The 71,519-nt window shown below is 48.1% G+C and overlaps 1 long non-coding RNA gene across 1 annotated transcript; it reads left to right on the top strand.

Moving 5' to 3' along the window:
* Positions 1-26,216: 26,216 nt before the first annotated feature.
* Positions 26,217-34,620, top strand: LOC131838410 (uncharacterized). Its single transcript, XR_009356592.1, has 3 exons — positions 26,217-26,277; positions 29,937-30,095; positions 34,495-34,620. It is a non-coding gene; the product is annotated as an uncharacterized LOC131838410 (long non-coding RNA).
* Positions 34,621-71,519: the final 36,899 nt, after the last annotated feature.

Raw genomic sequence — 71,519 nt, 5'->3', positions numbered from 1 at the left:
CAGCACTTTCTCTGCCTTTACTTTCCATCTGTGGTTTTATTTCCTTTCTCTGAGGTGGAAGAGAATCTTCACTTAACTTCTGTTTGTCTCCTCCCCTCCCCAGACCCTTTCCCAAAGTAATGAATCAATTTTAGAAATAGGAATGTAAGTAAATGAATGAGTGCATAAACAAAGGAACAAACAAGTAAGTACATCACTTACAGTAGAATGAGGGCCTCCAGCAGTTTGGTGGGAACAATTAGAAATTGTAAATATTTAGCCCTCACAGCTTGCCTACCACAATGGCGACAGCCACAACCGACACAGAGTTTCAAAACAAAAGGTCAATATTTATTCTGGCTCTCTGCTCCCTCTTCCATCAGGGCTCCTTGCACAGCTGGCTTTGAATGGAACCAAGGTTTCTTCTGTTGGCCTTCTGACTTCCATCTCCACATGTGTTAGAGGTAAACAGTCCACTAGCTTCCATTCCATCTGATTGGCACTGGAAGAAAAAGAGTGTGGTCTGAAGACAGGGAGCATACCTAGGCTACTCTTGGATCCTCAACAGGTTCTTCGCACGGATTGGATGCATCAGATAATGTATGTGAGTACCCTTTGCGAACCTGAGCACACTACAGCTTTGTAAGGCGGTATTGTTGCTCTCATTTGTCCCGCGCCTTGGTTCTCTCTAGACCCTGATGCTCTGCTTGCCACGAGCCCAGTGTGCTTCCAAATGAACCTCCTGGGCCTTGAATGCAGCAAGTTGTCCCGGTTTGATTCCTCAGCCCCTGTATCCCTAGAATCTAGCTTGAGCCTCTTGGTCCTTATGACTTTCAGTTCAGCCCTATATTGATCCATTCATTTAAAAAATAATAATGATTCAACTCTGTGCTAGGCAGCTCTGTGTTCGGTATAGGAACACAGAGGTAAGTAGGATACAATCCCTGACTTTGAAGGGTATGTATTACTTTCAGAATATTTTTGGGATGTTCTTGTTTAGCTTTTCCTCTCCTCTCCAGTCTAGGCTTGTCCTTTTCTCCATGGCTTGGTCCATCTGTGCCGCCTAGTGATCTGAATCTCCAGTTTGGTTTAGGAATCCCTACCTACCAGGTCATGCCCAGCATGGCAGTGGTGTGGGGGAGAAGAGGTGGTTCTGGTATCCAGCCCCTTGCTAACTCTTAGCCTTAGATATTCTGGAGTCTGGAAGTTGCTGGTTATCCCCCCTCCTGCCTGGACATTAAATTTCTAGAGTTGTTTGCTGCTTTTCTCCCCTACCTGTTTGTACATTCTGTCCACCTGTTGGGACATTTTACTCTCTTGTCTTGGGCACTTACACCAACTTCCTGCCTGGTCCTCTGTGGGCTTCCATATCTACCCCTGAGCATTGTTTGCCCTTTTGATGGGACCTCCTAGCAGCAGCACGGGGTCCTTGACTCTATCTTGTCACGCTCCCAGTGAGGTTCGGAAATCAGCTTCCTGATCCCAGTTCCACCAGGACTGAAGAGAGCCCAGCTGGGAATGGCTGGGCAGCATGTTGAATAGAAAAGGAGGGCCCTGCCCCAACTAGGAGAAGTAGCACTGCTTAGCACCTTTAGGATTTTTTTTTTCATCTTTAAGATTTTTATATTTTCCAAGAACTGTGACCAAAGATACATTCCTGCTCAAGTCCAAACCAGTTCTCTGTGTCCTACCAAGCCATCAAAGCCTAGTTCTTAAGGTCCAAATTGTCTCGTCTTTGGCTTTAGAGTCTCTTTTAAAATTTCCCTCCTTTTTTTTTTTTTTTTAAAGTTTGGGGTAACTGAGAACAGCCCCACTGGTCTAGGGGGTTGGCAGAGGTTAGGGCATGAGCTGACCACAGTTGTATGGGACCCAGCTTTCCCTCTGGTGTGCAGAAGCTCAGTTCTAGGTAGATGTTGATCCCCTGAGTTTTCAGAGCTGGTCACTTCTACAAGATACAGAGAATATCATCACCTTTCTTATTCGTTCCATGATGTGAAGAAGGTTGGCAGGCTCGCTTACAGGACCAGACAACTACTCCCTTCTTCACTGCTCTGGCTGAACCAACACTTCAGAATTCTGAAGTATAGTTGATGGGGGAAGAGGAAGGTGAACTAGCCCAGCTGGAGAGAGTTCCAGGAGCCACACTGGAAAGAGACTGTCCTTAACATAACACACCCCTTCCTCTGTACTCTTACCATCATTTTTATCTCCACCATGCACTTTGGCATGTAAGTGCTGGGGCATTGCGTCATGAAAATTCACATGTACTGCCTTAGCTTGTTTCTCTCTCCTGGAAACAAGGCCCCTTGCCGTAGGTCCTTTCATAAGCATTCTGTCGGGCTTAGTAAATCCTTGTGAAATGAAGACAGTAATCAAGTTATATTGACATTCTCAATGGCCCACATGGTTCACCAAACCTGTGTGTTGCCTATCTGGCTCCTGCAAATAAGCCAATGTCTGTGAGTGGGAAGATTTCCCTAACATGTGTCAACTGGTAGAGGCTAAACTTACTACCAGTAGGACGTGCACACAATGGGACTTTCCAATAGGACAGTAAATTAGGCAGATCAGTAGTTCTCATCTTTGGATTCCTGTTGGAATTATCTGGGAGCTTTCAAAAGTTCCATTTTGATTTAGTTGCTTAGGGTGGGGCCTGAACACCGGTGTGTTTTTTCTGGATGAGTCAAACAGCCAGGATTTCAAACTTTGTTTCATATTTTTTAAAAAAATTTTTTTTCAGGGCGCCTGGGTGGTTCAGTCAGTGAAGCATCTGCCTCAGGCTCAGGTCATGATCTCAGGGTCCTGGGATCGAGCCCCACATGGAGCTCCCTGCTCAGTGAGGTGGAGGGGGCGGTGAGGGGAATCCCGCTTCTCCCTCTTCCCTCCACTCCTCCCCCCATTTCTGTGCTTACACATGCTCGATCTCTCAAATAAATAAATAAAATGTTTTTAAAATTTTTAAAAAGTTTGCATGTGCTTTTTTTACTCTAGAGCTCAATCCCGTCTGGTTGAGCTTATCAACACCAATGTCTAAACAGTGTATTCTACCCTTTTAACATAATTTGATCTATATATCAAGTATTTAGACAGATATATTATGTGCCTGGCAAAAACAAAGAAAAACAAGGTGTTCGAGAACCAAATTGACTGCAGTTGCATACTAGTGGAAGTCTGTGTAGAAGAAGCGATTGAGAGTGAACCGGAAGAATTGGCCATCTAGAGAGGTAAAGGACCCTGGCCTTGAGATCTTAGAGCTGCCAACAGTCTGGCTAGGTTAAAAGGAAGCTTTCCAGGCTAAAGCAAGTGCTCATACACCAATGCTCCGTCTCTGCTGGGGACGTGTTCTCTTTCCACTTGAGACCTTGGTGTCTCCGGTAGTCCCTAAGTGTGGTTCCAAGGGAAAGACTGAGAATCTATGTGGTCTGGTTCCGTTGAGATACGCAGATTGCCTGTGGGTAGAGGAATGCATGTGGGTTTTGTTGTTGTTGTTGTTGTTGTTGTTTTTCTGGTCAGAAAAATTGGGAGTATTGGAGAGGAAAAGTAGATACGGAGGAGAGGGCAACCACAAATAGTTCTGATCGTTGTCCAAAAGGCCAAAGAGAGTGCTAGAAATGAAAAGCCAACAATAGGTCCTCTTGTCTCCAAAAACATGCTTTCCATGCTGCACACTATCAGTTTATTGCCCTGACTCCTTCCTGGGGTACTTGGATGGTTTTTACAAGCTCATCAGAACCCAACCCCTGTCTTACCCTTGATTTTTTTTTTTACTTAAATCCTTTTATTTTAAGAGGTTTTTTTTTTTTAAATTAGTAAAATTGATATATAACATATATAACATGTAAGTTTCAAGTGCACATTATAATTTGACACCTGTATACACAACAAAGGGGTCACCACTGAAAGCTAGTTACCATCCATCACCATATAAATGGCCCTTCTTACTTTTTTTTTCCACTCACTCCGGACCCCCTTCCGCTCCGGAACGACCCTTGACTTCAGCTCTAACTGGGGTTACTAATATCCTGAGCTTGTCCATCCCTCACTCACTTCATGATCTTATGATGAACACGATAAAGAAGGAGTTTCAGAAGTTATCACCTTGTGTGCCCTACCCTCATGCAGAACCCAAAAATGAATACTGGAAAGACTAGCCCTTCTTCCTTGAGATCCTCCAGGTGGAGACTCTCTAGTGCCCACCAAGAGCTGATATCTCACCCTGTTCCTACTCTGATATTGCCAATGAAACTCAGCCTCCAATTCACGGACTCTTAATATGCCTGCGTTTTCACCCTCGCCTTCCCTTCTCTCCGGCCCCCTTCCTGCTGCAAATTTAAGAATGCTCTCCCTGAGTTATGTCCCTCAGAATTATTTCCCAGGCCCTTCATCTGTTGGCCCACAAAGGAGGATCGATAAGAGAGTTCAAGAAAGCCGAAAGCCAGGAGCATTCCCCATGCTGGACTGAGGAAAGGTTGAAGCAGACCAGGCACAAACCCTTTAGCTCCTTGTCAGCAGCCTTTGATCTGCGTGGCAGCTAACACGAAAGTAGAATTTGGCCCTCCAACTGTACAGGACAAGACTTGACAAGGAAATCAGTTTCTCTGACAATTTCAAAAGCTCCGACACTTTCGTCACTTGGCACTTGGCCACAGGGAATGGCGCTGTGGACACATACGCACCCCACCAGAGAAGCCATTTTCCCAGGAAGGACTGGCAGCTCAAGTGCAGGCAAGTCTGTGAGGAATGAAGGACAAGCTCTTCCCTGCCCTTCACTGAGGACAGATGTTAGAGGAATCAGGAGGGTTTTGATTGGACGGCTAAAGGAACTTCCTATCTGTCTGGGTGGAAAGGCACTGGGAGAGGTGGCCGGGAAGTCTGAAGAAACTCTTGAAGCCTAAAGAACAAGTAGCTGCTGGTGGTCTCCTGAGGTTTCATCAAGAGATGCTGTAGCTGCCTTTGGAGGGTCATTCCACATTTGTGAGGCTACCTGGGATGCGGATGTGCATTTTTTTGGCTTAGCCGCTTGTCCTTAGGTATGCAAATCAAACTCCATTATGTGTGGTCTTTCCTTAAAATGTGTTCCTACCCTGTGGCTTCCCCAGGGCTCTCATCAGGTAAGTTAACCTCTCTAGGCTGCTTTGTACAAGATTAATAACAGAGAGCGAAGGGGCTGGGTTTGTGGTTAGTTTAGGACCAGTGCTTAGCAGTGAGACTGGAAGGCATCCTGATTAAAAAGCCATCCCAAGTCCAGCTCCCCATCAGGGATGCTGAGGCAAGTTCCTATAGAGCGAGAGGGGGACTCACGACCTCAGACCCCCATGGACAACCCCAGTCTCTGCCATTCTTCTCTGATGCTGGGTTGGAGGAGTGGTGAGTCCAAGAAGGTTCTGGAAACCAGCGTTGAGAAGTAAGACTAATACCCCCCAAAGCGAATGTGCCTGAAATGGAGTATGTTGGGAAGATTCGATGAGAGCAGAGGATGGTTCAGGCTGGGAGTGGAGTGAGAGGCCCTTGGAAGGTGCAGGCAGCACACACATACCTACTCAGACACAATTGGGACTCACAGAGTGTGGAGGTGCAGACCTTGCACCCCTGTGCCCATGCAGGGGAGATAGCCTAAGTAAGAGAGAGGGGAAGTGATCCCAAAAGCCATCTGGCAGTCCACCTTTACAAGGGTGTCACTCAGAGGGGACAGAGTCACCCTGGGTTCCCAAAAGGGGGCACCACTGATCTCCAGATGTCCGGAAAGCAGATTCTGAAATGAAGATCAGTGCAAAGGAAACTTCGTGGAAAGTGCTCCTTGAGTATCAAGCCCTATGGCGTAAGGGCAGGAAGCAGGGAGGAGCAGAGGTCTATATGCAGTCATGGGGGCTCAGTCCAACCGTCCCTTACTGCTGACATGACCCTTTCAAGTTGTCCCAAACTGAGTCACGAGTCCAAGTGTTTCCACGTGTGCGCGCTCAGTCACCAGACCCAGGCTGCCTCTGGGAAGGGAGCATGTCCACGGAGGAGGCATCTCTCTTTGGCAAGGACAATTCTAGCTGAGTCTTGGAAACCAGCCTCGTTCCCGGTGGTGAAGGGAACAAATCCGGCTGTCCTGGCAGGAGATCTGGGCATGCAACACGAGGACACTGAGGAGACACTGTGGCGCTCATGTAGGTCCTGCTGTCAGGGCGGGCCTTGGGGAAACCGGTAGTGTTTCTAGAATTTTCACACAGTGCCCCTCACATCGCTTCCCAGCATCCTTCCCACTCTGTCTTCTCAGCATCCTGGAGCCCCGATATCCCAGTGTGAATCCATACTAAAGGGTCAGAACTCACCCTGGTGCCATTCCCTAAATGTCAAGCAGTATTTCAAAGGCAATGCTCAGGGACACCGTGTTTAATTCAAAAGAAAGTACCATGAGTGGCACAATTTCCTTACCAGTGTCACAAGGGCCCAGGCCGATTAAAACCAGATCACTAAAGAGAAATCAAAACTAGAACCCTTCTCCTCCAAAGTGAGTTGTTTGGGGGGGGATTTTATTTGCCCTGAAGACATGTTCCCTGAACTTGGAGCAGGATCCAAACGTGGTAAAAGTTTCCCCTTGTGGGTAAGTTCCCAAGAAGGATAATGACAGACTTGAGATGCTTGGCAGACTGGAAGGTTGGGCCGCCGGAGGGCGTGCGCTGGTACCTCTGAACATAGCACAGAACTCACCCTTCTCAACAGCAGCAACAGCACCGCTCCCCATCACCACCCCCGTGTGCACCAGAGCCGAGGGAGGCCGTCCTTAATTAAAACGACTATCTTGCCTTCCCATCAGTGCAATTAGAATTTAACGAACAAGACCACTTCTTTCAAGGCTTTGAATTATAGCTGATCTCAATATTCATGTACTTAAAAAACAAAAAAACAAAAAACAACCAGCCACCATCCACTCTGAAAGTATGAGAGGAAGCAGAGCATTAGGAATGAAAAAGAAGCCATCACTCCATACTGGGCAGAGTAACCAGGGGAGATCATGGTGGCTTGAGAAGGACCCGAGGCAAGGTGACCACTTCCTGTCCAGAGTCTAAAAGAATGAGGAAAACGTTGATCTTCCTGGCACTGGGACAGGGGAGGTATATTAATCAATTATTCAATTAACAAGCATTCAGGTAACACCCCCTTGACTGGGCTCTCTATTAGGTTCACAGAAGACTGGACAGGAGGGGAAACACGGAGACAAAGAAGACACAGGTTCTCTTTTCAAGGAACTCCCGGTCTCCTTCCAGCCGCACTCAGGCATGCACATCAAAAGGACAACTAATTAGGCAAGAAAGTCAAGGACAGTATAAAGAAAGTCCCAGCAGGTGGTGAGAACACTTACGGTGATGAGCCCTGAGTAATGTATGTTAATTGTACTGCAATAATTAAAAAAAAGAATTAAACATGGGAGAAAAAAAAAAAAGAAATTCACTGGAGTTCTAAAAGCCATGCTGTTTTGGAGAATGTGGAACCTAAAGGAGGGGAGAGGAAGTGGAGAGTCTTCTACAAGAGGAACACAGCAGAGTGTGGCAGGCAACGAGTCTGGGTTGCCCTTGTGTCAGTGAGTAATAATAAGTAGCAAATGAATGAGCCAGGCACTGTTTTGGAAATTTAAGTCATTAAATGCTCACCCCAACCTTACAAAGCCCATCTTATTATTATCCCCATATTACAGATGGGGAAACGGAAGCACATAGGGCTTAATGAACTTGCCCAAGGTCACACAGATAGGATGTGGCAGGACTGAGATTCAAGCGCAGGTGTTTTTACTCTAAACCAGTGTCGTACAACAGAAGTATAGAGTGAGTTACAAATATTAGCCACGTATGTCATTTTAAATATTCTAGAAGCCACATTAAAAATAGAAAGCGGAGACACCTGGCTGGGTGGCTCGGTCAGTTAAGCGTCTTGAGTTTGGCTCGCGTTATGATCCCAGAGTCCTGAGCATCGGGCTCCTTGCTCAGTAGGGAGTCTGCTTCTCCCTCTCCCTCTGCCCTTCTTCCCCCTGCTCATGCCCTCTCTCTCTCTCAAATAAATAAAATCTTCTAAAAATTTTTTTAAGAATTAAAAAATATAGAGAGCAGTAAGAGGTGGAATGGATTTTACTAATGTTTTCTTAAACTCATATTTCCAAAATATGGTCATTTCAATATGTAGTCAATTTTCGTTGTTATGTTGTTGCTTAAGATTTTATTTATTTATGAGAGAGAGAGAGCACAAGCAGAGGGACAGCAGACAGAGGGAGAAGCAGGCTCCCCAATGAGCAAGGATCCTGATTCAGGACCCGATCCCAGGACGTTGGGATCATGATCTGAGCCAAAGGCAGATGCTTAACCTACCGAACCACCCAGGCGCCCCCAGAAAGATGATTAATATGGTATTTGGCACGGGTTTTTTTCATACTCATCTTTGAAATCTGGTGTGTGTTCTGCACTTACAGCTTCACTTTGCACTTCAATTTGGCCATGTCAAGTGCCCAGTAGCTACACGAGACCAGCAGATACTATGTTAGACAATGCAGTGCCCAGCCACAGGCTGTGCTTTTAACCACTCTCAATGCTTCTTCCACGATAGGTGGCTAACAGCCGATGGCATCGGAAAGGTACATCAGCGACAGGTTGGAGAAGGTTTCTAAGGGCAAAGGAAGGAGGCAATGGCTTCTAGAAATGCCTTTGAACTGACGTGACAGACACAGGGCCTTCTACAGGAGGAAATCCTGAACCCCTCTTGGGTGATCCGCTCATTGGTTCAAAGCACTCACTGTGGTGTGGGTTTCTGAGCGCTCACGTGGTGTGACACAGGACAGTCCCAATACCGGAGCCTGGCAGACTGGGGCATGGGTCCCACCCACACGGATACCTGCTGTGTGATCTTGGGCAAGTGCCTTAATCTCTTTAAGCCTCAGATTCTGCATCTACGGCTATAAAATGGGAATCATCATGTTGACGGCACAGTGCTATTGTGAGGATTAAAGCAGATCATAGATTTAAAGCTCTTAGGACAACGCTTGACAAGTCATAAATACTGAAGAAATGTGAGCAATTCCTCTTCTCCGGAGCCGCAAGTTACACAATTTCCAAGTCGCTGCCGTGAGCCGGTCTGGATCGTCACCCGGGTCTCTGCACACCGCCTTTCTGTTTGGCCTCTTTCCACAGTACCAGGTAGAGGCCAAGTCAGGCCGGGCTGTAAACTCGTCGAATCCATGCATCGACCTCGGAGAGGTGTGGTGAGAAGACCCCGAGGGCTCACTCCAGAGCCTGCCAGCTTGAGAAAATCTTCCAAGAGATGACATGGAAAGGAAGGATGAGTAATGGGGCCTGAAGAGGAGTGCTCATTCAGTCAAGAAGAGCCAGTGAAGATCCTTGAACATCAGGCCTGGACGGAGAGTTAGGGATCACTCAGGGTAGATCAACCGTCCTCCTTTTACAAACGCAGGAACTGAAATCCCAGTGGACTGAAGAACCTGCCGGGGCTCGGCAGCTAGTTGGGGGCAGAGACAGAAATCTCAATGCCTAACGCTGGTCCATCCTTAATTAGACTCTGTGACTGTCTTGTTCTCCCATCAGCCCTGGCTTTGGGTCAGAAATACCCGGAAAGCTTTCAGAATCTACAGATGCCGGGTTCCTCCATAGGACATTCACGTGGATGTGCCGCTTTATTTCCACAGACCTTTTCCTGACCGCCACCTCCTACTGTCAGCCTTTCCCTCCCCACCTTCGAAATCTGGTTCTCCACCTATCTCTTCTGTGTGTGTGTGTGTTTTTTTTTTCTAGTTAGCTATGTTAACAACAGTACCAATATCAATAATCGTAATGGCTAATGTTGTGGGGGCTCAGGACCGACCAGCCACAGCGCTGAGCACCTTGCGTGGTTCATCTCATTTCATCCTCACAAGAACGATGCTGGTTTTCTTAAGCCCCACCGAGTAGTTGGGGAAACCCAGACTCATTCAAAGGTAAAGGAATTCACTCCAAACCAAACTGTTGTTTAAGTAATGGAGCTGGGGTTTAAGTTCATCACAAGGTCTGACTTTGGAGCCCATGCTCTGAAGCCCAGTTCTATATAATCACCACGGGACTTTGAACAATAGCGATCCAGTTCTTCCCCTATTTTATAGATCGGGAAATGGAGGTCTTGAAAGATTAGGTAACCTAAATAGGTCACGGTCATAGCTGATGGCAGGAATAGCACTGGAGTCTGGGAACTAAGCACAAGACTTTTCATCACCATGTGTTATCTACCTAATATGCATCATACTCTTTCTACAGATTATCTAATTTAGTCAACTGAATGAGGAAGATATTTTAGCTATATGTTTGGGTAAGGAAACCAAGGCACTGACAGATTAATCAAGTTGTCCTGACTCACACATCCAGGAAGGGAGAGGGCCAGTTTTTGAACTCATATGTATTTCAACGCTGGATTTCCCTTTTTCTGGTCCATTATATAATATTTCTAGGACTTACTAGGCGGTCAACACTTTACATGCTTTTTAACAATCATCCCAGTAATCCTCTGTAGCAAATAACAAACCCCAAGTTTAAAATGAAGCAACTCTGAGAAGGCAGGAACATGCTCAGGTTTGCTTGGCTAGTAAGTAGCGAGCGGAGCTGAGATTCGAACACAGGTTTGTTTGACTCAAGGTCTTAATCTCTTCATTCCTGATATACTGTGCTGGATGTCTTGGACCCCAAGAGAGAGGCGGCTTGGGGCCATTGTGAGATCCCAAGAACACAACTTCATTTGCTTTAGTTTGTGAAAACAAGCAGAAGGAAATGGGCCTGCCCTGCACTCCAAGTCCCTCCCTAACTGCTGGTCGCCTCCCCGGGGTGTGGGCTTCAATGCTGACACTTCCCAAGAAAGTACACATCCGCTTGCATCTCTTACGAGCTTGAAAATAGACAATAGGAGGTCACACCTTCCAAGAACAGCCTCCTTGGGGCTGAGAGCCAGCTGGAGATATTTCAGTCCCAATTAGGTAATTTTGAGGGGTAAGTTATAAGCCTATAAAAGTGAGCAGTCACAGCAGTGATTTGCATGGAATCTTTATAAAGGATTCCAAGAATCACCATTATGAACGTTGGTCACACGTTCTCCACTGCCTTTACTCTGTTGAGTTCTAAGTACTTGGTCAACATGAACTCATGGAGTCCCCCAACACCCCAGTGATGGCAAAGGGAAGGAGGAGCTGACTTAGCAGGAGGAGGTACGCTTAAGGTCAAAGGGGAGACTTAGCAAAAGAATCTAGACCCGGTCCCCAAGCAAAGGTGGTTAGATCAATCCTAACTCCACTGGAAAAGTCCCTCAAAAGGCAAGAAGTCACATCTCTTCTGCGGCTGAAGACTAGACAATTTATTTTTCTCTATTAGGAAAAAAATACATTTAAAAAAAAACACTAATAAAAAAAAAATCAGGGAAAGGAAATAAGGAATTTCCACCTCTACCTTTCCTTTTCTTTCTTTCTTTCTTTTTTTTTTTTTTAGGTAGATTCCACACCCAGCATGGAGCCTAATGCAGGGCTTGACTCATGACCCTGAGCTCAAGAGCTGCACTGAGATCCAGAGTTAGAAGCTCAACGGACTCAGCCACCAGTCACCCCTTTATGGTTTTATTTTATTTTTTTATGTTTTTTTAATGGTTTTATTTTTAAAATTCCAGACTTTTCTGTCCCATTTATTGTTCCGAAAAAAAAAAAAAGTTGTTTTTTTTTCTATAAAAGGGGGTCTTCTGTTTCTCAGTGTAGGCCGTTTGAGACACCTCTCTTTCTCCCCCCCACCCCCCATCGGCTTCCATTCCTGTGTCTTTGGGAGCTTGTTGTCCATCCCCTCCACATATCTCATTTCATCCCTTCTCTGTCTATTAAAGTGGAGTGGTTTCTTCAAGCTCTAAGCAAACTCATTCCCTCTCCTTTCAGCTGCTTTCCCGAATTGCCGTTGCACCCAATTCTGTTTTACTGACCACAGTTGGTGCAGCTGGGATGGAGAACGAGCGACCAAAAAAGAAATGCTAATCAGACCTTTTTATAGAGTAGAGTAAACACAGGCACACTCGCCCAGGGCTCCCGGCCGAAGGAGAAAAGTATCTTTTCTCAGTATGCCACCCCACCAGGATGGTAACATTTCCAAAATTCCCCCGGTACATGCTTCATCCATTGACCTGGGGAGGCGGGGAGGAGAGAAGAGCCGTGGCCTGGCTGGCCTTCTCCACATTCCCCTCTTGACGTGAGGGGTTCAGACAGAACTCAGACACTCGGAGGAGAAGAGCGCGCCGATGTGGGGACGCATGTACCAGGTCAGTGTCTATATGGCAATTGTCAGTGGAGACAAAAATGGGTGTGGGGAGGAGGCCACAGAGGCAGGAATGGGGCAGTGAGCTTTCTTGTATTTCAGTTACTGCCAGGAGTGACACAGATTGCTCAACCAGACCTTTGCCTTGAGACGAGAGGCATGAACCATATCCGGCATGGGATTTTTGGCTGGGGGTAGTCTTTTGTTTTGCTTTGATATTTCACCTGGGGAAAAGGAAGAACACGCGGCAAGGCCACTGCTGACACTCCAAACCCGTGTGGCTTAATACCAAAGGTGCTCTGCTGGATTTCTTCGAGAATGTTCCCCAACCCTTCGCTAGGAAACAGAGCCAAGGAAGGGGGAAAACGGAAAGCACAAATGAGCAAAGTTGTTAGAAAAGAACCCCAGCTTTACACACATGATCTCTGGAGTCCACGTAAGGTGCTGGCCACACCGTACAGTCTCTCTGGGCCTTGGTGTCCCCATCTGTAAAGCCAGCCTCACACGGATTCATCTCCAAGGATGTTCGGCTCTACTATTCACATTATTAAACAGTACAAATAGAACCATTCCCCTTTGTCTATTTTGTTATGGAGTCATAGAAAATAGTCCTGAAGTGGGACATCATTTATTTCAGTTGCTGTGTCCACCGAGACAAAAGGACCATCTTTGACAGAAAAGTCCTGTTCATTTAAAATCCGAGTCGACATCAAAGGAGTTCTCATCGCCATCCGAAGCTTCCTCCTCTGGAGCCCTGAGCAAGGTCCCTTTAAGGTTGGGTGTGTGTGTGCAAGAAACAGGCGAGTTCACGTGTGAGCCCTGCTCTGCCTCCACAGCTGACACGGCAAGTGAGGAGGGTGGGGGCGAGGCGGGGGGAGGTGGGGAGGAGAGGAGGAGATGGGAACTTTCTAACGATCTTCTTTAGTTAATACGCACAAGTTGTTAGCTTGATCTGAGAAGGCCTCTTTCCCCGTGTGCCAATTCCACCCCCTCCTTTTTGTAATGGGTTTAGTTCCCACAGCTAATGCACTGCGTAATGAGGCCGGAGGGAAGCAGAGTGCCCTGGAGTAATGATACGGAGCCTCCCAGGCCCTGACAAAGGACAGAGAGAACCCGGCTGGATGGTCTCAATGACAGGGTCCAGCCTCCTTTCAGCCCTGGCGAGCGAAAGCCTCCTGCCCAGGGCTTATGCGAAGCAGAGTGTCCCAGTCTGGGCCCTGGGGTAAAAAAAACAAACAAAAAAAAAAACAAAAAAAAAACCCAAAACACAACACACAAAAACAAACAAAAAACCCAAGAGGTCCTAGTACAGGACAAATCCCCGCCAGGCCAAGTCTGCTGGTTTCTCTAAAGCTGATCGTCCCTTCCTTCCCCTCCCTCCTGGTCTTCCGGTCACTGGCTGGTCCACTCAGAGGCCTCTTCCTCTCGGGGTGGGGTACACTTTCCCCATAGAACCCCCTCCCCATAGGGTAAGAAAGACCCCTGCTCCATCCTATCAGCATGGACGAGGCTGCAGGTGAGAACATAAGAGCCCTGCTTCGGGCAAGTAAAAAACCCAGTAGGAAAAGCAGCCGCGTGGAGAAGACAACGTTAATTCTCTCGGTCATTTTTGATGGCTCCCTTCTCTGCTCCATAGACTTCTCTCTAACGGAAGGTCACCTCCTTGGTTTTGCACGTTAACACTGTCCTGTGTGCTTCTGTCATCCCCATCTGACCTGTGCTCCCTAACTGCTCCTTAGTTATCCCTTCGTTCTTTAGGGTGACCACGTACAATATGCAATGTAGACCAGGAGCTCATTGCGTGTGTACAGAGTTGAAATTACTTGAATGACAGGGAACTGAGTTCCAAATATTTATGTCCTAGGGGAAAACAAACAAACAAACAAACAAACTGGGGATTATTATCGATTAGGTCCTGAAGGCATCAACCCAGGGGGCTCCAGGCCTTCCCAAAGGGGAAGGAGGATGATGAGGAAAGGTAAGACATCAGAAACAAAGGCAAAAACATTCAGCCTTCGGACAAATCCAACATTCACCTGTCCTCTAGAGAAAAATTTCACAACATCACAGTTGGAGACGTTCAGCAGGAGATGATTGAGATGATCAGGAGGAGGTTGCAGGGAGATCAGTTGTATGGTTGGAAACTCGATGTGGGTTTTAGTGTTTATGAAGAAGGGTAGAACATTGACTTTGTCTTCCCACCATCTGTTACAGTGCCCTCAAAAATGCAGGAATGCTGCCCGGCACTCTTAAATGAGAAACACAGGCTCGTAGAGGTCAGCTTACCAGGTGGCACACTAGTAAATGCCAGACACAGTGTCCCCAGACCAGTGCTCTTCTCTGCCATGATCGATAAGAACTTGTCAGAGTTAGGCAGAGGCTGCACACAGAGACAAGTTTGGACCGTCACAAAGGACCAGAACTGGTGAAAAGGGCTTGCTCATTGCCTCTACAAATCTATAACCTGGGGGAACCCCTGAAGCTTGAATGAGATGGAATGTGGAGCAACCAAAAAGACGGGCTTTTTATAAGGTAAGTAGTAATCTTGTGGCGCTTACTGGATAGCAAGTAGTAGGACTTGTTACCAGCCATGTGTCAAGCTCTGTGGTAGATGCTTTGTTTCCCATGGGAATTCTATGAGTTAGACATGGTGCCTGCCCTCATGGGTCTACTTTCAAGATGGTGGGATTGGGACATATGAATATCTTTAAAGACAACTGGGCAAATTCGTATCCCATGTACCCTAGAAGGTTTGTGAGGAAAAGTAGGGAGTTGGGGAAAGTTTCCGAGTCCTCTGGGGCTGGTGTTGGGATCACACTCCTTCCACCAAATGTGCCTTAGACACTGGACAGGGACAGAGGCCTGGACTCGTACGGAGCCACGTGGCTCTGTGTTCTGGTTCAAGACACCATTTCTCACACTCTCACTGCCAAGTCATGAATCGTCGTAAGGGACCCTTCTCATCTCCTGGAAGGTCCTAAGATGTGTGGTCCCACTTGCCTACTTTTTCTCTGTTAACCTTACTTGAAGGGCGCTGTCTCAGGCCTGTTTTTAAGTTCTCCAGAGAAGACCCTCTTTCAAATCTTTCCCTTTTCTGCATTCAGGCAGACATAGAACAGCTATGTCCAGCCAGGGATCAATAGCACATTCCGGACCCATGGCCTCATTGTGGTTCTACCTCAGGGCTTTTCCCTCTGCCTGGAATCCATCCTCAAGGTAATCACATGACCATTTCCCCTCCCTGTTCCGATCTCAACTCAAGGGTCACCTCCTCAGAGAGACATTCCCTTATGTAAAAATAGCTATCCCTCCACTCATTCTCTATTCCCTTGCAGTGGCTTATTTTATTTTTTTCATGGTTCTTATCACTATCTGACAGTATGTCCATTTCCTGGTTTGTGCATTGCCTCTAGTTAGAATGTAAGCTCCATTTAAGGAAAGAACCATGTTTTTGTTGACCCCTGTGACTCCAGTTCCTAGGAAGATGACTGGCACACAGTAGGTCTTCAGTGACTGTCCAAGGAATGAATGACCACAGAGCACTCCCAAAAGCACTATCTTCCTACCCTGCCCATGTCGTCTCTTCTGCCTGAGCGGTTCCTACCACCATTGCCATTACCAACCCCCATTCTATTTATTAGCATAACAGTTAATATTTTTACAATTATTTGCTAGACTCATATAATTTTAATAATTAATTAAGTGTCTGTAACACAATAGGAGTGTACCGGGCATATAGCAATGACTCGATTCATGTTTTTTTATTCACTCTCGTGACAGCCTAGACTGGATTAACCGAGTACGTCGTTATCATATGGAAGAACCGACCATTTGTTGTACTCGTTAGGCACAGTGCCAAGTTTGGGGCTTCGGGCTTTCACATACATTTTCTTACTTACTTCTCTCAGGAGCCCCAAGAGGTAGGTCATCGTATCCTCCACCACACCTGGGTTAGTGGTATTCCAACTTAAGTCTGTTTGACCCCTAACCATACTGCTGTACTCAATATTCCTGTCCTGGAAAAAGTCTCACCTTCTCAGTTCCTCCTGGGATAAGCCCTGGTTTGCTCACTGTAAAATGAAAGAACTGCCCTGAAAGTCCTTTCACGTACTTTGTGGATGCCTGTTCTATGATTCTATCTCCTCCATCTATCCTCCATCCTCTTCTATTTCCTCCATCTGATCCAGTAGGATCAGCCCCTGGTCACGTAATGAGATTCACCCCCTGCCTCTCTCTCTGCAAGAAAATTTCTTTAAAAGACATCTGGATAATGTGTCTCCTCACTTTGTATCCCTTTCTCCTTCTTAGATCACTTCCCTTCTCTGAGCAGAACGTGTGATGCCCTGGGTCCCCCAGTGCCCCCTTCATGAAAAGGCTTTCCCCCAAGGCCCTGCTCACCTGACACGCACCCCCTCATTAAAAACGAGTGACGTCCTCCTTCGGTTGGCCTCGTCATGTTCTTCCTGGTTTCGCCCAGAGCTGCTGCCAAGACTTCCCACCTTGCCTGCCTGGCAAACACAACTCTTTTATGCTTGGGCTCAGTTATCAGAAATAAAACGAGCCCCTAAGTCAATCAAGCCTAGGCAGTTGGGCTGACTTCTTCATCAGTTATCAGAGTTAGGGAATTAGGACCTGAGCCAGCCTTCTAGAACCAAAGTTTATTTACCAAAAACACCAGCACTCACTTGCCGAGGGATGCTCCCACGTGGTTTCGAAAAAAGTTTCTGGCATTATAAGCTGTGAGCACAGAACACTGTTGGTTGGCAGAACAGAGAGGGTTTATGGTCCACTTAAAATATTTGTGTAAGGAAAGGAGTGATTCACCACCTGTTTCCTTACTGATATCAATGACAGCTGAGGAATCTTACCCTCCACACAAGCTTCGGCTCTGTGCCCAAACCTTCTAACCTAGTCTTTCCGTTTACATGGACATTTTTAGAGAAAAGCAGAAACCTCGCCTCATCATGAGAGAGGAGAGTTCTCCCAACTTCCAGCTGGGTGACAAGCGTTTTTCTGGACAGGTCTTGGCAGCTCAGTCCCAGCATCTGGTGGAAAAGGAGACGCATGTGCAGCCATGAATGCTTTTCTCCTCCTGAACTAGGGCTGTTGTTGACATGAAGGGAGGTCAAGAATGGAGTGCATAGTAGGCACGCCAGGAAAGTTGGCACAGGAAGGAAAGCCATCTCTCCTGTCTCTTTTCAGTGCCTCTTCCTCCTCAAGTCCCATTAGTTCTCTCCTGGAAAGTGTCTGGATATGATGAATCTATCAAGAGATACGTGAATATTCCTTATTCCCCCACCCCTCTAGCCCCGCCTCCAGGGGCCAGAGTTTGGCTGGGCACTCTGGGAACACCACAAGCCAGGCTCCCCCCGACCCCTGAGGAGTGTATGGGCTTTTGGAGGGGAGCACTATTGTGAAAGTAGACAATTTTATAGTTGGAGGTGCTCTTCAAGGTGATCTGGTCCAACTCTCTTCCTTGAATAAACATGAAAACTGAGGCCCGGAGAAACAAAGTGAGACATTCCAGGTCACACAGCTAAGGCAAGAACGACACTAGCTCTTCTAACTTACGATGTAGTGTGCTTTTCATTATGCCGTCAGAATCACTATAAGAAAATAATTGTTTAGCACCTGTCTTTGGTGTTCAATTTGTACCTCTAAACAAAGTACATTAAATAGACACGGTGCAGGCTCTTGGCCCACAGCTTGGTGTTAGAACAGAGACCCGACCACATCAATGCAGATAACTCTATTAAAGAGGACGCCACGATACGTGCATACACACTGAACCAAGGGAAACATTAAACCACATACTAGCTTATTGCAAGGGCTCTTGGTGGCACCACAAAGAGGGGATTCGGTAAGTTAGGTCAGGAACAGAGAGCGGGGAGAGTATCTGTGGTTTGGCGGGAAGAGAGAAAGGCCAAGAAGGCAGCCCACTGAGAGAAACTGGACTCAGTTGACAGATTCGGCATCCACTCCTGCATCATACTTTCACTCCAAATCCCTGGACCTGATGTCCTTTAAAAATCCATAAAATGCTGGGAGAACAAGAAACCCAAGGAGTTTCTAGAGTGACGGGCCTGGGAAGAACATCCCCTAGAAGCCAGTTCATCCATCTTTGAGGTAAGGCTTCCCTCATAAATACCTACAGGCTTCCAAAAAGATAGATCTACACTTTCTCAAACTTTAGAGAAGGGACTTCTGCCACGTGTTGGCTGACACTTTCCAATGCCCCCTCATCCTCATAGTTAGGAGCCTACAGTCGTTGTACTTCGTGCCATGGTCACTCCCTTTTGCAGGGGAGGTGGTGGAAGTAGAAAGCTGTGCATTTTGTCACTACTACAATCCTCTCCCTACCGAAAGCTGGACTGTGTTATGTGCCCTCAGTAACCACCTCCGCTCTCTGTCGCCATTCCTTCTGCAAATTATACAGACCTGCAACTCCAATCTTTATGATCCTCTCAGACCCCTCCTCTTGCTTCACTTCCCAACAAGCCCAGATACACTGTTTCTAAATTCACTCCTAGCTACCCTTTTTGCAGCCGATTCTGGGATCCCTTGGAGGGCTCTGCTGATTGTCTCTGGAGTGAGGGCAATGAATTGGCCTATCTCACTAATTGCCTTGTGATTTAAACCACTAATTATTGAGCATCATAACGTGATAGAGTCACCAGCTCATTTTATAGGAGGGTTTTATATTTTTTCCTCTTGACAGCCTAACTTGCTTTCTGAGCGTTACGTTGCCCCATCACCTTGTACTGAAAGGCAGAGTTTTAACCAAAATTTCTGCCTCACCCTGTTGTAACTTTCTTTCCCTTTGTGTGGTTCATGGAAGTCCACCAAAGCCCCCACTTCCACCACTGGATCAATGGTAGATTCTTAATTATCCACCTGCAGAAACGCTATTCTGTGAGTCTTCATTTGCTTTTGGCTGACGGAAGACAGACAATCCCATGCAAACTACAGTGAGGAAAGCAGACTTCTGCACAGTGGAGAGCTGGACCCAGAAACTCAGAATGGCCAGGTAATGCATGGTCAGCTCCTCATGCCCAAGGGAGGGAAAACTCATCAGCTCTTCTAAGAAAGCTTGGTTCTGGGGGATGATTAGTATCCTCCGGGGGCTTAGCAGGACACTGCAAATGCCTGTTGATGAACAGGCATCATTAGTTAATCCATCCGCAGGCTCTAAACACCCACCAGGGATTTGAATTCCACACTACTGAAGCAGCAACAGAGGCAGCAGCTGTCCCTTAGCACCTGCCACAGGGGAACTGGCCAGATTTCAGAAAGGGTCCTCTGAGGCCAAAGATCGAAAGAAGGAGAGATTCCAGGGGTATGGGGCGGGGGGTGGTGACAGCTGGAGTTAAGGGGAAAGTGCAGAGAGGAACTTGAGGGGGAAAAGAAGAGGGGAGGCTGTGCAAAAACTCAAGAAACCCTCCATGAAAAGAGGCAGAAAGAGGATAAATGATAAAGGAACAACCTCAACACGAATCCAGAGATCATGAAGGGAAGTTCTGGCAGGAAATCTCAAGACCGCCTTTCCCAAAAACACCTTCCTGCTCTTTTGGCCACCAGAGGGCTCCTGTATTCCAAAGATATTATGGAAAAGTGACAAAGGTCTCCAGTATTTTCCGCTCTCAGCATACACCTGTGAAATTAACCATTTCTGTTTCTGTATACAAAAAGCTGTCTTCGAGAGTTGGAGGTTCGATTCCAATTTCAACACTGTGTCCCTGCCTCAACAGGGACAGAAACCATCAACCTCTCTGCTCTGCTTTTTTATCTGCAGAAATGGAAAGGCTGCCCCATATCTTGTTACAACGGACAGCCAGAATTAGGTTAGGGAGAAGCAGAGGGAGAAAAGCATTCTAGTAAGACGAGATTGCAGAAATACACATCATCTCCTCCCAACATTCATATTTAATTAAAGATGAGAAGCCTTGTTTTGGATGTCTTATGCCATCCAAGTTTTCCAACCTGGCAGCTGTGGACATATACTCTTCCCCTGTATCATATGCTTCCTATGCATCTGGCTAGCCCTGATCTTATCTCTGGCCACAGAGTGGCTGGGGCTTAAGCCTTGGATAATTACTTCTATGCCAAGATGCTAGTCACATCAAAGTGAGTTGATATAGATCCACTCCTGTATTTGAAGAATGATGGGTTTGTGTTTCTGACACAAGAGTGGATATCCAGTGGAAGGTAGGGATGGAGGGCAAAGCTGTGAACAAAGAATGAGAACCTAATGAAAAAGGGGATATAAGGTGGGTACAGTGGAGGACTTGCTTGGGTCATAGTTCAGGCTTCTTTAGATCAGGAACTATGTAATCTGGGCCACTTTCCTTCCCTCTATCTGATACGGAAAACAGTCTTCTCTCACAGCCAGGGAACTCTGTCTGGACACAGGACTTTTGGAAACTTCATCCGTATAAGCCACAGTGTAAAAAAATCCCACTTATACCTTCTTTCTAAAAGGGTAGGTGGGTTTTCATGGCTTTTCTAAGACAGAATGGAATGAGAAGGGAGAAGGCCTTCTTAGCTCTCGTGGGAGAGTATTGAAGGGGAATCAGGGGAAGTAGGGGATCTCGGGGGTCAAAGCGTGGGATGACAATCTAGAGAAACCTGATTTTGAAACTCAACTTGATCATTAACTAGCTGTGAAAATTTTAACAATATCCAAGTTTCGGTTTCTTTATCTGTAAAAAAGAGATAATAATATCTCGTGCAATTTTTTCCTGACTGTACGAAGTACCCAGTATAGGGCTTGGCCCACGATGCAGTTAGACCATGGTAGGGTGGCTGTTACAGATTTAATAGCAGTCAAGAGCAAGGGACAAAGGACCTGGAAAAGTCCCAGCTCAGACAGGAAGGAGATGCGGACTCATAGAGTCAGAAGAAAGGTGTGGATATGTTTGCCTTGAAGGTGTAACCAAGAGGCTGTTAGTTGTTTGAAGTTAGGTAAATGAACTGGTATCTGTACCATATGCAGAGGGTTTGGTTTCAGTAAGGTATCTATGCCATCAAATGGGCACAGTGTGGGTCACCTTAAAAAGAAACAGACTGGGGGCGCCTGGGTGGCTCAGTGGGATAAGCCGCTGCCTTCGGCTCATGTCATGGTCTCAGGGTCCTGGGATCAAGCCCCGCATCGGGCTCTCTGCTCGGCAGGGAGCCTGCTTCCCCCTCTCTCTCTGCCTGCTTGTCATCTCTCTCTGTCAAATAAATAAATAAAATCTTTTAAAAAAAAAAGAAAAAAGAAAGAAAGAAACAGACTGGCTCATGTTGTAGAGGAGCAACTCTCTCCCCATGGCAGGACTCTGGAAAGTAAATGGACCCCCCATTGCATATAAGGCTGTCTGAGGAAGGGCAAGCAGAGACTCTTAGAACCAGTTTTGAGGTTAATGGATAGGTCAGAGGGTGGGTGGGAGCCAGAGGCCCTCCAGTTTTTCTGAGGCCAGAAGAGGAGGAGATGAGCTTTGAGTGAATCACTTGGGAACAAGTTATCCCCAAAGGCCTTCCCTAGGTTGAGATCTTTTAAAACATTGGTGTTACTGATCATGAGACATTAGGAAATAGTTTTCTTGAGTGCTTGAAGTATAAGGCCATTACTCATGATGTCTGGTATCTTCAGCGAATTCATACCTGGGAGCCAGTCTCAAGGTATCAGGTTCTCATCTGTCAGCCCAAATGCTGGCTATCGTAAGTACATAATGTTTCACTGGAAGAATGGAAAAATACCATGGCTTTTAAGTCACAGGATCATGATTTTGTACCAGGGATATGTGGGTCTATGGTAGAGACTCAAAGGTACCAGATTCCAACTGCTGGCTCTGTTATGTGTAATGTTAATTAAAGTGGTAATGAAGCAGGGTACCAAATACTTCATGGGTCCCCTCCATTACTCTGCAGGGCAAATATAATTACCTTTCCTTTGTGGAGGAGGCCTTGGAAGCCATCAGTTAACTCTTTTCAGAAGCTAAGCAATTTCCTTCTCAAGAACTTGAAGTGGGAGGGAAGGCAAATCATCTGTCTTGTTTGCAAGAACTTCTGTCTCTCTCTCCCCAGCCCACCCTCCCTGACGCAGCCTGAAGGGTCTGCTCATCCCACAGATTTCAGACTTTTTAAACCCCGAGCCACTGTAATAAGGACATTTTATATCATGACCCAGAACACACACACAAACACATCCAAATACAACCATTTCATGAAACAATACTTACTGCATGCGTGCATTTTGATATTTTTCTATCCCACACTATACTCACCCATTCCATTTCTGAAATGTTGCCCATGACCTGAATTTCACTATATGACCCGAAGAAGTTCAGTGTTTTTCGCCACTGATCTCTTCTATCTATTCAAAAGCCTGCAATTGGTCTCCATTTCCTACCAAATAAAGTTCAGATTCCTTAAGATGACAAAGGCCATTTATGATGGTCTTTCTCTTCCAGATCAATCAGTTCTGCCCAGTTCATCCAAGCACCTGGAATTCTCAACACACCTAGAACCTGACCTTCCTAGGAGACCCATGCCCAAGACAGTCCTCTCTCCCAGCTCTGTGCCTGGCTCTTGCTCTACTCTCAGCCTACATGTGCTTCTCACTGCAGAAAAAAGTTCTCTTCATCTTTAAGAAGTATGCAAGATGTCACCTCCTCTGAAGACCACCCTGATCTGCCCAAGCAGAACCAAACTCCCCACTACATCCCTCTATAGTCTTAAGAAATCTCTTTTTGCAGACCATACAATGATCATTTCACCCTCCTTCTCATAGTTTAGATGTCCTTCTTTATTTCCAAATTGGTAGAAATAATTGAAAAAAGAAAAAAACCAACCTTTGATACAACCCGACACCCCAAAACCAAATAATCCCATTAAAAAACAGACAGAAGACTGGAAAAGACATTTCTCCAGAGAAGACATCCAGATGCCCAAGAGACACATGAAAAGATGCTCAACATCACTTATCAGCAGGGAAATGCAAATCAAAACCACAATGAGCTATCACCTCACACCTGTCAGAATGGCTAAAACAAAAACACAAGAAACTACAAGTGTTGGTAAGGATGTAGAGAAAAAGGAACCCTCTTGCACTGCTGGTAGAAAAGCAAGATGGTGCAGTCACTGTGGAAGGCAGTATGGAGGTTCCTCAAAAAGTTAAAAATAGAACTACCTTACAATCCTGTTATTGCACTGCCGGGGATTTACCCAAAGAATACAAAAACTCTAATTCAAAGGGATACCTGCACCTATATGCTTACTGCAGCTTTATTTATAGTAGTCAAACTATGGAGGCAGTCCAAGTTCCGCCCACAGGTGAATGGGCAAAGAACATGTGGTATATCACATGCAATGGAATATTACTCAGCCATCAAAAAGAATGAAATCTTGCCATTGGCAATGACATGGATGGAGCTAGAGAGTAAAATGTTAAGCAAAATAAGTCCATCAGAGAAAGACAAATCCCACATGATCTCACTTATATGTGAAATATAAGAGACAAAAACGAGCAGAAGAATAAAAAAAGAGAAAGACAAAGCAAGAAACAGACTCTTAACTATAGAGAATAAACTGCTAGTTTAGCAGAGGGGAGGTGGGTGGAGGGACACAGGGCATGGGGATTGAAGAGTACACTTATCATGATGAAAAAAAATAATAAAATAACAGAAAAGGAAAAAAAAAACCCTTTTATTTTTTCCTTTCCTTTATGATTGGCCCTTGTCTCCTTCTTCCTCTATCTTCAACTTTTCACTCCCTCTCTTCCCCCACCCTATCTCCATAAAGATCAGAACCCCCCAAGAGAATGGAACGATTAGAATAGAAAAAGGGGGCATGGTCAAATGAGTGGTGGCAAACCAGTCTGGTTCCAGTTTCTCTTCCTCCACACTGGCAGTTCTGCTTCCAGGGAACCCAAGCTTGGCAAAGGCAAAACACAGTCCATCTGAATCATAGGAGGTTGGAAAAGGCAAAGTGAGATGGAGAAACCAAGGCAGAATGAGATCAGTAGCTGGCTCAGGCTGCAAAAGCAGGAGAGAAGCTGATATTAGGAACAGAATAAAAAATACTGATTCACAAACCACAGCAAAACTCTGTTGCCAAACAAATGCCCTGTTGCAGCCACAGAAGGTGGGCGGTGGATGTCCTGATTTACAACCTGTTGCAGAGCTTAAAGAACTCTCAGGTCATCTTTATCTATACAAAAATAACAACAGAAAGACACCCCCCCCTCCCCAGTGCTCTGTAGTTTTCAAAGCAATTATTTACACATTATTCCATTTAATTATGATGTGTCAGAGCTGAAGAGGTCTTTAGGAGGTCAGTTTAATCCCTCAGGCTACAGCAAATGAAGACTAAACCAGCAAGTGACTTGCCCAAGGTCACACCCCTGAGTTATCAGCAGAGTGCAATGCTCTTTTTAACACACCATACTTTTCACACCCAGAAGAATCCAGTTCTCCAATGTTCTCCAGGATTCAGAGGTCTCTACTGGTTTCGTTTTGCTTGGGTTTCGAAGCCCCTTAAATGAAGGGGTGTGGTGCCTACAATAGCTTTACAAGATTCCCAGGCAGAGGCTCGACAGCCTCTCTCTCAACCCTTCTCACAATTTGCTGCCACATGAGCTAACATGGTCTTCACAGTGCTGTATCCTTATTACCAGGAGTGCCTAAGCTATTAACTCACTAGTAACAGGTGCCAAATTGCCTCTCCTTTTGCACAAGATGTTCATTTACAATCAAATTGCACATAAATCCCTCCAGTCCCTGCTCATTTCCCTCTGCCCTCATCCTTTTTTGTCTTTTTTTTTTTCTCCTCAGTACTCCCAATCCTGTCTGCTGAGAGTCTCTGAGATGATGTGTGGGGAGAGAAGGCTGGGAGCACTAGAAGGACACAGGGCCACTGGGCTTCCTCTACCCCCAGCACACAGGCTCCAGGAAGGGACTATAGGAATAGCCTGGTGGAAGCACTCTGAGAACAAGGACGCCTCTTAAGGACTCTTCTAGAATAACTCCCTCATCTTACAGATAAGGAAACCGAGGCTGGGCGTACAGACACGACTTGCCCAAGCAATTAGGGAAACCGAGCTAGGAGAACACCCCGCCCTCCCAGACCACTTCACTTCCTCCACCTCTGCTTTTGGCATTGCCAATGAGGGCCTTGGAGCTTAGGGGGTAGGGGGATGATCTAAGATCGCACAGCTATTAAGTGCGGGGTCCAAGAGCAGAAGCACAGTGAGATATGGGCGAGAAGCAACCAAGGGAAGGAAAGCAGACCATCGGGCGTTTCCCAGGTTAAGGCGGGTATGCCGCACAACTCCAGGGGGCACTGTTCCTACTGCATTCCATGCATCCTCTGGCCCCCGCGTGCCCTGCTGAGCAGGGGGATAGAGGATGCAGTGGAGAGAGGGCAGGTGTCCTGGCCCTCCTGAAAACCGGCTCCTGGGGGCCTGCCACCTCGGGGGCTTCCGACCCACCGTGGAGGTGCCTGGGGCTCCCAAGCCCTGCCCGCGGCCCCTTCTCTGGGGAGCCGGGGACAGGGTTCGAATGCCTTTCCCCATTCAGTGGGATTATCCCTTTTGAATTGTTTAAAAAAAAAAAAAAAAGCTGCAGCTAGCGAACCCTGCCTGACAACACCGGAGGAATTTTTCCCAGGGATCGGCCGAAAGCTGACTCACATTTAAAGACTTGCCCAAAGTGGTCATGCCCCTCTGAGCAAATACCACAGGCATGTAAAACCTCGCTCCCCTCGGCCTCCCTGCGGAGAGGACTCCCCGCGCGGCCGCCCTGCCCGGCCCCCGATTGGACGAGCGCCGCGCCGCTTAGGCGGGCGCAGCCAATGGGAGCGCCGCCTAGCCGGGCGCAGCCAATGGGAGCGCGGCCTCGCCGGGTTGCTATCCTGGCGGTACCGGGGTCCGCAAAGGGAGGCGCGGGCGGGTAGCTGTCACTGCTTGTTTCCTGTCCCGGAGGCGGGGGTGCAGCGGGTGGGAGGCTCTGGCTGTTTGTTTAGGCAGGTAAGGCCTGGGAGGGAAGTAAAAAAGAAAGGGCTGAGCCGCCTACACCGGAGGCTGCCTCAGGGCCTTTGAGCTCCAAGTTTCCATTCCAGAATGTGAGCCGCCCTGGAGCTGGCTGCGCAAAGCGCGAGGGGTCGGCCGGCTCGCAGGCAGCTCCCGCCGGCCCCGCCGCGTGCAGGCTGCCTCGGGTCTCCAGCACCCCAGCCAGGGCCCGGCTGCCCCCGCCTGCGGGCATCAGGGACCCCAGAACCGGACTAGCGCAAGAGGGGTTGCAAGGAGGGATCTCACCCTGATCGCGGGGAGGTGGACGTGCGGTCAGGACTAGATCTCACTCAGCTGCAGCTCTTGTCTTTTATCTTCAACAGGGGAGGTTGGGGCTGGATCCTTTGTGAAGTCCTTGGCCCCGAGGTTCTGGTTCTGTTCTCAACACCAAGGGAGGAACTTTGGCTCTTCGTTCTTCTGTCCCGAGCGGTTTTCCACCTAGCAGCCGCAGAGCTTTTCTTGATATGTGAACGGACTCCTGAGCTTCCCCTCCCCAGCAACCTTTTCAGGATCAGCAATCAGGTCTTATTCCCCTCAGTCTCTCCTTGACTGCTAGCAACGCCCACTGCGTGCCCCAGTTCTTTCCGACCCCAGGCCTTTGCACGTGCCATTCCTCTGACCTGCCACCCCAGCCTCGCTCTTGGCCAGCTCCCAGCTCATCCTCAGGGCTCAGAATAAATGGTGCTTTCTTAGGCCCTCCCTGCACCCTGATCTGCCGCCTCCCATGGCACCCTGTGGTTTGCCATCACAGCACATATCCCAAACCGTAATTTTGTAAGTTTATGTGTATTTGTTTGCTTAATGTCTCCTCTGCTAGAAAGGACAGAAGCCACTTCTGTTTTGTACCTAGTGTAGTCCCTGGCACTCAATAAATACTAGGTTGAATTTGTTAAAAAAATGTATCTTCGGGAGTAAAGAATCATTGTACTCATTTAACAGATGAGGGTTGTAGAAACTCAGGCAAGTGAGGTAACTTACCTACATTCAAATGGGTGAAAATGTTCAACCTGTCTCTGGCTTTCTGCTTGTGTTAGGCAATTGTACTATAAAATTACAGGCCTTCTGAGAGGTGACACGTAAATGCTAGAACAGATGGCTCTGGCACTTTGGGTGCCGTGGCTTTGCTTCTGCTGCCCAGGACTCTTCCAGCCCAGTGCAAGTACTGTTCGCTTACTCATTCAACAAATATTTATGGAGCACCTATTAGGAGCCCAGCAGCACGATGGTAAACAGGAGAGTCCCCTTCAGAGCTTACTGGTGAGGGTGTATCTAGACACCACGGCTACAGTCCTGTCTACCCACAGGCAGAATCAGGTCTGGGAGCCAACCATCAGTATTTTAAAGGAGAGAGGTGCTGAAGCAGGGAAGCATTATCGATGGCGAGAGATTTTTCTTTTCTGGGTACTATTCCCTTAGCTGTGATCTAAAAGCTGGCTCTGCCATCAGCTCCACCCAGCGCCCCTCCTCACAGACACACATGCACACTTGCACACTCGCCTGCCTCCACCACCACCACCGACCAGTGGCTGAGTCAAAATGACATAAAGGGGAAGGGCCAAATCCCAGCTCCCCCTTGAGAGCCAAGCTGCGTGATCTCTGGAGAGTCGCTGCCCTTCCAACCCCAGGCTCCTCATCTGGCCCGAATACTTCCCAGCAAGGAAACATCCATGAAATGAACTGCTCTGTTACTTTAGTCCATCACTTCTTCAGCATACATATACTGATCATCTGCTGGGCTCTGGGCACACTGTCCAGCCCTGGGACTACAGTAAGGAGCAAAACTAGCTGTGGCCTCTGTCCACAGAGAGCTTACGGTCCAATGGGGGAAAAGCACATACAATCATCAATCAGTTCAATTAAACAGCGGCTGAACAGTCACCAGACAATGTAATTAAAAGCTGAACTGAGTCCTAACGCATGGTCACATCAGTGTGCAAAAATCCTGCTGCAGGAAGGCTCTTGCACATTCCAGAAAGCAGAGAAAGCCAGCTTGGCTGCAGGGGAGAGAGGAGAGAGGGGAGAGAGGGGAAGAGGGCCAAGGTGCTGTGTGCAGGGCGGCGGGGGGGGGGGGGGTAGGGGGGAGTGTCAGTGTGATCTGAGAGCTAGGGGAAGCCACTGGAAGACTTTAAGATGAGGATTTTATGTTCCAGTTTTTATTTTAAAAATATTCCTTGGTGAGGCAAGGGGAGAGGAAGAGACAGAGCAGAAGTGAGAGATCTGCCAGGAGGTAAGGGGCGATGGGGACATGGTTATGGTGACAGCAGTGGAGAAGAGAAGGGCTGTTGGACCGAAGAGAATTCATCAGTCCTCATCTATCTTAAAAGCCGGGTTTCTTAATTTTTTCAAATTTTCTCCCAGAAAAATGTGCAGCATGTCAGATTGTAAAACCCAGTCCTTTTCGTACTCGCTAACATGGCAGCAGACTCGGTCAACATTCTCTTGTAACTTCTGGTTCGTGCAGGCGTATGGACACGTGCCCTGGATCCTGGGGCTGTGAGTCCTGTCAGGTCTGCCCAGTGTCTTTCACTCGCCCTTCCCACGAGTCAGCCATTGAACGTCGTCCCTCCTGTGGGCCATCGTTCCCTTAACCCAGCTGGCAGGGCAGGGCTGGTCCTGGTCCTGGGGCGCCCTTGTGTAACCAGTGGAGCTTCAGAGCCTGCAGTGTGGACTCCTTGAGGGTGAAGCTGGTGGGGAAGGGCGTGGTGAGCAGGCCATTTTCCCATTTTCCCAGTAGGCCCCTTTGGATACAGACCCATTTCACATGAGTCCCGCCAGTCACAGCTTGGGGCCACCAGCCAACCTTGCCCCCCTCTGGTTGGTTATTCCTGTGAGCCCTAAAAATGCCCTGACCTGTTTCACTTTCAGTTCTAGTGTGCGCACGCACACGCACACACACACACACACACACACACACACACACGTGCTTCAGGCTGTGGTGTTTCCACTGAAGAGGGAATGCATCATTTGCTCCTTGTGGTTAACCCCATAGTGTATAAGCCTTGTCTACACGAGAAAATGTGTTCTTGAGTATTTTGCAAGCTGCCCTCCTTGACGCGATCCAGCATTTTCGCTGTACCCTTCCACTGATCCCTGAAGAGATGTGCCTCCACCTGAAAAGGCAGATCTTTAGGGAGCTCTGAGCCACAGGGCTCCTTTGGCTGGTTCTCCACGGTAGAAACCCCAGGGGCTCCTCAATATGCCCCCCAGAAGCTTCCCACTGGAGAAAGTCCCAGCTTTCCCCACCGCCTTGTCTTCCATGGCCTCTGGCCCCAGCCATCCTCTGTCCCAGGGCGATCTAGGTGAGAAGATGTAGATAGCTCTGGCTGCCCAGTCATCCCTCTAGGAGCCTCTCTGCCTGGAGTGCGTGTGGCAGGGTGGTGCGTCCCCTTATCTATAAAGACAATGCTTGTTCAGAGCCCCGAGACTGGGACAGCAGCCACTTACCAACACTCAAGTGTGGCCAAGCCTGTTGGCCTGGCTCAGGTTTGATGCCCAGGAGAAAGCAGGGTATCTCAGGGGTCTATCTCTGGGCTGTCTACCAGTTCCTAAAGCAATTAGCAGAAGGGCCTGGCCCTCCCCAGCTTCCATTCATTCTTTCTCTTTTATTCATTCACCAGACTAAGAGGAGTTACCCGAGGGCAGGGATCATGTCATATTCATCCATGAATTCCCACCCCTGAGCCCAAGCCTGGCACCAGCGATACTCCAGTGAATGAGCCCATTCAGTGATCACGCAAAGTGTGGGGCGAGCTCCACCCCCTGAGGATCCACACCAGGTAGGGGCCACACAGGTGGGGTGCAGTTCCTTGTCTTCCAGGAACTCGCAGTCTGGGTGGGGAGACAGTCGTCCCACAATGATTTATTCCGCTTAACCGTGGGCTGGGGCTGGAGTAGGCCCTCCTGGGAAATGAGTGAACAGGCCCCCATACCAAAAATAAGTGTCCCACCCCTCCGAGCATTGATGTTGGGTTTTTCTACCGCCATCGTTCAAGGCCCCAGGTCGGGCAGGATCTTAGCTCTTCCCAGCTTTGACGGCCCCGCTGCCTCCCTGGCATCCCAGGGCGCATGTCAGGATTCTGTTTCCTGGCTGCTAGTGGACAGGCAGGTGGGGCTGCTTTAGTTCCGGGCTCCGGAGGGTCAGATCCAAGTTGCAATCCAGTTCCCGCTGCTCCCTGTCCAGAGTGGCACACACACTCGTAAACCCACCGGAGCCTCAGTTTCTCAGTCTACACGGATGACGGCAAGCACCCACGAGCATCTATCCCGTGCTGGCCTCCCTACTCTAACTTTTCCGGTCTTCCGGCACCAGGGACCTCCACTTGACAGAGAGGAGAGTGACACGCAGAGGCAGGAGGGGGAATGCAACCCAGGGAAGCAGTCCTTGCAGGCCCGGCTTTGTCCGGCCAGGCCGCTCTCAGCCCCTCTTTCCAGGCGCCCGCGTGGAGCGCGGCGCATGCCAGTTGCACCGGAGCTGAGCACGTCTCCTGGCTTCACCGCCTTTCCAGAAACACGGGTCCTTCTGTCTGTTTCTCCAGGCCGTGACCTCAAGTCCAAGCCCCGGGTTCCAGGCGTGTCCTGACTCTCCACCCCGCTGGGCTGCCCCTCAGAGAAATTTCCCTGAACTCACCCTCCTCTTTCCTGGGCACGCAGCTCAGGTCAACGGCAGGTCCTCTGACCCATCCCCGGCAGCACTCCCCGGTTCCAGGCCTGCCCCCGCAGTCACTCAGCCTCAATGGCCTCCCGCTGTTTTCTCATCTCCAGGCTCTCTCACGCAGCTTCCTTTACCCCTTTCATCCCTGCCCCCTACTCCGCTCCCACATCCTGCCCTGGGGCCCTCTCCCTGGCCCCAAGAAGTCTGTCTGGGTATTGTTCTCCACTCCCAGCATTAGCATTCTCAAGGCCCGCATTTGCATTTTGATGGCTCCTGTCCCAGCTAGACAGGGGTACACTTTGATGCATATATATTTTGGAGAGGAGAGCTTTCTCCTGCACAGCGTCTAATTTTCCACTTTGATTCAAGTGCATTCTTTGGTTCGGGCCTGATTTACTCTGGGCCAAGACACACTTGAGCCAGCACCTTTAGGCTATGCTCAGGCCTATAAGATAACGGAGGGATTTTGCCTTGTGGGAGCTCCAAGGAACAGAAGTCTCACTTCCCACGCCTCCCGCTTCTGCTCGGAACATCAAAGCTTCCTGCCAGCTCGCATCTGCAACCAGTGTTCTTCCCTCCCAGGCTCAAGAGCCTTGCCCCCCACCCCCACACCTCTCCGCCCCCCACCCCCCAGCATTCCCGGACACAACAGCTAAGGCCAGAGATTGGGGTTCGCTGTTGCCCACCCCTGGCTGAGATAGAGCCAAGCCTTGGGCCTTGATCTGAGGGAAAGCCACCATAAGTAGGCGAGGAGGATGGGGTACTGAAGCCACCCAGGTAGCCTAGGATATCACCCTGGATGTCCCTGTTTATAACCTGAAGACCTGGAGGGTCTTAATGCAGGGACAAAGTGACCACATGGGGCCCAGGATGGTGGGGCTTTTACATGCCTGTGGGCCGCTGGGGTTCAGCCAGAATTAGAACAGCCAAGTGCCAAGCAACAGAGAGAAAGGAATGTCTTGCCAGGTCTCCAGGGGTTTCGGGGCCACATTTTACTGAGGTTTAGGGAATTGTGGTTTGCACGGCATGGCTTCCTAGGGTTTCATCCCAACTTCAGAGTGATTTATGATTCCTGTTCCATTGAGCGGCTCTCCACATTCATTTCCACCTACAGCTGAGTTCTTTCAAATAACATCTTACACGGGTGGTGTGGGGGTGGATAATGAGGCACTTCAGGGTGGGGAAGTGGAGGCAGACATCAGGGAGGGCTGGAGTTGGAGTCTTGGAGGCTTTGGGCTCCTGGGTGGCAGGGCTGACAGGGCAGCAGCAAAAGAGATGGAGAAAGTCTGGATTCCCCCCAGTTCAGTGAGCCTTCAGCTAACGTCGCTTCAGAGGGTTCTATATTCCTGTGCTTTGTGCTGATGACCGAGGTCGTTGCAAAATCAAATAGAAGTGGGTCAGTTAAATCTCGAGGAATTTCTGTTCTCGTGGGAGAGACATAAAGGCCTCATGATAACCACGACTGCCTGCCCATCGCTTGCTCGTGGAGGGCGTTTTAACCCCAGGAGCATTTCTAACTTTCGTAGCAGTTAGCAGTATTCTGTTGCCCATTTTCGGATGGGAAAAAGAAAGGTTCCTGTAAAAGGGTCCAAGGTCACACCCCTAGGAAGTTGCAGAATCAGCAGCGTTCGAACGTCCGCAGCCCAAACTCCTTCCCTGGTATCAAAAGGCAAGGCAAAGCAAAACCCCCAAACCCGAGGACATGAAACAGCCAAGGGTTCTGAGAATTCAGGGAGAGAGGAGCCACATCCAGCTGTGGGCACAGGGACTAGCTCCAGATAAGACAAGACACCTGCTCCTTCTCGAGCTCCATCCTCAAGAGAGGTCAGAGTCCCTAGGGAGAGATGTCTGGGAGGGCGCAGGGAGTAGAAGCCCTGAGATGCACTGGGGAGGGCGGGGGGCGGGGAGATAGGGAGTCATCCTGGGATGCAGGATCTGAGAAGAAAAGAGCAGAGAATGGAGTGGCACCGGAACGCAGAGTGCTCTGCAACATCTGGAGATACTCTATAGGTGTTCGGAGACCCAGGAAGATTTTTGAGTAAGCTAGTGATGCAACAAAAGACATATTGAGGAAGAGAGAGAACTCAAGAAGACTTAGCTATAGGAAGATAATAAAATGTCAGAGATCGGGACAGGGAGCATCTGGGTGGCTCGGTCGGTTAAGCATCTGACTTGTGCTCACTCAGGTCATGATCTCAAGGTCCTGGGATTGAGCTCTGAGCTCCAGTTTGGACCCCCTGCTCAACGGAGAGTCTGCTTCTCCTTCTCCCTATGTCCCTCCCCCTGATCCTGCCAGCTCACTCATTCACTGTCTCTCAAATGAATAAATAAAATCTTTAAAAAAAAAAAATATCACAGGGGATTCAGGCCACTGAAATCCAAGCAAGGGGCAAAGAGATCCTAGGCACAGTCGCCTGAGAATGGCAAGGTAGTTTTAAGCATGGGAAATGATTTGGAGATGGGAATAGAGACCCCTAGCATGAAGGGGGTGGGGGAGGGAGCCAGAGAGACAGGTTTGGAAACCCTAGGAACAGATCTAAGCAGCAGTGCTAACTGAAGACAAGAGAGAGGTAGGGATCAAATCCAGACTCAAAGGTCAGAATGGGGAAGGGGAGAAGCAAAGGGGACAGAAAATAGTGCTGGGACACCAGGTGAGGACGAAGGGAAATTCGCAGGTGGCTGTCTGTGTCAAGTGTGCATTCTCCTCTCTGTCCACGTCATGCCTGGCAGATCAGCGGGGTGGCTTCTGGCCCAGCCACCTGGCCTGGTGCTCTGTAGGCAGCAGTGTTTTCTTTTATAAAGGTGGGTCACAGTGCAACCCTCCACAATTCCCGTAAAAAGCAGAGCGCCTGGCATGTGCTCAGGAAATGGCAGCACTCATTGTTATAGCTATCGTTGACTTATGTTATTCTTTCCCAAGTTTAGGAATTCTAGAGATCAGGGACCAGGTCTTTGTATTTACCTTAATCATCTGCTCAACCCCAGGCATACTAGAGTCCCTGTTTCCTGACTCCTGGGAAAGTAGGATGGGTGAACTCTCCCATCGATTTGTTTCTTGCTGCACCAACCATTTATCCCTTGTTGGTGTTTCACTACCATTAACTATTAGGCAAGAAGACACTGGAGAGTCAAGAAGAAGGACTTTTGGAGGTTCTGAACTCTGGACCTTTCCAACCATGCTTCGGTTTCTCTGTATAGAATTTCTCGAATTTCCTTTTATGGGGCAGTGGACTAAGACCAGCCCAGGGATGTGGTTGGTTCCAAGGCTGGGTTCAGAGTGGGGTAGTGGGGAATTATGGCTGCCAACTGCACGCTTTCAGACAATGTTTCTGGACTTGCATGATCTCACTTGATGAGGGGTGGGTGGGAGAAGCTTGGAGCAACAAAGATAGGCATGGTCACATGAGCACACCTATGATCCTCCAGAGGGGGTGTGGGGGACGCAGATGCCAGGTGGGACCAAGGCCTCAGGAGGGCTTGGCCATGTTTGAACCTGAATCCAAGGTGTTTTTTTTTTCCCTTAGACTCTAGGTAAAGCAGTGCCTTCCATGTGTCTGGTCAAAGGACTTTCAGAAGGATTCCTTCCCTCTCATCAACACATCGTGGCCTGTCCTTGCCAAAGCAGCTCAAGGAGTCTTCGCCCTGGGACCCAATTATTAAAATCCCCTGTCCACTCCTGGCCGGCTTTGTTGCTTGTATTGGTTTGGGTGAGGGGCAGAGGGAGGGGGAGCGGTGAAAGGCGAGGAAGTGTTTGAAAGCGAGGCCTCCCCTTCGTCTTGGCTGTCCCAGGCTTTGATAATGCCAGCGGCTGAGACAGCTACTGAACTCTTGGGCCCGCCTCTCCCAGAGCTGGCGGCTTGGCTTTCATCTCTGTTTGTGGCCAAGGACAGGGACGTGGGGGCCAGCACCCAGCCTGGCTAATGAGTAATTGGGAGCCTCGTCTGTGTGTGCTTCTGCGACATGCACTGGAGTGACCTTGAGATTGCCAGGGCACCCCTGATCCATCCTGAAGCCGAGGCCAAGGCCGGGGGTGAGGGGTGGGGGGTGGGGGACTAGTTTCCCTCTGTCACCGCCGCCGCCATTCCCAGTGGAGTCCAGGCTTGTACTCCCACCCCCTATCTTCACCTGAATGGCCAGGTTTGAGCGATTTAAGAAAGCTGTTACAAAGGTGTTTGTCCTCTATGGTGCATCTCTGGCCTCCGTTTTGACCTCCAGCTGCACTCCTTCTTAGTGACTCCCTCCCCTGCAGACGCTGAGGGCTTGTCTGAGCCCCTCCAGGTCAATGAAAAAGTCATGGCGAGGTCAGGAGCATACCTGTGCGACGGGCTCCATCAGTGCCATCTTCTTCCTCGGGTCAGACAGCTTCCTTCCTTTCTCTGTAAGGGCTTTCAATGACTGTCCAGTACGATCCGTGCCCTTTAAGGGTGTTCCACGGACTTTCCACCCTGTGTCTTTGCTTCTTCCTCCTCATCCTCGGCGTAAAGTTCACATACCTGTTTTGTGGGAGAATCTCTTCGGGCGTGTCTGTCCCTTGCTTGCACCTATGGGGCCCTGGGCCACTTACCTAACTTCTCAGAGCCTCTGTTATTTTCCCTCCTCTGTACAAAGGGGCCTGCAGCACCCCCTCAACAGGCTGCAGGGGAACTGTAACAAGATGGCAGATGTCAAATGCTAGACAACAAAAAGATATTAATTCTCTGTTTCGGAGCCACATGTCCGTCCTCCTTCCCATTAGGAAGTCCGCTCTCCCCACCAGAGTGAACTCAGTAGCATGAAATACTTGAAAAATGTTTTCCAAATGAATGAATGAATACATGAATAAATGCATTGCTAATGGCAGCAAATATATGTGGACATCTGTTCTCTGAGAATAAATCAGTTCAATGATTATGGAATGTCACAGTGTTGGAAGGAGTTGTACCAAGCACATGCAAACCATGCCGTAGAACAATTGAGCCGGGCCTAGAATGGAGCGAGGCTTTTGTCTTTTATTTTGGGTTCGTTTTTAGGGAGCTTAGTATTTAAGAGTTCTGGCCACTAAGAAAACTTAACTTTGTTGTAGCATCTGGATGATGCTAGGTGTTCAATAAATTTCCACAGAATGAAGAAACACGGATGAACGATCAAGAAAAATTAGCCATCGGCAAGGGGAATAAGGCTCATTTTTGCTCTTGGGGGCTTGGGTACTTTTCAGGGGTCTGGATACCAGCTTGCTGTGTGGTCTTCGCTCTGCCTCTTACCTCCTCAGCCTCCATGCTCCCGATCTACACCACGAGGCAACATAATCCCCAATCTCTCTGTCTTCTTACAGCAGGGCTAGAAGGCAAAGACAGGAACTCCAGCCTTCCAGCAACCTCCCTGGCAATCTCACTTATCTTTCTGGGGCCTTTAGAGCCAGCAGCGTTGAAGGAGGGGCAAAGGAGGCTAGCAGGGGGAAAAATTAACTGGACAAGTCACCCCAGGGCAGTGAGGCCCAAGAAAGCGCCTTTATCTCCATTCCTGTTATGCTTCATTGACCTCATTATTGTCTTGTCTCCAGGACAGGGTCCATTCTCCTTTCCTGCACAGCTAGTCTGTCTCTGAGGGGCTGGGCCTAGCAACACAGAGAAGAGGCAGGCAAAATATCAGTGGATTAACTTACAAAGCTATCCCCTCATTTGAGCTTTAAAGCAGCTGTTCCTTCAGGAAATTCTGACAGGCCCCTCCGAATTGTCCTCTCTGGGGATTGTGGCTGGCAGGGCTTGGGGCTGGCTCAGCCCAAGGGTGTTTTTGCTCAGCTGGGAAGATGTAACGTTGCGATAGATCCTGTAAAAAGTTCCAGGAGGGCTCAGTGACTGCCTCGAGAGCTTGGAACAGCTGCATGGTGATGGCAGAAGCTCAAATTCCACTTCCTCCAGGAAGCCTTCGGGGATTACTTCAGCCACATGTTCCCTTCTCAAGTCCTTTAAAGCCTTCTCGTTCCTTTTGGAACGCGTAAGACTCTTTTATATTCCCATCACTGCATAGTTGTTTTACTATCTGGAAGCTGCTAATGGGAAGGATCTTAATCTCATTTACTCCGGTCAGTTGAGTGCTTAGCCTTGCCAGTCCTACGGGAGGCACTTACAAAATACTTGTTGACTCAATGAAGAAAGAAATGGCCATGTCGCCCGTGGGGGCCTTCTCACCTCTCCAAGTTATTTCTTTGTACCTTCTATGGTTAGAAAGAATACCAGGAGGGCTCCCAGGTGACTCAGTTGGTTAAGCGTCTGCCTTCCGCTCGGGTCATGACTCCAGGTCCCTGCTCCGCAGAGAGCCTGCTTCTCCCTCTCTGTCTCCCCCCTGCTTGTGCTCTCTCTTGCTCTCTCATAGCCTCTCTTTCTCTCTCAAATAAATAAAATCTTTAAGAAAGAAAGAAAGATTTACTGATTTACTTTAGAGAGGCAGTCTGGTTAGGTAGAGAGGCAGTCTGGTTAGGTAGAGAGGATGACTGGCTCTAGATTCACCCCAGTCACCAGCAGATAGCCGTGGAAATGTCAGCAAGTTATTTAACCTCTCTGCGCAACTGAGGAAAACACTAAAAACGACTTCACAGAATAGCGAGGACTGAAGAACTTATAACGTGTGTAGGGCGTTTAGAGTAGTAGTACGTGGTAGTACTTGCTGGGCTTTGATGAGTGTCGAAATCCTCAAGTTCAGAACCGCAGTCGTGGGATCCGATGTAATGGGGTAGGGGGGTACTGAGGTTCCCAACAACCCACGCTTATAAACCTGTTAATCGAGTAACTTTTTCTGACTCTGCAATGAATACAAAATGTACCGGAAATCCACTCCCTGCCACCAACACCCACCTCTCACCTTTATTTCTAGCGACCCCTGACCCTGGCAGAGTCAAAATGCATACGCTCAGCCTGGGGGAAAGACCACTTGTACTGAGCCCAGGTATGCCTGACCCTGGGTCAGCCTAGACAAACACCTGCTTTCCGGTGAGCAAAGGTGATAACATTCCTGAGGCTTGAGTGGGCTCTACTGTGTGTTGGCAAGCAATTCATTCCGCTCCCTGCCTAAAACCATCCGTCAGTCATCCCAGCAAGACTCCCATGCCCCCCACCTTGGTTAAAAGAGCCTCAGGGGCTCGGTGCACACCTTCTCAAGCCCTTTCCTAAACCACCTACTGGGCTATGTTGAATGCTAGGTCTGGTTAGAGTACCTCGCTGCTCGAAAAAGGATGAAGGAAAAAGAACCCAAAAGCCTGGGGCAGGGTGAGCCAGTGGTCGGGGCCGAATCAAAACTCTCCTTAGATGGTACGGAGTTAGGTGGCAGATGCACAGAACTATTTCAGAAGGCAATCCCACGAAGCTGTTAATGAAGCCCTGGGTGGGAAATAGGACACTGAACACCAGACAGCAAGAAAGCCAAGTTCAAGTGTTTGTTTTGTTTTGTTTTTCACCCAAGTCACATGCTAGGTTCTGTATCTCCATTACAACCCTGTGAGGTGTGTTTGGGGAAACTGAGGCTCAGATGGGGTGGGCAGGCTGTGATGTGCTTAGTACCACCCCACACCTTGTAAGCGGAAGAGTTTTGAACCCAAGCCCTCTGACTTCTGGCTCAGTGCCTAGCACACTATTTACATGCCTTCTTTCTGGAAGGGACCCCAGAGCTCATCCTGCCCAGCCTCTGGCCAAGTCAGTGTTGCAGCACTCTAGCCTCATGGGGTGCCTTCCAAAAAAGGGTTCTGTACAAGCCATCCCCTGGTGGAGGTTCACGATGCATGTTAAAGTCTCTGAGACATCTGGTGGTAAAGACCCATTTATTCCAGGGCTTGCAAAACATTCTTCACCACAGAGTGACTTTGTTTCTTAGAACAATCATTCACCTCCTGAGAAACTTGCCTTTGGAACCTGTCCTGGGAAATATTAATCTAGTCTGATGCTTTCACTTTTTGGTAGGGAAATTGAGGAAGTGGCTTGCTGGAAGGTGGAGCTGGGATTAACACCCAGGAGGACGGACTCTCAGCCAGTGTTTTCTTCTATGACTGAATGACGATGTCCATTAACTTGGTATAGACCCAGCAGGGACCCAGAGTGAGGAGAAGACAGAGATTTTTACCTGCGGAGAAGGCTGGACACAGGCCATGAAAAGGTATTAAGAACATTTACAGCCAACAATTCAGCAAAAGCACACTTTCAAAGGCAACAGTATATACAGGTGCTGAGAAGGGACGAGATCAAAGAGAGACGGCGTCGGGGGATAAATTCGAGAAAGGGTCTCTGAAAGATGTCAGTGTGGAGACAGATTTTGGCAGGCCAGGTCACCTTTAAAGGAAACATAATTAAAAATAAATATTATAATAAATAAATGGAACACGAGAATCTTACTTCATTCATTTGGGAAGATGATTTTGTCCACCTCCCGAGGCCATCAAAAGGAATAGGGGACAGATGTGGCTCCCACATGCTTGGGAAAGATGAGCTGACCTTCCAAAGTGCCTTCACCTGTTGCCTCCAGATGTACCAGTTGGAGAGCGAATGTGGGCCTCCATGAACCACCATGGTTCACCATGACCACCCTTTGCCCCAATGGGAGGCATGGGGGATTTAGGGTAAGAGTCACACACTTGGAATGAGAAGCATTCGTGTTTGAGTCCTGGCTTTGTGATGTGGGGGTTCTTCCATTTATCTTTCCAGGTCTTCGTTTTCCCAGTAAAAAAAAGAGAGGATTGGACCCAAGCATGGGTCCAGGCAGCGTAAGGATCTCCTGGGTTAATTAAAAGCCCAGATCCCTGGGCCCTCCCCCCAAAACCACTAAAGCAGAGTTTCCAGGGCCTTAGGATTTCAGCAAGGACACTAAGTATTCTGCTGTGGAATTGGGCTTGGGAACAGCTAGACTAGATTATTTCTGAGCCTCTTTCTGTAATCCAGTGAGTGGTTTAAGTTTACTGAATGTCAGCACTCTTGTCGTAAAATGAGCATACTAATATTCGCCTCCGAGTATTATATTGTATCAACACTGAGAACTTTGAAACTCCAACACTGCCTAGAAGTGCTTAATATCGATATTCTGATGAGGAAACAATTTTGTTGTGTAAGAACCCACTTTATAGGGAAACTACAGGGAGCTTGAGCCCACATCTCGGATTTTTCTAGATAGCATTGTGTAAAATCTTAAAATTGGGGCTCCTGGGTGGCTCAGTCTTTGAGTGTCTGCCTTCAGCTCAGGTCATGTTCCGAGGTCCTGGGATCGAGCCCAGCCCTGAGCTCCCTGCTTGGCGGGAAGCCTGCGTCCCCCGCGCCCACTTCTCTTGCTTTTTTCTTCCCTCTCCCACGGTGTGTCTCTCTCTCTGTCAAGTAAATAAGTAAAATCTTTAAATCAATCAATTGATCAATCAAATTAAAATTGAACTGGTCTCAAGCAGGTGAAGTCTTACCTGATAATGTTTTTAACCTGGAACTTTTGCAGCTCCCTGAATCTTCCCTTACTTTACCAGGCTACCTAGAGAGGAAGCTGCTAAAACGGTTCACACAAGTCAGCATTTCCCAACAAAATCTGTCCTTTGGAATACTAACGGGTGTTGGTGGAGGGGAAGGGCAGGTTTCTAGATCAACTATAATCGTGCTGAACACGTTTTATTAAGAATTTCAAGGGGGGTGGTACCTGGGTGGCTCAGTGGGTTAAAGCCTCTGCCTTTGGCTCAGGTCATGATCTCAGGGTCCTGGGATCGAGTCCCGCATCGGGCTCTCTGCTCAGCCGGGAGCCTGCTTCCTCCTCTCTCTCTCTCTGCCTGCCTCTCTGCCTGCTTGTGATCTCTCTCTGTCAAATAAATAAATAAAATCTTAAAAAAAAAAAAAAAAAAAAAAAAAAAAAAGATGGGACGCCTGGGTGGCTCAGTTGGTTAAGCAGCTGCCTTCGGCTCAGGTCATGATCCCAGCGTCCTGGGATCGAGTCCCGCATCGGGCTCCTTGCTCCGCAGGGAGCCTGCTTCTCCCTCTGACTCTGCCTTGCACTCTGTCTGCCTGTGCTCGCTCTCGCTCTCTCTCTGACAAATAAATTAATAAAATCTTTAAAAAAAAAAAAAAAAAAAAAGAATTCCAAGAGGGGTGTTTAAACGGCTCAGTGGATCACGTGTCTGCCTTCAGCTCAGGATGTGATTCTGGGGTCCTGGGATGGAGCCCTGTGTTGGGCTCCTGGTTCAGCAGGGAGTCTTCTCTCCCGCTCCCTCTGGCCCTCCCTGCTGCTCATACTCTCTCTCTCTCAAATGAATAAATTTTTAAAATCTTAATTAAAAATTTTTAAAATTTTATTTTTATTTATATATATTAATATATTTGATTAACTTATATATAAATAATTAACATATAAATAGATTTAAATATTTATTTATTTTACTTATTTATAAATAAACAGAGAGAGAGGAGAGAGCACAAGCGGGTGGACCTGCAGGCAGAGGGAGAGGGAGAAGCAGGCTCCCTGCTGAGCAGGGTATGATGTGGCCTCAATCCCAAGACCCTGGAACCATGACCTGAGCCGAAGGCAAATACTTAACCAACTGAGCCATCCAGATGCCCCAAATATTTTATTTTTTTTATTTGAGAGAGAGAGGGAGGGAAGGATCAGGGAGAGGGGAAAAGGGAGAAGCAGACTGCCCGCCGAGCAGGGATCCTGACATGGGGCTCTATCCCAGGACCCCGGGATCACCACCTGAGCCGAAGGCAGGTGCCCAACTGACTGAGCCACCTAGGCATTCCTAAAAAAAATCTAAAAAATAAATAAATAAATAAATAAAATCCAAAAACCTAAAAAAAGAAAAAAAGGAAAAAAAATGAGGCACCTGGTTGGCTCAGTTGGTAGAGCATGTGACTACTGATCTCAAGGTCATGAGTTTGAGTCCCACGGTGGGTGTAGAGGTTACTTAAAAAAGAAAAAAGAATCTAGAGAGCCTGTCCTTCTTGAATTGCAAGAAGGCCAGAAGTGTGATTCACACTGCTAAGTGTATCTGCTCCGTGTACTGGGGGCCATCTCTCAGGCCCAGGAAAATTTGCATTACGTTTCCAGCCATTCATTGGCTTTTTCTTCCCAGGTGTCCTTCCTTTTCTAAACAGGATAGCCGGGGATGCAAAAAAAGCAGTGGTTCCTAAGACTGGCTGCCTGTCGCCTGGGGATATTCCAACAAACCTGCATCTTCGGGTTCCACCCCAGGCATAGTGACTCAGGGTGCACCAACCCCAGGATCATCTTTGGACCTGTAATTGGGAATCCTCCAAGGTATGAATCACTTCAGGCATCTAAGTGGGAGGAATTCTTCTGGCTGGAGGGGATAGTGAGGGAGGAAGGATGGTCCTCTGGCATTCCTTAAATTGCATGGGGCTGTCAGGGCATAAGCTATTTCTTGTGAAACTGGGCCCTCCCCAAAGCATAGAAGAAGGCTTCTCGAGTGTTCTGAAAAGCCTCTGACATCTGGAGACTTGGACTGTTCCACACTGTTCCAATGTTTTCCTGTGTGACCATGGACCAGTCTCCTAACCTCTCTGAGCTTCCCTTCTCTCCTTGCAAATTGGTTGTCCCCCTCTATGCCTTGGGCCCTTTATGGAAGTGTGGTAAACCCGGAAGAGGCAACAGATAGGGCTGTGTTTCTGGCTTCTCAAAGACTAGTGAGCTAGGGAGGCTATTCTGGTTTTTGTTCCTGATTTTACTTTCTCTGAAAAACTCACATCTGAGGTGGTGACTGAGAGACCCGATCATTCTCTTTCCTTCAAAGGATCTTTGAAGGAAAATTGTGAATCTTTGAAGTGAATTGTGAATCAACACTATCTTTTTAAAAGAATATTAACTGAGGGATCAGTGGGACAACCGGGTCTGCAGTGGGCAAGATGAGGCAGGGAGCGGAGACAAGTGTCCCGATCAATCAGAGCAGGCGTCACTCGATTTGAGGTGGGGATTATCTGGAAAACCGCCTCAGCTGTCCAGTTCATTTGCAGGGCTTTGCTCAATGAGCCATTGTTATGAACATTTTTTAAAAAACCTTCTCGCCTGCCACTAAGGTTGGGGGTTGTGATGGTCCGCAGACTTGGAAGTGTGGAAAGAATTCCTTTTTAAAAAAAAAAAATGCATGAAGTCCACTAGCTCAAACTAATTATGATAGGACAATGCTTCTCTCAAAGAAACTAAATAGGTTATGGAGCTGCTCCGGCCAGCTACGCCATGTGTGCCAGCGACCAACCTAGCTCCTTCTCTACGTGTTACCTCCTCTGATTCCCAGAATCACTTTGAGAGATCAGTTTGCTTACCCTGCAGCAGGCAGGCAAAGGAACAGAGTCCTGGAGATGCTACCACAAAAAAACAAAACAAAACAAAAAAAAAAAAAACAGTCTGCCCCCAAACAACAGCTAGTGAGTAGAAGAGCCAGGATTTGAAGACCATGATCTTTGCATTGAGCAATAAGACTTTAATTCCTAGCTCTTTCCCTCCAAGACTTGAATTTTTAAGACTTAGAAATCTCAGGGAGGGTTAAGACGTGTTTCCCATTCACTTTTCATCTGGAGACAACACAAAACATGGGAAGTTCTTCATGAAGATCTAACTGTACGAGAAGAACAGAACCCAGGCATCCGAATGGCCACAAGTGATGGGCTTTCTATTGTATCTTGTTTTCCTAAAACCAAAAGAGAGACTGAGTCAGACCGTGTTCCAGAGCGAGCTGTTTCTCTGTGGAACTCTGGCTAGGACCTGACTGGTACAGGAGTCAGGATGTCTTCAGGCAGATCTAGTTCTCTATGTCTGGGTCTGTCTGTCTGGAAAGCAGAGTCATGCAGCCATTTCCCAGCCTGGGTTACTTCTCCAAAGCAGGCTTGGGGACATCCTGGAGACACCGGCTCCCTGGATACTGTTTTGCAGGAGTTCAGGCATCTGTGGCTCTTTCCCACATGCTTAAAAAGGCCTCCTGCCCAGCCAGAGTGAATACCCACTTATTCTCCTTGTGAGACAGCCTTCCCTTGGTCCCCCCAGGTTTGGGGTGTGAAGAGGGTCATGTAAGGGAGCACTCAGTTGAAGTAGAGTGGTAAAGGGCTGCCGTGAACCTGTTCTTGGAAGATTCTCTGAGGAGAGAAAGGAGAGGAAGACACCAGGGGACAAAACCCCTGGTTTACAAAGGACCAGTGTGGGCATAGCAGAGATGGTGCTCTCGAACCTTTCTCTAGCTCTTGTTGCAGGCCACACCTGTGGGCCAGGGGGGCACCACCCAGACTGGCAGTAGTGTTTCCTTTGGGGAGAAGAGTGAGAAGTGGGACTTGAGCAAGGCATCAGAGAAGATTTTCATCTTATAGGTGAAGATTTCATTTTGAAAAGAGGAGGAGGAAGAGAAAGGGAACATTTGTTCGATAAAAAAGAAGCTTAGCTTCACTGTCCTAAAGGTTAACTCTCTGACACTGTTTTGTTTTTGTTTTTGTTTTTATTTTTTAAGAGAGAGAGAGAGAGGGACTCCAACATTGTAGATCTAACCCTAGGGCTGGCCTGGCTTATAGCCCCAGAACCCATTTAGGGAAGGTAGATGACCTGTGTAAGAATACATAGATAGAATGGGAAATTATATCCCCTACTAATGGTTAGGCCTCAGTGGTCTCCTCTGTGAAAGGGGATTAAGATAAACTTGTCTAAGGATGGAGGTACTCATCCCAGCCATGGAAGGGAGACTACATTTCTGAAGGACGGAGACCTGGAGAGCTTCCATTTGCCCCATCAGGAAGGTGTCTCAGGTGGGACAGTGCCGTTCTTCCCTGTGGGTCCACCTCACCCAGCACAGAGCCCAAGCTCTCTGCCTTCCAGCCCAAGATAGTCCCATAGCTGGCATATCCCTGCCTCCCCGGGACACTGCAACTCTGTGTGTGCGAGCTGTTTCAGAACTGGAGCCATCGCCCCCACAGTCTGTGGGATGTTCAGAGGCCCCGGCACCTGGGGAGGGGAGGCAGGCAAACCGCCAGGCCGAATACCTGTCCTGAGGCTCCGTGGAGGAGAAACCATCAGTGGGAGGGCAGGTCCCACTCAGGTAGGCAGCATCAGACCTGGCGGGGCCGGGCCAGATTTGGGATGATAACAGGAAAGTCTGCATGTAACCACCAGCCCAGGCAGGGAATCGTGGGCCTGAACAACACTCAGGGCCCCCAAGAATGGGTGAAGCCATGTGGTTTGCCTTTCCTGGTCCCAAGCTCCCTGCCAAGTGACAGGAGACCGCCATGTCTCCTGTCTCCTGTCTCCTGTTTCCTGTGAGGGGGGTTGGCTGGTCTGGGAAGCATAGTTCTTGCCCCGGGAGGAGAGTGGTGTGTGGAGGGGCAGCCCAGTGCTGCTCCAGGAACAAACACACTGGAACCCAATGCCACCGGGCACAGATTTCTTATCTCCAGCTCCCTGAGGTTGCTTTTGGCCAGGAGTCCCACACGTCTCCGGATCCCAGGATTCATTGGCACCCATGGGCCGGTGCAGGGACAGCCTCTGCTCCTGGCTCAGACCCAGATGAGCCTCCTAAAGAGGTGATTCTGGTGGGGGGGGGGCGCTGGGGGCCAAGACTCCTGTCCTGGCTCTAATTTGCTACAGGTTTGGAGAAAGTCACCTGACCTGCTATACCTTGGGTTCCCTCAGCCCCATTTAAACTCCTGGTTTACAAAAAAACAAGGGGAGACATAGCCATTCTGCCGATCCTGACCGTGTTGAAGAATGAGAAGGCTAGTCTCTCAAAGATGGAAATGAATTCTTCAGGACAGAAAGTGAAGCTGAGTCTGCTGGTTTTCCCTGGTAGCTATTAGCCCCTTCTTTTTTAGAAACAGAACCCTAAGCATTGGGATTCGTAAGCTGAAGCAGACTAAAGATGACATTTATCAAACTCCCTGTGGCCAGTAGAATATAGGGGAAGTGTCATGGGAAAGTTCCAGAAAGTGTCTTTAAAGGGAAGAAGCATGTCCTTTGCTACTTCTTGTTTCTGCTGGTGGGCTGCTGCCAAGAGAGCTGGAGCTCAACAGTCATCATGAGCCATGAGGCAGGAGCCAAGTTCTGAGAATAGCAGGCCAGATGGAAGGATCTCGGGTCCCTGATGACCTTAGGGAGGGCCCCCAGCACCCCTGTCCTAGCTCCTCCAGACCTTTTCTATGAGATGGAAAAATATATTTCCATCTCGTTTAAGCCAATGATATTTTGGGTTTCCATGACCTGCAGCCAAAGCATCAGGTAATTGTTGCATGAAGAGAGTATATGGTACATTTAGCAGAATTAGCCAACTCTAGAGATATGCTCGATTGGGATATGTTACACTTTAATTCGTGTAGAAGAAAGGATCCAGTAATCTTGGAAAGGGAGGTCTCTTGCCTTCAGCTCAAGGACAGAGTCTAGAATCCTAAGCAAAGATCTCAAAAGCGATTTCAGTTTTTATCGATTGAATAAAAGGAATGCCTTTTGGGGAACTGACGGCCCAAAAGGTGCTGCTTGGGTAGTATTAATCTCCATGTCTCGCTGAGTAATGTAGAAGAGGGGAGCCTTGCAGCACATAAATCATCAGTGAAATAACACCTTTGTGTGGTAGGCAGGGAGAAGATCCGTTAAGAAGTGAAGGGAGAAGGTAAAAATAGTCCAGATAATCAAGTTCACTGATTTATAGTTATTTATTTTGTAGTTTATTAAGTAGCTGTTATGTTCAAGGCAAAAGAGGTTACAATGGCCAGACATAGATCCAGTCCTTAAATGCCTTATGGAATCTAGTAAGGAAGGTAAGACGTAGTTTACGTGTGAACACACAAAGTGATACCTACCTGGAGGGAGGTTTGGATCAGATGGTGGGTCTGTAGGGGGAGAAGTACCTGCCACGTGTGTTTGAGGGAAGCTCTGTGGAGGAGCTGGCCTTTGTGTGTGTGGTCTTGTAGGACGGCTAAGATTCGGACATGCAGGACTTGTGGGGACCGAGAACGTCTTCCATAGCGTCCCTCTTTCTCCAAACCACTGTGAAGGTGTTGGCTTCCTTTCAGTGTGACGACCAAGTTCATCCTCCCAAGATATGGATACTACAGTTGCTTGCTAAAAACAAGAATGTAGACTGCATGAAAGGCAGGTGGGGTTTGGGGAATGTTGTTATGGTCCACAATGGAAGGAAGAGGAACCAGGTGAGCGCTTTGTGTATGAGTTAGACACATGAAGATTTGCACGTCGGCTCAGTTCCTTGAGCTCCTCAGGACTGAAGGCTCAGAAGGCCTGCTGAGAATGCCCAGTCAGCTGTGGCCGTGCCCTGGAAGCAGGACTCAGGAGAAGCCAAAGGCAGGTGGTTATAAGGGGGTCTAGGGGAGGGCTTGAACTGGTCATCTTTGTTTCTTTGAGCTCCCTTACTCCATTTCCAGCGCCTTAGAACAATGTCACGGTGTAGGAGGTGGCTCTAAGCTTAGTGACATGGGAAACATCAAAAGCAGGTGAATTATCTGGGGGATGGTTTGGATGAGGGCCTGACCCCCAGACAGCCTTGAAGTTGTAGGAAGTGGTGGTCAAGCTGTCTGGGATCCTGGAACCAAACTCTGAGAAGGTCCCTGGCCTTCTGGGCTTCCTGGTAAACAGATGTGTTAAGTGATGGAGGCATGGCTTTCCATAGTTCTAGCTTTCCTCCTCTTACTTTGAGGATGACCCAGTGTAGACGCATGATGGCTCATCACCGCCATGACCAGAACGCACACTTAAACACCTAAGGGTCCAGACCCAGTCCACCACTGCGCCAAGGGAAGCCGGAGTCCCTTCTTTGCCTTTAGTTTATAAGTAAATTAGAGGCAACAGAGGGATGGGGGTTTGGAGCAGCCATCAGTAAGGAAGATGCTTCTGCCTCCTTTTGCAAGAAGGAAAAACTAAGGAAAACCCCCCAAAACCCAATGTCAATTTGTGAAGTATTTGTTGCCCTGGAGAAGAGCATGTCTGGGGGCTGGGAGAGCCAGGGAACATTTTACTGTTCTTCTTTTAGATCTTTGCCTGGAAACAGGAAGTTTGTTTGGCCCACTTTACCTGCTGGGGCCACTTGCTATCTACCTCAAGGCACAATCTGCTGTTTGTAATATCACAGCCAGTTGCCGTGGAGACCGTGACGTGAGCACATCAGCCTTCTGGCTGTAGGAAGGGAGCAGTCTGCTGAGATGGGGCCCCGCGCACAAATAAATACATTCCAAAGCAACAGGTGAGCCTCAGAGAAGCCAGGTCTCTGGTTTCTACTGAAATGTTTCTAGAATTAAACAAACATTGGAGGAAACACAAACATCTGTCTAGAAGCGAAGCCTAGAGCTCATGAATTCCAGGGCTGTGCCATGGTCCCGGCCTCTGATTTCCTGTGTGGGCCGAGACAATTGGCTTAACCTCTCTGTGTCTTAGGTGAATAGACTCTCTCTCCTGCCCCGCTTCCACCCTCAAGCCCAGCTTCCTGGTGGGATTAGGAGGACAATGAAATTGGAAAAGACGGGGAATGGTCTCATTTCATGGGGCCACCGGGCAGAAGTGGGCAGCAGAGATGTTTACCTGCCAGGGCTCAGAAAATTATCTCCATCAGCAAAGACCACCATGCATCACCCCTTCTCATCTCCAGTCGTTTTGCTGCCTAATGCAGGAGAAAACTAGATGAGAAGGCAAACGATCTGTTGCTCAAAGGCAAAGTTGCTCTTGGGGAATTTAGCACGTGAAACAGTTCATCGAGCCTATGCACTTGGTTTCCTTATGTTTTCATGTGTCCCTAGTTATATGGTTTAGCTAACGCACAAGATATATTCTGTTAGCTTACAAAGAGCTAGCATTAACGTGGGCACTCAGAGTTTCCTGCAAGTCCCAAAGCTGACGATCTCTTCCAAATTTCCAACCCTCTTCTTGATACACACAGACTGATATACCAGCATAAAGAATCTGACTTCACACTGAAAGTCAAATATGCATGTGGCCTACACTCACCTCTAAATCATAATCGAGCACGAACGTTGCTTTGCACGTAACAGGCGCTGATAACTACTTAATGAATTAATTAGCGTTAGCATTCATAACTGGGTGCAATGCTATGTGTGTGTGTGTGTGTGTGTGCATGTGCGTGTGTGCAGAAATAAATACATAATCCTAACATTTTAGAGCTCAAAGGGACTGAGAATCATTTGCTCCAATCCCTTGTTCTACATAATAAACCCGACTCAGAGAGATGAAGTGACTTGCCCAAGCTACTGCTGAAAGCATGGTCTGGACCGGACTCCAAGAGCAGAGATTTCCAGTCCGTTGCTTTTTCTGTCTTTTCTCTCCACACTACCCCCTCCCACCGCACCCACCAATTTCTTCCCTCTCGCTCAGGTCACAGGGGTGGGAGGCCAAGCGAGTTCCCAGACAACAAGGCCGCCCCACACAGCCGGCAGGCCTATGCTGCCAATCTGGCCCCTTTGTCTCCCAACACCACCCCCCCCCCTCCGCCCCCGGTTGGAAAAACTAGGTCTCAACAGAGCCTGAAGTCCTGGGTTTGAGTTTCAGTGTATCACCTTGGCCAAATCACTTCAGTTCTCTGGGCTCCAAGTTCTCATCTGTAAAAGTACAGTAGTGATCCCTGCTTTGAATGGACCCCAGGTTTTGGACCATCATGAGTGATAATATGCGTAGATAATGGGGTACCTGTATCAGGCATAATAATATAATACATTTTGTTAGTATCATGACTTTCCATCATTTCCTACTGGAGAGTAGTGATATACCCAGTCAACGGTGTCCTAAAGTGTTTCTAGAACATATTTAGGACAGAGACTGGCACTGGGCACCCACAGTTATATTGATTCCATCTCTACTTACATAGCTTCCCGTCCTCACACATCTCCCCTTCCAGCTTCCCAGCCACCGCCCCCACCCAAGCCAGTGCTTCCAGCAATAATCCTAGAGGCTCCTGATCATCACTGCTGGAGAAGACAACAGAGCCCCAGGAGGAGGGGAGGCATCCTTCACTCCTGGGGGTTAGGAAGGCTAATGAGACTTGGTTTGTACCCTCGCCCCCTTGATGTAGCTTCTTTTGGGCTCAAGACATGTAGGGTTGAAGGTTTTTTTTTTTTTTTTTTTTTTAAATATTTATTTATTTGACAGACAGACATCACAAGTAGGCAGAGAGGCAGGCAGAGAGACAGGGGGAAGCAGGTTCCCTGCTGAACAGAGAGCCCGACGCGGGGCCCGATCCCAGGACCCTGAGATCATGACCTGAGCTGAAGGCAGAGGCTCAACCCTCTGAGCCACCCAAGCGCCCCAGGGTTGAAGGGTTTTTTTTGGCAATTTATGAGTAAAATGAACCGTGAACACCAAACAGCCTTTAGCCTGTACCTCTGAGAAGCAAGACAGATGACTTCTGCTGTTCCTTTTAGCTCTGTAGGAGCCCAAGCTTATAGTTGGGGAGTACCCTCCCACCCACAAAGTTTGGGGGGTGTGTGGGGTGCCCATGGAGCTCCCATCCCCAAAGGCCTTGCTGGAATCCTCCAAACTGAACTTTCTGTCTTCTCTGTGTGAAACACGGGAAGCTTGTTTGTTCCTGCCAGTGACTTCTACCCATCATGACCAGTGGAAAGGATGGATCCAGGAGGACTTGGCTATGAAGTCAGGGGAATTGTATCACCACAGGAGGACGCCTGAGCTGCCTTTGTACCAATTTCATCTTTAAAGTGGGGGCTGTCCCTGGGGCTCCTGGGTGGCTCAAGTTGTGATTGCATGGTCCTGGGATAGAGCCTCTTCCTGCTCCCTGCTCAGCGGGGAGTCTGCCTCTCTCTCTCTCCTTCTGCCCCTTCCTACCCCCTCCTCCTCCAGCTCCTGCTCTCTCACTCTGCTCTCTGTCAAAGAAATAAATAAAATCTTAAAAATAAATAAATAAAATAAAATGGGGCCGTCTCGTGCTGGGCTGCCTCGCAATGCAGTCTGTGACCCAGCGTTTCAGAAGTAGTTACACGCACGTAAAGATGGTTATTATTTAACTACCACGATCATTCTCCTTTTCCTTTCTGACACCTCCTTGTGCCTGATCATACTCCCTACCACGCTCGGACCGTGGGCCCCAGGCGACACTATATACCTGACGTACCTGACTTTTGTCCTCGTTGGTACCATTTGCATTTCGCCTGGCACCGCGTGGCTTGTCAGTTTGTGGATCTGCGATCCCAGAGAGGTACCCTACGTGGTCCCTTAGGGGTACGCCCATGCGTACGTGGGCTTTGCACACCCATTGTCAAGGTTGGAAGTGGGGAGAGGGTGAGTCCAGTTCTCCCATTGATCAGATAGAGTGAAGTCTGGAAAAATTCAGGGTTGAAGGACCTGGCCCAGGTCTATGGGGCACTCACTCATTACTCTATAGCAGAAAGTCTCCTTTCTCAGTTTCGGAGGAAGGGAATGCAGGGAGAAGGAACAGCCCCATCTGGGGCGGACTGAATGTAGTACGTTGGGTACAAGGGGCCCCAGGGGGATGAGAAACCCTCATGGCAAGAACCTGGTGCAGGCTAATTATCAGTCTGACTCGCTTCTCCCTCCCCAAGCGCACAAGTACTCGACAGCTGCTTCTTTGTACCCTTAAATATTTGAGCAGCCCACAGTCGTGGCCTGGTGCTTGTTGCTGCCTGCTCCCTCCACCGGGGAAGAGCCCAGGTCTTGCTGAGGCTCCCCCTCATTCCCATGATTAGATATGGTGCCTGTCAGGAGATAAAGAGGGGTCAGAGGCCCTGAGGGGAAGAGGGAAGGAGGCGGTATCTTCTTTTCCCAGAAAACAATCCCCACAGTTTCTGAATGTTATTAAGAAGGTATTAATGTAGAATTCAAGTTCATTCCAGCACACAGTGGGTTTGCCAAGTCTAGCCAAGGGGGTTTTGTGGGTCAAGGACTATGACCTCAACTGTCCATCACTGAAATGTACATATTGAGCGAGGGCAGGTCATTCTATCTTGACAGAAGCAGCGGGAAGGAGCTAACTTGGGAGAGAAGGAACTGAGGAGTGTGTGAACTCTGCCGCACACACGTGCACGCTTTTGAGCTCTTTTATTCATTGGTAAAGGCACCACTGCCCTCTACTGGCCACTGCCGCATTTTGACCCATGTTAGAGACTGCCCGGATTACTGGTTGCTTCAGAAAGAATTCAAATACTTCTTGCAAATATTTTTTTCAAATAACTTGCCAGTAAAGCGTATTTCGTAGGCTCTAGACAATTCATTCATTCTTCCTTCAACAAGCGGCCACTGAAATGGATAGGATGTACATGTCCCCAACCTCGAGAAACTTCATCATATTTCTAAAATGGAAAGCAAAGTCCGTTTACAGTGTACAATTTATTTAACCTTGTCTGGGTTTGATACCCAAGTCACAAGCCCTCTGAATCACAGAGGGCTTCAGACCTACCATTGGGTATCCTCGGCTTGGATGTGGCTAGAGAATGGAGCTCTTTCTCACTGTCCAGGAACATTTGGCCTGGACTACTTATGGAATCATGGGTCTGGAAGGTCGGTCAAAATTCACATAAGTCATAGTGTGAGATTTCTAAGTCCAGATGGAAAGGCGTTCTAACCACTCTCACAGTCTAACATCTCCTGCAGGTTATGGAAGCCTGCTGGTTCTACCTCTTGCCTCCGGCATTATCTTGACTTTGGATTCTCTGAAGCTGTGATAAAGCATTCCCTTTGCCTAGCCTCCTTCCTGAGATTTTTCAAGCTCTTTGTTCACACTGGGGTTATCCCAGGCAACCTAAATAGGCATGGTTCCATCCAAAGCTTCTGATCCTGGGTTTTCTTCTTGTGCTGTTCTTTAATCAAATTAGGCAAAGTACGGATCCCTTTTTCCTCCAACATTTTTTGGGATTAGGTAATGCAATTCACATGGCCCCAAATCAAAACAATAAAAAAGCTTATGGTAAATTTCAACTCACCATGTCACCAACCTACCCTTTCGCCGCTCCTTCCTCTCTCCTCTGCCAGGGGCAACCATTGTTATTAATTTCATGTGTGTTCTTTCAGTATTTCTTTATTCAAATGCAAACACATGTAAATATACATTGTTGTCATCCTTCCTTTTAGACAAAGAGGAAGCACACTATGTACACATTTTGAACTTTTTCCACAGAATGATAGACATTGCATAACTTTCCCTATCAATATACTTTTAAAACTTCCTCATTCTTTTTTATGGATGTTAATATTCTACTATGTGATAATATTGTGGTTTATAGAGCTGGGCTTCTATTGATGGAAACTGTATTTGTTCAGAGTAAGTGCTCTTGAGTTCATGCAAGTGAAATATTTGGGCTCCCTTTCTCTCTCCAGCTTTAGCCACTATTTGATGCTGTTTAAAATAGTGTTACTGAAACATGGGGGGGTGTTCCTTACTGATACATACCCCAGTCACTCTTGGGGACTTCCTCTTGAGCACACGTGGAGCCCTGTGAAAGCTCCCAGGATTGCAGGATGCAGGGCTGAGCTCTCCGCGGCCATGGGAGCAACACTGCATCTTGGGACAGGATCTGCTCAGACTCTGGCTGCTGGCATGGTGAGAAAGCATTCACTCCAGAACTCCTGCGAGAAATGATGGAACTTTCTGGGGAAATGGAAGAAGACGATCCAAACTGTCCTTGGATAGGCACACCGGCCCAAATAATGAAGGAACAGAAGAAATGAGGATTGAATGAAATGACACTAGACAGTGGGCTTCCAAAAAGCTGTTACCGCAGCATTCTAACGCCATGGTGATCCTCTCTGTGCGTGTCCAGACAATTGGGTATTCCCTGTAAGGACAAGGCACTCTTGGTGGTTTGTACTCTCTGCAACAATCAGGTCATAGACAGATTATTTAAAACAAGTTGTGGGACGCCTTATGCATCTGCCTTCAGCTCAGGTCATGATCCCAGGGTCCTGGGATCAAGCCTTGCATGGAACCCTGCATCGGGCTCTCTGCTCGGTGCGAAGACTGCTTCTCCCTTTTCCCTTTCCCACTCCCCCGGCTTATTCATTCATTCATTCATTCATTCATTCTCTCTCTTGCGCGCGCGTGCGTGCTGTTTCTCTCTGTCAAATAAATAAATAAAATCTTTTAAAAAAACAATAACAAAAAACCCAAGTTGTGACCATTTGTGGACTCGGCTTATACCTGTGAGTTTTTTGTTCTAGTCAGTGCCCAGCCTGCCCATCAAGACAAGAGGGAAACAAGACCAAAAAATGTCTGCTTTCTCTACTATTGTGCCATAGCCATGGTCCCAAAGACAAGTTTCAATTCATCCATAGCATTGTAACAAAGCACACCATAACTCTGTGACTTAAACAACAATTTGTTATTTTTCACAATTCAGAGGCTCAGGAAACTGGGCAGGACTTAGCTGAGCAGTTCTTCTGAGCACGAGGCGTCGTCTGGGGTCATTTGCTTGGTTACATTCTGCGGACGACTGGGCTGGGCCGAGAAATCTATGAAGATGTCAGTCATGTGTCTGGCATCTTGATACTCCTCCACACAGCCTCTCAGTGTGGCTGCCGTGAGCTTCCCTTGTAGCATGTGGGCTGAGGCTAGCTGGGTTTCTCACATCCATGCTGGCTTCCAAACAGAAAGGAAGCAGAAGCTACCAGGCTTCTGAAGACGTGGGCTTGGAAGTCCCAGAATCTTCCTTGTGCCAAATTCTATGTGCCAAAGCAAGTCACAGGTCAGCCCAGATCCAGGCGAAGGGAAGGAGACTCCAGCCCAGCTCTTGATGGGAGGAATATATGCAAGTACAGGGAGGGGAAGAATTACGGGAAGGTCCAACTTTGGAGGCTTGCTACCCTAAATGGTCAACCGAGGACTGTGGGCAGAAGATGCTACAAAATTTGGAAACATTTGGAATAAGACCCATGGGCTGTCAATATCTCTATTACTGGCTTTCAATTGCATATTGAGCATTGAAGGGTTCAAAAGCCTTTTTCACCACCAGAAAACCACTCCTCCCCATATCCTTGCACAGGCTGGGGAAATCCCAAGTCTCCATGCCACAGGCTATAGCGAGAGTGGGAGGGAGGCTCCTTAGAAGGAAATATGGGAGGAGCTGCTGCAGCTCGGGGACATGCGTTCTTCCAGGACCACCAGCTTGCCTCTCTCTAGGCCATGTTCAGAGCTTATAATTTAAGGGCAGCCATTCTCCCTCATCTGTGGCAGATGCTCCAGCCAACACTCTTCCCCCGTGGACCCAGATTTGGACTCGGACTTGGAATTCTTGTTAACACAGCACCTAGGTAGATGACATGGAGAGATCTGGATTGGCACATGCAAGGAAATCTGTTAACCGATACAGGCTATCTACTCCGGAAGGCATCAAGGAAGCACTCATAGTCCCCTGCTCCGGGATAAAGTCTGGCAAAAATTGGACAGGCCAGCTCTCCTCTGTCTGGGTTTGCACTCAGCAAGAGAGGACAGAAGAGCATGGGGAGAGAGAGATGCCCTCCCAGCAGGTACTTTCCTGAGCATCACAGGGATAGTATGTTTGTAGTTTGTCTGAAACTGCGTTCAGGTGTTCTTAGAGCCAGCGGGCAGAAGAGAAAAGAACACAGCCCAGGACGCATGAGATCTTGTTCTATTTTGAGCTTTCTCCAGCTCCTAAGAGGGCTGGTCATTGATCGGTGAGATCATGGGCACTTTGGAGGGATGTGGGGCCCCAGGGCTCTCAATTTCATCATCTGGAAAGTCATGGCGTTTTCCCCTGTGATCTTTTCCAGCTCTAAGATGCTACGGAATATAACCAGATGAACTTTGGAGGCCTTTCATGCATCAAAAGATTGGTAGCTTTTCAAAGCAGATGAGGGAATGTGCTTAACCTCCCTGCTTAACCTCCCTGCTTCCTAAACATCGAAACTGACACAGAGAAGAAAAGTAGCTTGACTGAAGATGTACTTTGCCAGAGTCAGAAATGGAAGACTTCTTTGGGTGCGCATGATGGCTGGGAGGCTTGTTTGTTTGTTTCCTGTGAGTGCGAGAGTCAGAGGATGGTTGGGGCATGACTGGCCTCGGGCCTGTGGCGAGGGTCCGGTGTCATCCTCTGCCCACCGGCTTGCATCCCCACCACTCTCCTGACACTCGGGGTGGGTTCAGGAATGGCCACAAAACCCATTTCCTTCCCCACAGCTGCTTCCTCCCGTCCTTCTTCCCTCTTTTAGACCCGCACCTGATGGTGTTCTCTTTGCCAGAAAAGCTGAAACCTCACCAACTTTCCAGCAATGATAAATCCCACCCAGCCACCCACTGCCCCCAGCCCCCGTTGCCTGATTACGCTTCAGGAAGAAGTTTCAAAATCCTCAAAGATGTGAATCAGAACCTCCCAATCCCTGAAAAAGAGGAAAACGCAAGTTGAATTGGGCTCTTGAACAAACCCAGATGGAGAGGAATCCTGCTGAATAAACCAGACTATGCAGGAGGGAGAGAGGAAAAGAGGGGAGCAGAGGAAGAGACCAAAAGAAGGCAAAAAGAGACCTTAGGAGGGAGCTGTTGGGGACCCAGACACTTGAAAGGCCAGGATCATCGCTCCAGGCCAGGGGGACAGGAGCCCCGTGAATAGGGGCCAGGCAGCCTCTGCTTTCCCTGAGAATGCTCTGAAGACGAAGACACAGTGGGGTGGGGACGACGAGGGGGGGGGCGCTAGTGGGCGGGGGGGGTGGTGCTCCAGGGCTGTGACATTGAGGCTGTCTCCAAGGCCTGCTGGGGCAGGGATGGGCCTCCCCACACGGTCTCCTCAGCGGGGCCTCGGCAGCCTGGCCCCACAGCAGCTTGGGCCCCAGCCCCAACCGTGCAGCCCTGCTCCGAATTTCACACCATGCCTAATCCAATCACCAGCAGATTGCAAGCTCTCTGCCTACCTCCCAGATCGAGAATTCTTGGCTGGCTCCGGTGATAGGCCCCTTCCCAGCCCAGCCGGCTGTCCTTTTGCTCATCCATGTAAACCATTCTGCAGCTCTCCCCCAGCCTCCCACCTCCCCTTCTGGGCCCACAGAGTTAATCCTGTTTGCCTGGTCTGTCAATTTAAACAGCTTTAAATATGCCTCACCAGGTCCGGGTGGCAGAACCCTGTTGCTTATAAAACAGAGGCCTTGCATCAAAGGGAGCTGGGGTAACAGGGGCCACAAGGGGGTCATTCAGAGACACAATAACAACCCCTTGTTAAAAAAACAAAAAAAGCAATTCAAACGAATAACACACGCTTAAAGGGGGAAAAAAATCACACACACAGCCCCCCAACAAAATGGAGTTCCCTGTACTAAGTGCAAAGACAGCTCCAAAGTGGGGTGAGGCGAGGGGGGCAGCTGGCAGGAATAGTCCTACCTTCCTTCCGAGTCAGAGGATTGGGGTTGGATTGCTGGCACCCAGCTCAGGGCAGTGTGTGCGGTGTGGGGACAGATTCAGGCTCTCGGACACACGTGGTCTTGCTCTGATTTGACGTTCCTGCCCCAAAGCTCGCAGAGAGTAATGGAGCATGAGCCCTAGCCCAGGGCTTCTCAAACTTCCACGTGCACATGAATCACTTGGAGAGCCACATCAAAATGCAGAAGCAGAGTCATGAGGCCTGAAGTGGGGCCAGAGACTGTGTTTCTACCGAGCTCGCCGGTGAAGCTGTTGCTACTACTGGTCTGGGAAGGAGCTTTGAGTATGCAGGGTGTAGACGGAGCCTCGTGCCCTCAGCCTTGGACTTCACACTTGGGTTTCGACTTCCATGCCTTCCTTGGGTCCTTCTCTAGCCTTGTGTATTCCCAACTCCACAAGAAGTAAGACAAGAGAAACTGCCCTCGTACCAGAGCCCAGAACGTCTAACTCAGGTCCAAAAAGGTGGCCACTGTCTGTCACATATTTGTGAAGTTGCTCATCATCGGAACAGGGGGGCATAAGCAGGGCGGACAGCGGAGGGACTGTCTGCAGAGGAATGCATTAACACTTCGCGGGAGGCAGGGGAATGCATGAAATGACCCTTTAAGGGGGCCTTCCTAACCCACGATTCTGTTATTGTAAGTCTCGTCCTTGGTTTTGATAAGGGAAAGGCATCTGTCCTCCATCCGTCCGGGCAGGGGGTGACCCAGGGTGGCAGCTAGAAACTGGTATCTTCGGAGGACTTGAGCTCGAAGCAAAGCAAGGTGGCGGGGGGGTTGCTTGGGAAGTACATGACAGAAAGGCTATTTGTACTGGGTTTTCTCAGTTTTGTTTTGACTTCTAGAAAGAGGGGCAGTCCCGCCATCTCCCGATTGCTAGAAAACAGAGATGTCTAACCACAGAGGCATCTACCCTGTCTTTTAGCTTACTCCCTGCACCAGACCTTTCCCAAACGCCACCTGTCCACCCACATTATCATCTCCAAAAAAGGGCCAAGGCCAATCCAGTCCTCTGCTGGAAGTTTCTCTGTACTCGGAGTACTTGCTGCAGCGGGTGAATGACAGAAGCCATGAGTACCATGTTAGTGCCAGGGAAAAGAAGCAGGGATGGATGCTAGGGAGGCCGGTGGCCAGTGGTCCAAGAAGACAGGGAAGTGAGCTTCAGCAGGACAGTGTTGGGGGAGGTGACCCCAGCCGCGGCATGGTTCCAGGCAGCAGCCACAGTGGGAATGATGGCAGCCAGGGGTGTGGGGGAGGCCCAGGTGGAAGAGGCAGGGAGGCTGGTGTGAAGGTACATGTCCATTGAAGGTAGCCTATGTCCAGACCAAAACCACATAAGAGAGGAAGCAGACGAGCAGTGAAGAAGGTTAGAGCACCCAATTAAGATATTTGTCTCTTAACCTGGAGCCTCACCTCAACCACATGTAATCATGCCGTTGGGCAAGCAGGTGCCAAGGGGGCAAGATTTAAGGAGGCATTTGCTCTCAGGGTCGTGCAGGGATGCCTGACTTGCCTCACGCTAGTCCCAGCCCTGCTCTCCGTCTTGAGCTGGTTTTCGGAGGAGATAGGCAAATGTTGATCCTGAAGGATTGTTTTGTCTGCTTTAAGTGGAATGGTAAATATGGACCCTTCTTTTCCATTTTGGCCAGAAGTGGAAGTCCCACATTCTATTTCTAGACCTTGGTGTCTTCATCTGTAGAATAAAGTTGTTAGATTAGAAGTAGCTTATAAATTCTCATTACTCTACGCCTTTCCCTCAAAAATGGTTAACCCTTCAATAATTAGTTCTTTGAATAAATCATTGATAGTGGAAGATACTCAGAACACGCTCTACCTCACACCTGACTAAAACTCATAGTCTTCTACTAATCCGAGGGACATTCCTCAATAATTCCTGTCGCCCTTCCCTCAAGTCTCTTTCTAGATCTCTCTACATGGTTGCTAGTCAGGGAAGGTCCTGTCTGAGTAAGATGCCTTCCTGTTATGTAAACACTAATGGGTCCAGAGTAAGCTACTTGGCCCCGTTCTCCTTCCCATCTTCTCTTTCCTCCCTTCCCTACTTAATTCCCGACACACCAGAGCTCCTGCTCTGTCTGACACGTGTTAGGCTCAGTGATGAGATTTCCCCGCATCCTGGAGAAACAGCTGCATGAAACATAATGTCTAACATCCAAGAAGGGTCTGACGACGACACCGTGGGGGTCTTGGCCCACACAGCAACCGCCCCCTGAGCAATGAACTCCATTCCCTTGTCATTCACTGGGAGTCTTAACCTCTGTGGGATCAACTCAAAAGGCAAAGGGAAAAGGGCAGCAAAAAATTTGCAGGGAGAGTCTAATTTTTATCTGTTTATTGTCTTGAAAAAGGATTTTGTGATTTTGTTCTCTAGAAACCTGTGATGTGACACTTCCTAGCTAGAAGACATTGCTTTTTCTCTTAGAGCTTCATCATCTTATTTTATATTTTATTTTTTATTTTTTAGTGAGAGTGTGTTCGCATGAGTGAATACAAGTAGGAGAGGGAAAGAGGGGGAGGGAGACAGAGAATCTTAAGCAGGTTCCACACCCAGGGCTAAGGAGACCACTGAGGGCCTTGATCCCATGACCCTGTGATCATGACCTGAGCTGAAGTCAAGCGTTGGATACTTAACCAACTGAGCCACCAGGTGCTCTGCGTTGCGCTAAGTTTACAATGCCATTGCCTTTGGTGACCTGGAGGTGTGCTATGACTCCTGCCAAAGTGTTTGCTACCCCCTTGGCACCAGAGTGAGGTCTCAGTCCATTGTTCTTATCTCTTTGATGAGGTAGGGAAAGGAAAGCCTCCTCCGGGCAACATAATTCCCACTGTTTTGTGTACTTGTATATGCATGTGAATGTGTGTGTGTGTGTGTGTGTGTGTGTGTGTGTGTGTGTGTGTGAATCTATACCTCCCCTTCCTCATGGCACCAACACCCCATGTGCAATTTTGGCAGGACTATTCCTTCTGTGCAAAGCGGTGGGTACATGAATTTAACTAAACCAATCTGACGTCCTTTCCCCATACTTAAGATCTTGAGCAGATAGCTGAAAGAAAGAACAAAAACAGCAACAAAAGCTTGGAATACGTTAATTCCAAGGTCAGGAGAGGCATCCAGATGCTGTAGTGGTGCTAATTCTGGGTCCATGCTTAGTTCTGCGCTTCCATCCATTTGTGATCTCTCTTTTCCCACCGATAGATGAAGGGAGCCAGAATTGGAGTCCTTGGTCTGCTATCAAGGAACCCCGGTGAATCAGCCACCCTCCGTGTATGGTCCTCAAATTAATGAAAATCTCCCCTCCTGCAAAATTCAGGAGGAGCCCTCTGTGCTGAGTGCTGTGCTTAATTGACTAGAATCCTTCTTCAGGGTGGAGCACTCATTCTCCCCGCTGCTGGAAGGGTAGACAGCTTGACCATCTCTAGGAATTGCCCTCTGCTGAAGACGGTCTCCTTACTCAAGGTCACAGACTCCACAGGGGCAGCCCCTGGGCAATGAAGGTCATATATGTAAAGGTGTAAAAAGGCATGGTCCCTTTTCCTCAGGGCAGGACAACTTTTGGAAGGGATCTTCTCTCCAGAACCCTCCATTGGCTCATCTGAGGCTATCGGGACTATTCTACCTTCTTTACTCTCAGGACCGAGTGTCATATCCTAACATTAAGAACTAGTCTGACCTGGTTAAAGGCAAAGGAGAGAAGCAGATCGGCTAGACCGAAGTTCCTCAGTAGGTAGACAAGTAGGAAGAGACGAGGGTGGGGAAAGAAATGGGGCATGCCAACTTGCGGTCCCCCTGAAATCATAAACGCCATAGATGATGTCACTAAAGGGATCTCCATGGATTACACAGGTTCCCCATTTCCTCCCCGGCCATTGTGGGGTGAATTACTATGGAAGGCTGCCGTGGACACGTTCTGACCCTTTCTTCCATCACCCTCTATTCAGCTCACAACAGATGTTTAATAGATGGCAGAAATGTCAAACCGAAGCCAATCTTCTCAGTTTCACATGAGTTTCCTTCACAGAAAGAGAAAATACAGTTTTGAGAATATCTGTAAATTGCCTTTGTCATTTTACTCATTCCTTTTCCCTACACCTGCCCCGGTTACCCACCCTCAACAGTTGACCAAATACAGCAGCGGAGATGACAAGAATCATGCTGCCAGTTTGCAACTTAAAGGTCATGGCTTCTAATAATTCAGAGGAAGCCTAAAGTTCAACCCGTCGGCTCCCCTCTTTTGTCCGATGAGAAAGCAATGGCTGATTGAAGGTCACGCAACCAGAGGTGAAAGGGCTGGTGTTTGTGACACAGTCAGCACCCTCTTTGTCTCCCTGCGACGTTGACCGTCACTCAGAAAGGTGGGGGCTACGAAGCAAGCCCTGCAGAAGGTGATGGTTTCCTCTTCCTAGCCCTCACTGTGCGTTTAGAGGAACTGCCGTCTCAAAGAGTGCTCACGCCTGCCGTGGGTCTACAGGCTTCAAGCGTTGCCTGCAGGGAAGAGAAGCTGCAAAAGTGGAACCGGCTCTTCAGGGAACTTTCTACATCAATGTAATTGTTTACTGCATCCTCGACTCCTGTTTAAATGACTCTCCAGTAGCTACTCGGGCAAATTAGATCAACATTCAAAATCATATAATGCACCAGGAGACTTGGTGTTGAACTTCCCATTTATCAAACCGCTCCGAGTAAAATGTTTACTGACGAGGGGTGTCCAGATTTATTTTTAACAGCCGCCAATTAGCTCTTCTATTCTATCGTGGGCGTCTATCAGGGTTAATGTGTCTTTACATTTTTTAACCCTCTGCTCTATATTTTGCTGCCACAAGAAAGTGCTTTTAATGTGCAACAGAAAAACACATCCTGCTTAACTAGCTAGGTTTGGCTCTTCGCTTACCCCTGTTTGTGTCTACACTGTAGAAAATGAACTTCTGTCATGTCTTTGTGATGGTTTTTCTCTAGAGAGATTTCAGCTTAATTTTACAACTAGTTAGGTTCCCTTTAACTTGCTGCCAAAGATTGTTTTAAAACAAACAAACAAACAAACAAACTACCTTCATTAGAAGAGCCACGGAAACATTAGCCAGCATCACTAAGCACTAAATAATAATGCAGTAAGTCTGTAAACTTTACAAAATGAAAGAGTTGTGACATTTCTCACTCAGAGCACAGGCTGATACTAATAATAATGGGCCCTCTATTAAGTGCTTTAAATCTTTTAATTAACCAGTCTTTGGGAAAACCCTGTTAAGGAAATATTTTTATTAGGCCCAATTTACAGATCATGAAAACTGAGGCAGAGTGAAGTGAAGCAACTTGCCCAAGGTCGTACTACTGTTGGGGGTGGGGCTTGGATTTGAACCCACAGGGTCTTGGTGTGTGGTTCAGGGTGCCCTACCACCGCAGGTACCTGTCGTTTCAGCCCGAACAGACTCCCATCTCATGTCCAAACCTTTTCAGGGAAGGCTGAGTCCTCCCCCTCACCCCTACCAGAATAGTAAAAACCCAACGTAAACATGGCAGAGTGGCCATGAAACCAGGTATTGCATCGTGTGTTAGAAATAATAGAATCTGCGAGAACACTTAGAAAGCAGGAGATTTTTCTTATCTTCGGAAATGAACTTATCACCCTTTGTGCAAAAGCTGTTGTGGGGCATAACTCTCATCCAGGGGTCCGCACACTATTCCTGCCATGGGCCCCAGAGTGAAGATTTTAGATTTTGCTGGCTGGCTGGATTCTGGTGTAGCTCCTTGGTTCTGCCTCTGTAGGGCCAAAGCAGCCACAGACAGCAGGTAAATGAATGGACATGGCAGTGTCCCAGTAACACTTCCTCGATGGTTGTTCAAATTTGAATTTCAGGTAACTTTCATACGCCACCACAATGTAGAATTCCTTTTTTGATTCAAAAAACAGGTGCAATAGTGAGGACCCTTCTTAGCTTGTGGGCTTGACAGAACCAGGTGGCGCCAGGGCCCCCTTTGGCCTGAGGCTGTAGTTTGCCAAGCCCTGCTCTAGGCTGATTCCTCCAGCTCGGGTGGAACGCAGACACGCCCACCCGTTTGCCCTCAGAGTCGGCTTGGCACATTGCAGACACTCAGTAAAGTTTGCTGGATCGAAATGAACTGAACCTGGAAAGAAGGACAAGGAAGGGGCATTTTCAGAACCCCCATCCGTCCTGCCTCAAGCCCAGACAGGAACTAAACTCAAACAAGCATGGGGCATTCCTGCTTTCCTGCATACCTCCCTTGCTTTTCGTAATCGTTTTGTTCCCTTTGGATCGCACGGATACCTGGCTTCCCCAGCTCTCCCCGACAGCTCTCTCTCACCATCTCTCTCTGGCAGGTCTCACACTGCAATTTGTAGATAGAGATCTTGATGGAAAGAAGAAGAGGCTAACAGCCTCCTCAGCTGGGCTCCCCGCCAGGCTGTCCTGTTGGCACCGCCAGCAAGGGGGACCTTCCAGGGGGGCTTAGTGGTTCCTCATTTGGCCGCATAGCAAAGCAGAATGCTTCCTTCTGATTTCTGCTCCTGATAGCATGGCACGCAGATCAAAGGAAGACATGCTCCCAGTAATTCTGAAACCTTCTGCCTCCAGCTGCACAGTAACTATTTGGGAAGTAGGTGAATCGAGAAGGTCTGAAGCTTAGGGGAGTAGAGGGCACTTCACGGAGGTTCTCCGAAGATGTGTGAACTGGAGATCCCTGCCATCCTGGGACCCATTAGGATCAGGGCAATTCCAGTTGTCCTACGATAGAGACAGACGGTGACCCCTGAAGCTCCCTCCTGTTGGGAGACTCCGTCACTAGAAACAAAAGCCTCATCCTCATTTGCAGGAAGTGGCAGGTGACCCTGAAGATGCTCTGGCCAATCGGGTTGTTCTTTGCGAAGCCGATTTTTGGCTGCTTGAAGGGTTCAGGCTCCCCATGGATGCCTCTTTCTCTCAGTGCCTGGAACTGGTTCTTGACAGAGCAGCATGAGAACAGTGGAGGTTTCCATTCCGGGGGGATGTTTCCCAGCTGGGCCTGGGATTCTCTCCTGCTCCCCCACCCCGAGCACCCATATTTCTTAACAACAGCTGCTCTGAGCAGTCAACTCACAAGGGTGCTGGGAAACTAGCTATGTGATTCCCCTCCTCTGTGTTCAGGTCTGCTTTTCAGAGAGCTCCCTTGATTAAGGAGGGGGATTTCCCCCTTAGTGTCGCAATGTGTTTCTCTCTTTGGAGGGTGCATTTCCAGTCTCTTTGCCTTTTTTTTTTTTTTTTTTTTTTGACTGAAATCATTGGCACGGCTTTTTGCTTATCCTGCCTACTCTTACTGTATTTTTTTTCTTCCTTTTTTTTTTTTTTTTTCAGAGCTTGTCCCTGACTAGAATGATACATACACAGAATAGGGGTTGTCCAGTCTGGGCACCAGACAGGGTCCCAAAGGTTTTTCTCCAGAACTGCCTGATACTCGATTATCAGTGACTCATTTGTTTGGGTTAAGCGTTGACCCTTTACTGTAATTCTTAAAAATCAAAACAAAAACCAAGAAAAACCCAACAGCAGCCATGGATATGACTGAAAGGGTAGAAGTTAAACTTTGAACTCGAGATGATTTATAATCTTACTTTTCTACTTGACAGGAGTGACGACCTGTTACGAGAACCGTGAATACCATGGGAAAGACCCAGGGTTCTTCGCAATATGTTCCAAAAGAGGGTCAAGCTCGAGGGAATGCAGTCTAGGATCAAGAACACCAAAGTTCCATGAGTTCGCAGTTGAGAAAGCACCCAGTGGCTTCCCACTGTACTTTGACCCAAACTCCAAACTCCTCACGACAACCCACAGGACCGCATGTGGTTTGGCCCTTACCGACCTAATTTCAACCCCCATTGTGCTGCCCTCCCTCAGTGTACTTCAGCCACACCATCTCTATTTCTCTTTCTCAAACATGTCAAGCTCATTTCCACCTCAGGCCCTTTGCAAAGGTCATTCCCTCCGCCCAGAATGCTCTTCCTCTGGATGCCACTTTCTTCTCATCCAACTTTTCATTTATTATTTTTTAAAGATTTTATTTATTTATTTATTTATTTCCTTGATTCAGAGAGAGAGAAGGAGGGAGTGCAAACAGGGGGAGCGGCGCGCAGAGGGAGATGGAGAAGCAGACTCCCCACCGAGCACAGAGCCCAAGGTGGGGCTCGATCCCAGGATCATGACTAGAGCTGAAGGCTGACACTTAATTGACTGAGCCACCCAGGGGCCCCTAAGTTTCCATTTAAATTCCTTTTACTCAGGTAAAGTTGTCCACAGATAGTCTCTATCACATTGCTATATATGTATATATATATTTAAGGAGACTCCATACCCAGTGTGGAGCTCAATGTGGGGCTTGAACTCACAGCCCCAAGATCAAGACAAGTTGAGATCAAGAGTAAGATGCTTAACTAGACCACTCAGGCACCCAGCCTTCTATTATTTTTGTAGTAGTTATTAGCCTCTGAAATGATCTTGGTTTTTACATGTGGTAAAAACACATCTTGTGGTTGACTCTGCCTAGACTGCAGGCCCCATGGAAGGAGGAACCTTCCCCAACCTTATTTGATAAATAAGTGAAGGGCAGAAGGAGAGTCAGATCTTCCAGCAAGGAGAGAAAGCAGAGATATGAAGTGTGAGGGGAAGCAGGGCAGTGGCCTTGAGGTCTCAGACAGGTGGCTAAGCCAGTGCTGGGAGCCCCACAGGGTGGTGTACCCTCGGAGGGGTAGTAGAAGCATCGACAGAGAGGTCTCTCCGAGGGCTCCGTAGACAAAGCTCCTCTTCTCCATCTCAGTTCAGAACCACTGGAGAAAAAAGACAAAGAAGGAAGTGATAGGGGCTAAACTATTCATTTATTATGGATAAGTCAGAGAATATAGTTTATATCTATGGGCAACAGGGCTAAGTAATATGAAACGCCAGTGTTGAGCTCACTGCCCACTTAGTTGGAGCAGCACGGGGCCATGCTGCCTTCCCTGGGGACAAGCCTCCTGCAGGGAGGAACAGGGCAGAAAGCATGCTTTGTGGGCAGCTGGCTTGCAAGTGGAAGGAGAGGAAGTGGCTGTCCAGTTTTTCCTTCCGAACTCACCAGTCAAGTCTGCCGCTCCACCTCCTGTATGACAGAGTGAGGGAGGGGCTGCTGAGAGGCCAGGGGGAAGGGATGCCCGGTGATTGCTCTGGGTGGAGGTGCTTCACATAGAAGGAAACATCAGAGGTGGGGAAGATTGGCTCTCTGATGCCAACCACTGCTCGGCTCAGAGGCAGAAATGGATAGACAGGGAAGGGGATTGTTTAAGACAGAGCATCTGAAGACGTTGGCCACCTAACTGCACTTGGCGCTGGGTCCCTCTCTGTCAAACCACTGTCTGTTCATTCATTCTTTATTTATTCATGTGTGCATTTGCTCTGTAGACACTGGAGAGACTACTCAAGGCTAGAGATGAACAGGACTTACTGCTCCCTTTGGTGGTCCCCAGTTAGTGGAGGAGGAGACCTGGTATGGCCCCTTCTTCTCTGGCGCCTCTCCCAGCATCTTTTCTCTCCTCCCCAGGGCTCCAGGCACTTTGGCTTCCTTCAGCCCCTGTGTGTGGTCCTCCCTCTATGACAGGCCCTATGCTCTCTCTCTGTCCCCTCTGCTGCAAGTTCCACCTGCTGTCTTTTGGCTTCTCAGTGACCGTTCTTTTGAAATCAGCTCTCTTGCTGCTTCATCTGGGAAAATCTCCCTTACCTACAGTGATCTCCCCATTCTGTGCTGTTATTGCATCATCTATGTCTCCTCTGGGACACTTGCCATAGATATAATTTTGCATTGAGTTGTGTGACTCCTGTATTTATTATGAAAATCTTTTTTTTTTAAATGAAAATTCCAAACATTTGCAAAAGTAGAGAGAACAGTATTAATAACTCCATATATCCACCACCTAGTTTTGTTTTTGGTTTTTTTTTAAGATTTGATTTTATTTATTTGACAGACAGAGATCACAAGTAGGCAGAGAAGCAGGCAGAGAAAGAGGAGGAAGCAGGCTGAGAGCCCAATGCAGGGCTCCATCCCAGGACCCTAGGATCATGACCACTGAGCCGCCCAGGCACCCCCATCACCTAGTTTTAACAGTTATCAGCTCATGACTATTCTTATTCTTTTATTGCCCTACTAAATTTCCCGAGTAGAATTTAACCTCCAAGGAGGTTTTCTTATTGCTGTGTCCCTAATGCCTACTACAGTGTCTTGCTCATAGAAGGTGCGCCATTTTGAATAACAGCTTGAATAAATGAATGATGTATATTATGCAAAGAGACCACCCAGGTTGCTACGAGATCACAGAGGAACAGCATCTAGCCTAGCTGAGGAGTTTGCACATGACCAGGCTGCCAGGTTGGTTCTGACACTGAGGCTCTGTGAGGGCAGAGGGATTTGTATACAAGATGGAGAGGGCATCTGAGAGGGAGGGTCCACAAAACGCAGGGAGGGCAACACAGACCTGTTCAGGCGTTTTGGCTAGCAGCAGTCCAGTCCACCTGCCTTGCCTAACTCACCATTCTTTATGCCAGCATGGATGCTCAGGCAATGTTAGCCTCAAACAACAATTCCAAGGAGATCTGGCGAGGTACTTCTTGAAGGAGGGATCATTGGCGTGGCACGGTTGAGGGTGTCGCTTACTCTGCCCTCGTCTTCACTCTTCATTCTTGCAGTTTTTTCTTTTCGGTTTTTCAAAGTTACAATTTTTTCTAAGACCTCTCTCCCCAGATTTATTTATCACAGAACCCATCCCAACTACCCACAACTCTGAATAGCATGGGGAACAGTGTCTGAAGAGTACACTTTGGGATACATTATAAATAAACACTTTTGCTCCATGACGGCCATTTCTAGAAAACAAATTTTTTAAGTTTATTCCTTTTCTTCCTTTAACTTTTTTCCTCCTTTTTGTTATATCATTAACATGAGGTCAATAGAGAAGAAACAAAGTAAAAATAAAATAAAGGAGAAATAAAAAAAAAACCTGCTTATAATTATACAGAAATAATCCCCTTATTATTCTGGTGCATCCATTTCTGGACTTCTGAAAAATACATAGTTACTACACATATTTCATAAAAGATATTTAAAAAACTGATCATTGACATTAATTTACAGTGACAATGACAAAACAGTCTTAAAAGAAGAATGCATTTCCTGACAACTTAAGTATGGGGTTCTTCCTCAAGAATTCCAAAGCGTCTTTCCACCTTTTGTTCCTTTGTTTTATTGTGAGTGCATTCCAGTTGCTTTCCTCTGTCTACCTGACATCCCCCCCCAGGCTAGAATTAGCCCAACTGAGCAGACAGATTGCTAGCTCAAATATAGGTAGGACACCACACTCTTAATCACAGTATGGTTGGGGGTGGGGAGGAGAAATGCAAACTGTCTCACTTTTTGATATCAAATGACTTGAAAAGTTCTTTACCAATCTTTTTTGCTGGAGAATCGGGGGTACTCCTCTAACTATGGCTACTCAAGATGAGACCAGGACAGCTGGGAATGAGCTTGATCTTCCTTCCCAAAGACTTGTCCTTATAGTACCCCCAGAGGAGATTTCAGCTTGGCCAGCTTTCCCTTGGAAGCTGGGTGACCCGGCATTTTTTGACTTTTTAGTGCTTGCCTTGTTCTCACTCCTCTTCTCTGAAAAGGTTACACAGATGTATTTATTTGTATTTGAAATTAAAGTGCTTGGAGAATTCTGAGAAGAACATCATGGTACTCTGAATCAACTGGGAAGCCTGTTCTGAGAGCTTTAAGAAGAGCTGTAAGCATTTTTCTCTTTGGCTTCACACTGTGGTCGGTTGAGCACTAGTTTCAGCCCTTCACACCCTGCAATGCATCTCTCCCTTGCTGTGGTCTCATTGTGGGCAGGGTGTACTTCCCTGCTCTGGACTTTAAGCTTGGCCTGTTCACTTTCTTTGGCCAACATGTTAAAATACATAACATGAGCAAAGGCTTGCATGTGCTTGAATGGTTGGTCTTGCCCTTTTGTAAACCTGCCTTTGTCCCGAGATGAATTTACCATGGAAAACCATAGGCCCAAGGAGGATGAAAAACACATGGGGTAGGTTAGAAATCAAGCCAAGTCCAGCTGAACCCACCCTCCATCAGCTGAGCTCCCCCTGACCTATAGATGCAGAAGCAAGAAAAAATGCTTTTAACTGCATGCCATTGAGTTTCAGGAAGATTCCCCCCCCTACGCCTCCTCCACAGAGTTGTTGTAGCATTGCTAACCAGTACACATAGGCTGGGTCAGTGCAAGCAAAAAGCAAATAGAGGATGCCTGATAAAACAGCCAATTAGTATCCATTAAATAAACATTTAGGAGGTCTAGTATTTTTCTAATACTAAATTGCAAACATTTGGCCCCATTCCCCTCTGAGACATTCTCATCTAGGTATGAGTGATTTGGGGTGTAACACCGTGTGTCTGGCGCTGTGTTTTGAGGGGGCTGTTATAGAGAGCACAGAAAGGAACAGAGGCAGTTTGGTACAGGTTAAAGAGCATAGACTTTGAAGTAAGAAAAATGCAATTTTAAAATTACACTTTTTTTTTTTTGGGTCACTTGCTTGCTGTAGGGCCAGTGGCAGGCCATGTAACATCTCTGAAATGCAACTCACAATGCGAACGTAGTACTATTTAATATACTATTTAATATATTTAATACTATATATTATATAATATATATAATACTATAATATTTAATGCTATTTAATATATCCCTATCTTGCAAGATGTAAACATCTAGCACAACGTTGACAGAGGAGGCATCCAATAAAACAGTCGCTCTAAAAATTATTACTGTAGCCTCTCCAGGAGTTCATGGTCATTTTACATACAGACTTATCTCACGGAAACATAAGTAAGAACGCCAAGCAGGATATGGGAGATGCCTACGGAGTAGAAATGTTGGATGGAATGGAGGAATCCATGTTGAGGTCAAGAGAGGAAGACCTAAAAAGGTAAGTGGGCAAAGGTGGGCCTTTTCATGATGTTCTAAAGCTTGACCTTCAGTCCCCTTCGCTGCCACAGACCCCTTCCAACATGCTGGGAAAAGCCCTAGGTATTTTGTGTTCTTTTTCTTAAAGAGGACCCCACAAATTGTATAAGCTTCGGAGATCTTCTGTTGCACAGCCCCAGGTATGTCCCTGTGTGGGGAGCCTCACGGGCAGTCTGAGGAGCTCGGGTTTCTCCTACAAACCCTGAAGAGCTATCCCGCGAGGGGAGCTCGGGTTTCTCCTACAAACCCTGAAGAGCTATCCCGCGAGGAGGAAGTGTTGATGTTGGTGGGGCTCCTGGAAATTGCTCAATTGCCTGGCATCCAGGGAATTTGCTCAGCCCCTCTGTGTTGGTAAAGGTGCCTCAAGGAGCATGCCCAGATCAGCAGATGGAGAGAAAACCCTGAACTCAACTCCCCTCCTTCGGGCAAGCTAATGCCGGTCCCTTGGTTCATGTGGGATCTGCTGTGGCTCACCCACGGCCTCGAACAATTTGGGGAATCCGAAGCATGGTGCTGCTTTCCTGCCGGCTCCAAGCCGGCTGACACCACCATCCGGCTAAGGAGATTAAGCAGGCTTTATTGACGGAAGCCTTCCAGTGACAGCAGCACCCACCACACCCAGGTAGAGCCTGGGAAGAATGAAAGCACATTCTTTTCTTGTTGCTGAGGAATGCCAAGGCCAAGTCTTCTTCTGCCACAGAGACTGTCGACACAGGTACCAGAGAGCTCTGGCCAGAGGCTGCCCTGACATGGCCTCATGGAAAGGTCCCCTCCAGTCCAGAGCATGACGGTGGCCAGCGTAGGGACAGCACCTAATGTCCAGGGAGGCCTGCAGCACCAGCACCCCAGGAAAGGGACGCAACGAACATTTGCAGAATAAATGAATGAATGAACAGAAATGGCAATGACCAACCCCATTGACTCTGTGTCATATCTTTTCCCAGTCTTCATTTCTGGAAGAGATTTTCTTTTTTTTTTTTTTTTTTTTTTTTTTTAAGATTTTTATTTATTCATTTGACAGAGAGAAATTACAAGTAAGCAGAGAGGCAGGCAGAGAGAGGAGGAAGCAGGCTCCCCGCTGAGCAGAGAGCCCGATGCGGGACTCGATCCCAGGACCCTGAGATCATGACCTGAGCCGAAGGCAGCGGCTTAACCCACTGAGCCACCCAGGCGCCCTCTGGAAGAGATTT

Source organism: Mustela lutreola, chromosome 8, assembly GCF_030435805.1.
Source record: "Mustela lutreola isolate mMusLut2 chromosome 8, mMusLut2.pri, whole genome shotgun sequence".
NCBI lineage: Eukaryota > Metazoa > Chordata > Mammalia > Carnivora > Mustelidae > Mustela > Mustela lutreola.
This window is presented reverse-complemented; position numbering and strand designations above follow the sequence as displayed.